General features: G+C 40.7%; 3 protein-coding genes across 3 annotated transcripts in view; 2 read left to right on the plus strand and 1 right to left on the minus strand.

Annotated features, from left to right (window-relative positions):
* The first annotated feature begins 5,696 nt into the window (after positions 1–5,696).
* LOC108679503 (dual specificity protein phosphatase CDC14C) lies at positions 5,697–48,287 on the plus strand. Its single transcript, XM_018168134.2, has 11 exons — positions 5,697–5,921; positions 6,313–6,485; positions 35,529–35,624; positions 37,116–37,328; positions 37,788–38,106; positions 38,385–38,523; positions 39,172–39,349; positions 39,867–40,016; positions 40,444–40,562; positions 40,974–41,318; positions 46,028–48,287. The coding sequence occupies exons 1-11, from the start codon at positions 5,849–5,851 to the stop codon at positions 46,167–46,169; spliced, it is 1,947 nt and encodes a 648-aa protein (XP_018023623.1). The 5' UTR covers positions 5,697–5,848; the 3' UTR covers positions 46,170–48,287.
* Positions 48,288–51,206: 2,919 nt separating this feature from the next.
* LOC108679449 (splicing factor 3B subunit 5) lies at positions 51,207–58,058 on the minus strand. Its single transcript, XM_018168070.2, has 2 exons — positions 57,857–58,058; positions 51,207–51,447 (listed from the first exon to the last, which is right to left on the minus strand). The coding sequence occupies exons 1-2, from the start codon at positions 57,918–57,920 to the stop codon at positions 51,254–51,256; spliced, it is 258 nt and encodes an 85-aa protein (XP_018023559.1). The 5' UTR covers positions 57,921–58,058; the 3' UTR covers positions 51,207–51,253.
* A 5,424-nt stretch (positions 58,059–63,482) lies between these two features.
* LOC108679363 overlaps positions 63,483–72,089 on the plus strand; it is a 9,868-nt gene continuing 1,261 nt past the window's right edge. Inside the window, exons 1-13 of the mRNA XM_018167977.2 lie at positions 63,483–63,738; positions 65,110–65,314; positions 65,525–65,606; positions 65,828–65,990; positions 66,736–66,832; positions 67,579–67,743; positions 68,110–68,200; positions 68,516–68,613; positions 69,884–70,061; positions 70,476–70,592; positions 70,907–71,010; positions 71,743–71,875; positions 72,085–72,089. The exon at positions 72,085–72,089 is cut by the window's right edge and continues 186 nt beyond it. Of these exons, the coding sequence (XP_018023466.1) occupies positions 63,671–63,738; positions 65,110–65,314; positions 65,525–65,606; positions 65,828–65,990; positions 66,736–66,832; positions 67,579–67,743; positions 68,110–68,200; positions 68,516–68,613; positions 69,884–70,061; positions 70,476–70,592; positions 70,907–71,010; positions 71,743–71,875; positions 72,085–72,089 (1,506 nt within the window). The 5' untranslated portion in view covers positions 63,483–63,670. The remainder of the gene's footprint in view (positions 63,739–65,109; positions 65,315–65,524; positions 65,607–65,827; positions 65,991–66,735; positions 66,833–67,578; positions 67,744–68,109; positions 68,201–68,515; positions 68,614–69,883; positions 70,062–70,475; positions 70,593–70,906; positions 71,011–71,742; positions 71,876–72,084) is intronic.

Raw genomic sequence — 72,089 nt, forward strand, 5'->3', positions numbered from 1 at the left:
TTAGTACCTAACGGTTATGTTTATCTCGAAACAAATTTTTTGATTTTGCCTTCATTTGCGAGTTATACGGATTTGCGGAGAAACGACCGGCATTTCTCAGGCCGATTTTCAAATTTGAATTGACCAAGAGCCGTATACGTATAGCCATATAATAACTCGCAAACGAAGGCAAAATTGAAATAATTGTCATCAGCTAAACATCATCGTAGGGAGGTTAGGTAATCATATCTTATACACAGTTTCATTCAAATCTGTTCAGTATCCTGTTCACTGCGAATTTCGGCATATAATGCATTCTCACGAATGTAGGCGAAATTCAAAATCTTTTCACAAGCTAAACATCACCGTTATGTGCTAATGAATACGTCAGAATATATGATGGTGATGGTCAGAGAGAATAACATAAATAAAAATGACATAAATAAAAATGTATAATTTCTAGTCGGTGAATACAGTACATATCTTTGGTTTCCTTATTGTTTATTTGTCCTCACTTTATAACTATCTTGATCAAAACAGAATTTACCATGTAATATTTTAGTTGTGTGCCTGATGTTCAGAGGTGGGCAGTAGCGCGCTACATGTAGCGGCCGCTACATTTTCAGTAGCGGTAGCGTCCGCTACATATTTAAATAGCGATACGATGTTTTGCCGCTACAGCGCTGCCGCTACATTTATAGATAAAGCCTTTAGATTTTACTTAATAGCATTAAATATTATTTAAAAACCAGCATGTTACATACATAATATAAATTACAGAATAAACCTGTACGAAAGATTTCGGTGTAATGCTGTCAACCTCATGCAGCCTGTTACTAGTGTCAACATGTTAGTTGTTACTTGTTAAGTTGTTACCAGTTACCACTTACAGGTATTTTTTCATGTTTCAGTTTGCTTACAGTTGTTTTTACAGTTATTTTTATGTTTCACCTTCCCTACATGGATGTCTACTTTAATCTACCAATCTCAAAAATAATCCACATATATATACAAATAAAAGACTGATTTTTCATATGTACATACATGTATATGTGGATAATTTTTGAGATTGGTATATTAAAGTAGACATCCATGTAGGGAAGGTAAAACATAATAATATACGTTTAAAAATTACTTTTTAAAGACAACACTTCCAAAGAATCCAGTGTCTCCAATCTTACAGATGTACAATGAATTTCTCATTTAATTTTCGAATATTATAAAAATTAATTTTTCAATTTTTTTAATATATAATTTTTTTTCAAAATTATTTTTTTATTAATTGATTCATGCATTGCCTCTGACTTCACACAAGTGTGCAAAATTTCAGATCAATTAGACAGGTAAAAGTGTGTCAAATATCAGTTATAAGATTTGTAGCGGACAAAATTATTTTTTCAATTTTTTTAATATTGAAAAAAAAAAATTTTAATTACTAAAATCATTTATTTTGACATTTGATTCATGCATTGTCTCCAACTTTACACAAGTGTGCAAAATTTCAGATCGATAAGATAAGTAGAAGTGTGTTAAATTTCGATTACAAGATTTGTAGCAGACAGACAGACAGACAGACAAACAGACAAACATGAAGTGAAATTAAAGAGAAGTGTTGTAATAATAATAATAATAATAATAATAATAATAATAATAATAATAATAACTAACTTTTATTTACTGTATCTAACCCGTACTAGTTCGGTTAGGTTAATTGCAATAAGGTTGCATTGATATGTTTTGTAAATGTTTATTGAGTAAATCCTAATAGCAGAACAATAAATATTTAGAGATTTCCAATAATTTTGGCCATTGCAGCGGCTAATGTAGCGGCGCTACATTTTACTGTAGCGGTAGCGGTAGCGCTTGCTACAATCTAGTGGGTGTAGCGGTAGCGGTAGCGCCCGCTACATTTAGAGCATGTAGCGGTAGCGGTAGCGCCGCTACATTTCAAAGTAGCGCTGCCCAGCTCTGCGGCAATGTCTGAGCGCTAATGTTCACTTTCAGGCTACTACGACATGAAAATGGTAGCAAACTCGAATAAATGTATAGATGCTGATAATGGAATTTTTTTGAAATATATCTGCTTTGGTTTTAGCATACACACGTAATGTTCTATTAAATTTAGATAATTCGTTACATGTTAATTCAATCATGAATTTCGTTTATCCTCTACGAATTCGTCGCTATGTCGGATGAGGTGTGTGAAGTTTTTACGGATTTTACATCAATCTTATTATGAAGCAGAAATATTACTTCTGATATGAATTATAATAAACATTCCGAAAGAATATTGTGTTGAGTTTACCATCGAATTGCGTATTTTCTATAATTTTTCATGAATGTACTTTAAAAAGCCGTTGTCTTGACCCATTCATTTGCATTATTGAAGCAAAAAATCTATTGAGTAGTTTTAACTTGAATACTTATGCTACTGAATTTACTATGCATATTTACGGAAATTGTGCACGATTTCTTAAACCTGATTGGCGGTCTCATTATTAATTACTGTCTAGCAGCACTATTTCGCAAATGGGATTGGCTGCGGAAATTTAAACGTATTGGAATTTGTAAGCGAGAAATAAACAAAGCTCAGTGTCACTCTAGATGACGAAGCGTGAGGTTACGAACGCAGGCTGCTGCTGTCCATTGAGATTTGTTGGCTCTATTTCGTATTATTCGAGCTATTAATTATTTTGTTTGAAAAGTTCTTATGTATTTAGTTGAATTATATTATGACAGAAAGCATTATAGGTTTTCCCTTCGTCGAATTTCGGTATAAATTGCATCGGTGAATCGTGAATGGTGATGCCGTGCCGACTGCCGAACTTGTGCAAATTGTAAACAAGTTGGGGTATTTGAGGCACCTAGGTATAATCTCATTCATTTAGGATTTACTGAAGTATTAAAATTGTTGCGCTGATATTTGGCCATAATCTGTGAATTACTGGTTCCTACTGTTGAATGTAAATGAGTAAAATAAGTGTTAATTGTATTGTGCTTAGAATTTTCTAAACAAGTGCAAAGGGTGAAACGGTGAATTATATCCAAGAAGCCAGAAGGCAAGAACTATTTTGAAAACAGCCTAACAAGTATTAAATTTTCCAAAATAAATCAAAGCCAGTTGATGAAAAGATTCAATCCTTTCAAATTACAGCAGTTACAGCACCATTGAAATCAATTGTTTTACAATCATGTAGGACTCAAATTTTCTGCGTTGTGCAATATCTATTCATTGCTCCTTGACTGAAGTCTGAAAACTTGATATCATTATCATCCATCAATCACATGTGGCTTATTCATTTGTAAAGCCCATTATAAACGTGTCACGTGTGTTTTGATAACACGAGTTTATATTCAATATTGGGCTATGAAAAAGTATTGCTTTCTCATGACTCATATCATATTACTTAGAAAGTTTCCAATCCAAATGAGTTGGAGTTTTATATGCTGTTTATAAGTAAGGCATGATAGATATTAGATAGGTAGTCCACACTCCATAGGTTTGCTATTTGTCACTGTTCAAATTGAGTTCCAAAAAATATGCACTGCTGTATGGATAATTGAATGTGTCACAGCTTATACCGGTATCATACCGGTATAATCATACGGTGCTCCATCTTCAGGCCAACTCTCTTATTAGCAAAAAACAACATGGATTTGTGGACGGGCGTTCCTGCACAACGCAGCTTCTTGACGTATTAGACAGGTGGACTAAAGTGCTTGACCTTGGTGGTTCAGTGGACGCAATTTACTTGGACTTCCAAAAGGCCTTTGACAGTGTGTCATATCAACGTCTGCTCAGTAAGGTAAAGGCCTATGGAATTGGTGGCAAGGTGCATGGGTGGATAAGCAATTTTTTGACAAATCGTACTCAGCGTGTGGTAGTGAACGGCTCACATTCAGACCAGGCATCTGTCATCAGTGGTATTCCTCAAGGATCGGTCTTAGGACCAGTGCTCTTCGTGTTGTACATTAACGATTTGCCTGGATGCATTCAGAGTGACATGCGTTTGTTCACGGACAATGCAAAAGTATTCACAAGAAGTGATAGTGAATCCGCCACGGTGGTGCTCCAAGAAGACATCAATAGACTGCTGATGTGGTCTGAGCGGTGGCTGCTACGTTTCCATCTGGAAAAGTGTAGTGTTTTGAAAGTTGGAACAAAGAAGAGTGAGGCATCCTATCGCATGAACAGCACTGTACTTGCAAACTCAGAGGTTGAACGTGATCTTGGAGTTCTAGTAGACAACAACCTGTGCTTCAGAAACCATGTTGCCCAAATGTCCGCCAAAGCCACCAGAGTTGTCGGTATCATCCGTCGTAGCTTTGACTGCCTCACAGAACCTGTGTTTGTTCAGTTATATAAGGCGCTTGTATGCCCACTGTTGGAATACGGTCACTCTGTGTGGCAGCCATACAACAAAACACTCTGTGCGGAGGTCGAGGATGTTCAAAGAAGGGCGACCAAGCTGCTGGCATCACTTAGCAACCTAGACTACCCGGCTCGGCTAGCCGCTCTGCACCTACCAAGTCTCGAACACAGAAGAAAAAGAGGCGATCTCATAGACTGTTACAAATACGTCCATGGAGTGTACAACACCGCATCACTCTTCAAGCTGTCCACCAGTGACAGAACCAGAGGCCATAGTTTGAAACTTGTTAAAGAGCAGTGCAGTCGCCAGGTATGCTTGAATTTCTTCTCCGTCAGAGTGGTGAACGTGTGAAATAGCCTTCCTGAGCTGGTAGTTAACGCCCCCAGTGTCAACTCATTCAAGTCTCGCCTGGACGCTCACTGGTCTAACCTAGCCACCAAGTACGACCCGGACTGCTATCACTAAACTCGTACTTGGAGCCCACCACGCATGTTGCTTAATACGACGTATCACCATGATTGGTGAACAGGCCTCTAATAAGGCCTTCAACACCTCAACCCGTCAAAGTCAAAGTCATGTGTCTTAGCAACTCTGCCTGCTGGCTCAGCCTGGCTGATGCCATATCTAGATTACTTCCTAAGTTCCTGAGTTGGATTAGATCTATGAATAAGTGCCAAATGTGTCATGGACCCCTTTAATGATAGATATATAAAAGACAAAATAAAGTTTTCCTTCTCATAGTAAGCATGGTTTAAAAATATAAAAAAATCATAATTAGGAATTTCAGCAGTTGAGATATTATGAAAAATTGACCTGAATAATTTTGTACTTAATTTGCCTATTTACAAGTTGAGTGATCATTTGATAAGAATATTACTTTTATTTTGATTGATTGTTAATGCAGTTGTTTCCCAAAATGTTGGGACCTCACATTTTTTACGGTGGACATTGTTGTATTAAAGTATTATGTATGTAATGTTAGAAATTCTAACTTAGAATTCCCATGTCTGGTCTTTCACTGACATTACAGAAATTGTAAAAATTTTAAAATGTGCTACTGCCACATGAGGTATCTGGTATTCAGCCAATGCACAGTCTGGAATGTTCTATATACATATATACGTATGCTAATTAATTGACAGAAAGCATGTGTGTGTAACTGGAGCTGCCAGTCATAAGGTGTTAAAATTTGTTTGTGCCTGACGCCGGCTCCGGTGCACTAGTGCCCAATTTGCTTCTACAAACTTCTAGTCATGATCTTAGTGTGGCACGGCTATGGAACCAATGTGTATAATTATTTAATTGGATAATTGATCTTAAATCATGATTACTATTCTATTTTCCACAGACTATTGTTTTATTCTCTGTATTTCCTGCAACCATGTGCAATATGATGGCCAGAAATGCAATTAGTTATGTCTGACCTTTGATGTTGTTTTGTTTTTGAAAATTATTGTGTTTTTATTTCATATTGTTTGAGAGGTAATAAGTTCAGCATGCCAAACAGTCATCGTTTCATCGAAGACCAGTATGGGGACATGCTCGTCTCTGTGTCTGAGTTTATTAATGGTAAGTTAAGTAAAGTTTAATAACCTTAACTTTCTTATTAAAAAGATAAATTAAGTTTTTCAATGGTAAATTGCAATACATAACATTGTTGCTCAGGAGCTGTTTTATTGTTGGTCCGTGCCTGAAATTTGAAAAAAAATTTAGGAGTCTCTTTGATATATCAATATATTAGTATATTTCTCCATATTTTATATTGAGGAGGAAAGAATTGAATACTAAATTTAAGTCTTGGTAGAGTCTTCACCTTCTCTGGCAAGATAACATCTTCATGATGAAAATTACTGTTTTTCTTATGAAAATGTTTTTAAGCCGGAAAACAAATATGTTTTGAATCCTCTTTTGTTTGTTGACTATCTGCGTCTCAACTAAATGATGATCTGTCCACCCCCAGATCGGTTCTACTTCGTAACTCTGCGGCATAACGTTAACCCGAAGAGCACAGCTAACACTCATTACTTTTGTACTGACTCTGAGCTCACTTATGACAACTTCTATGATGACTTCGGCCCACTCAACCTTGCCATGCTCTACAAGTACTGCATCAAAGTCAACAGGAAACTCAAAGTGAGTACATTCTAGACTAAACGATAATTTTATGAACGGCCGACCGTATTTCTTATCATTTATATTGCTGATCCATATTTTTCAGTATAATTGTCAATCTCACCATACTTACCCCTCTATTCTCAGTTTGTTTCGACAATGTCTGCAGTTGCAACAGCCTGTTAATATCGAGCCTTAATGGAGCTGTGTTGTGTAATTTAAAGCTCCTAGGCATATGTCAGACCCTGCTCCTCAAGCATTTTAATTGTATGTGAGCCTTCTTTGTCTCTTATGAATGAGGTTAATTAATTTGGCTTCTATGCGCTCCTCACGTCGAACAAAATAATGTAAAATGAATGAATAAAAGTAAATGTCGCTATTAAATTAAATACTTCAGTTCACGAAATGAAAGTGGCTGTGGTTAATGAAACTAATGTAAAGTTTTACGCTGAGTATCACAATTGCGACGTAGCTCCAACAATGAGCGATGCAATCATGCAGTCGGCGTGAGAAGTGCAGTGCGCGAGCAAAACATGGGGCGTGTCGTTGTTGCCTTAATAAGCTCAGCCCGTTCAATGCAGTGCACGATAAAAACATTATTACAGTCGACAAATGAGCTTATTACTGTGTTTTCCTGCGTAAGAACACTGTTGTGCTTTGTTATTTCTAAAACACTAGCCATTATATATGCTTGACGTTGCTCGGTGATGACATTTGTCCAAGATTTGACCGAATTTCGTCTGAGATTTTCCCAAAATTGATCAGATTTTCACGATATTTTATCTTAGATTTGTTTGAGATGTATTTAAACTACTTTACTCGAGATTAGTCTGAATTTGTCAGAGTTTTTTTTCCACCTCTGTCCGAGATTTGCCTGGAATTTGATCAAACTTATTCGAAGATTAGTTAGAATTTTGAACTTATTCCTAATTTCATTCCACGTGTCTTAACATTTTCCACGATTTGTACGTGGGAGACGACTCAGACGAGTCCGAACTTTATAATGGCGTTGTTCGAACTTTGGTCCAAAATATGCTTCAACTTGGTCCTAATCATTTCCGATATTAGTCCGAATTCTACCGTAACTTTGTCCGGGATTGAAGCCTGCGTGGTTGAGGCTTGAGTGCAGAACGAGTAAAGCAAAGGAAATCCTGAGTTCTATATAAAATTCGTCAATGAATGTAACCAAATGAGGCTTCAAACAAACCCATAAAAAAAAACAAAAAAAAAACGAGCGTTCTGAAACATGCAATATGTGCTTTCCATACTCTTTCGCTCGTTCCGCTGTTTCGCCATCAGTTCTTCGCATTATAGCAAAGCGGCCTACGAATCTCTCTGGCCGAGCGTAGAGTAGCACTCCAGGTGTGAAGGCGAGTAGCTTGCTTACAAACTTCCATGCCATTGTAGTGATTTTATTTCACTTCGAGCGAATCGGTTCCGTACTTGTACTTGTTTTCATTCGCAAATAGTTGCGATTATTCTAGTCATCTAGTGTAAGGTTTCTGAAAGGACTATATCTATTTGGGCCTAAACTTAGTGAAAATCCCGGCAAGAGTTTTTAATGTTAATTAAGAAAGTCGCCTGTTAGAATTCAAGCGAAAGATTTTTATTATTATTTGATATCAGTGCATGAATGCATCATTGCTCATGTTGATGGGATCAGCAATCATATTATTCGCAGTGAACTTCCGTTTGGTGTCGCAATGACGCAGCATTCTTCTGCTGTATGCGGCCGCTATTTTTTTTTATTCCAACGACCCATTGATTGGGTGGCACAGGACCGGCGCATTTCAACTAAAAGTTACGCCCGTCGTCCATCACCATTGTCGCGTGGGGGGGAAGCTTAGTGTTCAGTGGCGTTGGTTTGTTGCAGAACTCGCGTGTCGCGCGCCAGCTTTGCTTCTTCGCTCAATGCTCGGCTCCCGTCGCTCTCTTCTCAATTTATACGCAAGTTTATGCCTTTTTTTGTATGGCCTTTTAACTCCGCTGCTCTGAAGTGTCCTTAATATCCTTCTCTGATCAGGATTCTCCTCACTACAATGTTGTTTTAATACCTTATTGTCAACGGAGCCTATGTTTCTTCACATTGCACGCTCTGTTATATACGCATGCGCTAAAGTTGATGTTGCGACAAGCGTGTCGTGCTCTAGGATATTCTTATGCTGTTGTTTGATGAACCGTATTGTTGTACTGAACTTTGCTGCCTCGTTGGCTGTGCGTGCAGCCGTCCCGCGCCACGGACGACTTACGCCCCATAAGGCAAATGCTTCAGACTAAAAATCCTTGTTGCAATGCCGCCTTGCTGTTGTAGGCCTTCTATTGTGCGCTTTGATAAGTTTTGCTACATGTTCATCGAGTTTCGTTACCAGGCGAGCAGCATCTTGAAGAGTTGCCGTCTTGCCGTTCATATTCCAGCTATTTTATTATCTTATATTTGTCCTACTTTTTCGTTTTTGGTCGTTGAATGTGAATCTGCACCAGGAATTCTCTAAGCGTTCATTCTGCATAGTACTTATGTTGAATTTCCTTTCTTCTCTATTAAATACGATCGTAGAGGCAAACATCAACGAAAATATTTAGGCCTCAGTCATTTGCTCTGCACCCCTTTCCCCCTGGCCGCGGCTGGGAATATCGCTCAAGAGCTTAGCTAAATTTCGCAGCGATGCCGGTCATTTCTCGAGGGAGCTGCTGTGCCTCAGTGATACGTGCATGCTGCTCGCAATGATGGCTTACCGGCCGAGCCCTCAGCTGGTGTGGAGAGATTGTGCCATGCACTGCCTTGTATGCAGGCTAGCGCTTGTAGGCGTGTGTTGTGTAGGCGTCCTCAGCGCTGCACGCTGCCTTGCTTTAGCGCTCTGTTGTGAGCCTTGTGGTACACGAGTGTAGCGCTGTGTACGCGCGTGTGGCGCTGTGTTGTGCTGTGTTGTAGGCGCGTGTGGCGCTGTGTTGTGCTGTGTTGTAGGCGCGTGTGGCGCTGTGTTGTGCTGTGTTTTGCTGTGTTGTAGGCGTGTGTGGCGCTGTGTTGTGGTGTGTTGTAGGCGTGTGTGGCGCTGTGTTGTGCTGAGTTGTAGGCGTGTGTGGCGCTGTGTTGTGCTGTGCTGTACACCCGTGTGGCGCTGTGTTGTGCTGTGTTGTAGGCGCGTGTGGCGCTGTGTTGTGCTGAGTTGTAGGCGCGTGTGGCGCTGTGTTGTGCTGTGCTGTACACGCGTGTAGAGCTGTGTTGTGCGCGTTTGCCGAATTATTTTCAGCGTTGATTGCTCAGCGCGTGTGCGGGGTGCTGCTTCTAAGCGTCGTGTTCAGCAGCTTGTGTTGTAAGAGTGCTTGCGCTTGAGGTCGTTGAGCAACATTTAAAGCAAGCATTGTCTAATGTCTGCAGTCCCTGAGTCTCTATTGCAATTGCCGTCATTCGTTCTACTTGCATTGTCTGACTTCTTTGTTTCCGGACGCGTATTCAGTTGTAGGCACTTTTCATATCAAACAAGCTGATATATCTATTATAAAAGAATTGGTATTCAAAGTTGTAAGAGGCATTTCGAAACTATAGGAAAAGGGCTACATGATACTGAAGCCAGTACGTGTTTGTCAAATTTTATCACAATTGAACAGAAGTTATACATAGTTGGCTCAAGTTGCCCGTTAGTTGGGTTGCAATAGTTCCGTAAGATTATACTGGAGTGTGTGGTTTTACTTACTTCAACATGCGGAGTATCTCCTACATATGAAATGCTCGGCTTCGCCATCTCGTAATGTTGAAGCCTGGAAGAATTTTCTCCCAGTATCATGCATCAAATTTGAACCTTATTCCTCGTTATTTGAATAAGGGTCATCGCGCGAACTTGACCCGCACGTCTTTTGGGTGATCATCTGATGCCGCCACATGACCTTCATGACCAGTCGGTGTCGATTAGCTTCAGAACTTCTGAATAATCTTTTATATATATAATCTTTTAGTGAGGTTTCTATGCTGCCGTGCCAGTCATTCCTTATAACGGTTCTTGCGAAAAAATTTTCAAGTATCTTCGGAATGTATCGCTGAGAACATCAACACATATTTTTTCGTCGGTGGAATTTATCCCTAAGCTCTGAAGAACTCTAAGAAGAGACTTAGAAGCGACGAATCAGCTGGTTCGTCCGCTGGCATCTTGAGCGTCAACAAGTCATATGACAAGGAGACAAGTCGTCGTCAATCCCACGTTGCCGCGGTCCAGTTGTCCACAACTTTACAGTTGTACAGTAAAGTTGTAGCAGTTGCCGTGATGTTTACTCACAGTTATTCTGTTGCGTCATCTGTTGGGGCCGACCACAGCTGCCTCTGTCTTACGTGTGTGCATGTCTATTTTTTGCACTTGAATTATTCTTCAGTCATTCATGGTAATAAGTGAGCAAGGATTTGTGTATCAATTATTGCGTGTATTGAACAAACGACTTTTATTTCATTGATTCCACTATGATCCTATCTCTCCCTCTCTCCGCACTCGTTATACTGTATATATAGGCAGGGTTTTTCGGAGGCTCGGTGAATTAACCTTTAAGAGGAGACCTCTTTACTCCGAGACGATGATTGATCCGGTAACTTTCTTCAATCTTTGAACAACATGACTCAGCCCCGGCCTTTCGCTCGGCAAGACTTTAGAGTCGTGCAGTCTTCTCTTGTGTTATCGTAATGACGTTGCCACTGAAACATCACCTAACAAATATTAGGAAAATAAGCTATCAGTAAGTATTTGTTTCACCTCTGTACTATACCAATGGAAAAGTTCTTATGTTACTTACCATTAATAATCAAGTTCTTAAGTTCTCAGCGGAGGCAAGATTCGGTTTCTTGCGTCAAAGAAACTATAGAAGATCAGATGATCTTTACATGCTCTGATTTCTGCTTCTGCCTGTAGCTATTACAGACTTCCAATTAAACACGACATTCGATGTCTGCTTCTTAAATAAGGCTCGAATAATTTGTCTCGTCAAGCGACTTAACATATAGTGCATTTAGGGATCGAACACTCAACATTTCTTTTATAGAATCTTCTCTGTCTAGATAATTTCAACGTACGTACGCTTTACTATTCTTAATTTGTGCTTTAGGGAGCAAACACTTTTACTAGCATTTCTTTTATAGAATATTTTCTGTCTAGATAATTCCTACGTAGTACGTACGCTTTCCTTTTCTTAATTTGTGCTTGAAAAAAATGCTATATACTTGCAGCGTATGCAAATTTTTTTATTGCGATTAATTAGAGTACATTGTTTCATAAATCTGCACGGTAAATGTATTGAAGTTTGAGAATACTTGATTCCGGTATTCCTTCATCACCGACTCGCATGCTTCTAGAATTTTAGAAAACTTAGTAGGATGGTCAGAAATGAACGCCTTGCACGACCTCGACGGCTGAGGGACAAAATTTGCATTGCATCGACTAGAGTATGGCTGGTAATTGCATTATACAGAAGAGGAACTAGAGACGCACGAGCACGTTAATTAGGGAGGCTGCGTTAAAACTGGTGCAATCAACTAAATTCATCCCATATATTCTTCACTTATAATTACAGAATTTTCTTTCGCTGAATCACGGAGGCACATACCTAGCGATATCAAGCTGAACGCACGAATCTACTCGCTCTCACAAGTCTTCACGGCGTCTTGCGCAGATTGCTTCTGCCGCCGTTGCTGCTATTCCTGCTCGTCCTTTGAGTCGTGATGGATTGCTGGCCATTTCTGTGCTTCAGTGGATGCGCTTCCGTGGGGCTATTTCAGTAGCGTTGTTTTAGTCACACAATCGTAATGACGCGCGAGTGTGGATCGTGCTAGGTTTTAGCCTGTGCATAGCAGCCTTTTTCTTTGCTCTGCAACTTGGGTCGCGTTCGTCATTTAATGAGTCTGGGAGACGTTATGAGGTCCTTTCCGTAGTAACGAGGGAGAAGCAGCATTATTTGTTAGCTCGTTTTATGATAGGTTGGAGTCGTCATATCCAATCACAGTGTTAATGCCGCAGTGATTACTCTGGGTGCATGATGTAAGCGCTCACTATACATTTACTTCATGTTGTGGTACGTCCGCAATAACAACAACAAACTAATGGAATCCCTTTGATTTTAATTATCATGAAGGTTTAGGGCAGGTTCCTTTGAAAAGACTCTTCTCTTCTACCAGTTATACGTTTTCGTTCGCTAATTATGATTAACGAACTAAATTTTAAATAAAAGAAAAAGAGATACCTAATATTCTTCAAAAAGGAGTGCTTCATCCACGGAATATTCGCCCAACTTTCATAGATAAGGTGCTATCTTTTAAGAAAAGCATCCTCCTTTGAAAGACGTCGATGCTGCAATAAAAATGCCTTGTGCAATAAAAAATACCTTTATGGATACGGACGGCTGACATTGTATAGATACCACCAGAAGGCAGTAGTGTGGGCCATGGTGTCCGATAAGATACCCAGTTAATGGACTGTGTGCCTCCTATGGAGGACAGAGCAAACCTACGCACGAGAAATATCTATAGAACGTACACCTGTACGAGCCTGCACGACGAAAACATGCATGAGCCTGCAGACCGGGTGAGCCTATAACGGACCCTTGAGGTCTCTTGCCCGCTACACTCGTGCGCCTCTCATGGCAGCCGACCTTACGCAGTATCTCGAACGCCCTCCAGCGCGCACTATTGCGTCGTGCACGCAAGTCTACTGTATTGTTGTATTGTATTTTACAAGTCTTCTTGTATTGTACTGGTCTACTTGTATTGTACAAGTTTATTTGTGGTGTACAAGTCTTGTATTGTACAGGTCTACTGTATTGCACAAGTATATTTGTATTGCACCAGTATATTTGTATTTTACAAGTCCACTGTATTGTTCGTACATGTCCGACACTTCGCCATTTGAGAGCACTAATTGTAGAGTTATTGAGTTATAATTGTCTTTTAAATTAAAAAAACTCACTAATATAGTTTTATTCCATAAATTAGTCTACCGCAGCTTGCGTAATGGCAGGATTCCAGTGATCATTGTAGCCGAGCTGTTGGCATACAGCGCACGTACGTTGCAGCGTCGCTGCCATAATAAAAGAAACCAATGAGATTTTGTCTAAATAGCGATGCATTTATTTGCCCTTTATTTTTCGGGTAATTCTCGACCAGTTGGGCCAGGCCATAGCTGTCTTAGTTCTACGTCCGATCTCTGCTCTGAGAAAGTATGTAACTATTTGTACGTACACGATGTCCCATTTATTTTTCAGAGTGTTAACGTTGTATATGTCCGTCGCTCTGTCACCATTCAGACGAAAGTTCTCTGGGTGAACTCGATTGTGATGACCTTGCATGACCTCTAAAGCTGCTACTCCATTACTGACTTTTGGCCAACGACTGCTGCTTTCTAACTACATAGTAGTTCAGAATCACTTATTATGTCGAATTTGTTGAAACTTGGTCCATTCCTTTGCTATTTGGACGTTTTCAAGAATGCTTGTCATAATAGTTATCAGTAACAAGTTGCTGAGTTAATTGGGTCATAATTTACTGGTTCGCAGTATAGTTATCAGGTGCCGTATTTTCATAACTCGCTTGAGTACACGTAGCATCCAAAGTACACGTAGCATCCTCAGTACACGTAGCATCCTCAGTACACGTAGCATCCTCAGTACACGTAGCATCCTCAGTACACGTAGCATCCTCAGTACACGTAGCATCCAAAGTACACGTAGCAGCCTCAGTACACGTAGCATCCAAAGTACACGTAGCATCCTAAGTACACCTAACATCCTAAGTACACGTAGCGACCAATTTCACGTCTCTGATTATTGAGTTTAACTAGAAATGCCGTCTGTGATTGACTGACAGAGTTACGAACTCTTAAATATTTTTGATAGTACGGTCTCATGCTCGTAAGTTTGAGTTATCGGTTCCCACTTTCCAAGAATAGGTAGCGTTGTTGCACTGCCGGTGCTGCGTGTGCAGCAGCCGCTATACAGAAGAGTCTCTATTGCACAGACCTACACAGCTGTGCGTTCAGAGCCTTTCAGAATGTCTGCCTTATAAAGCTGTTCTTGCTCTGTGTGTTGTGTTGTAGTGCTTGCTCTGTGTCTTGTGTTGTAGTGCTTGCTCTGTGTGTTGTGTTGCAGTGTTTGCTCTGTGTGTTGTGTTGTAGTGCTTGCTCTGTGTGTTGTGTTGTAGTGCTTGCTCTGTGTGTTGTGTTGTAGTGCTTGCTCTGTGTGTTGTGTTGTAGTGCGGCTTCTAATTAAAAACGAATTTTCTCTTTACGATTATAGCGTTGAACTTCTATCGTTTTCTATGTTATATGCGTCCGTTCTTGTAATGATGTTTTACTATTACGCAAACAATAAAGCTTATTTATACCAAATGCGTGTGTGCATTTCTAGTGCCATTAACTTCCTCGAGCGAACGAATGTGTGGGATAATTTGTATGATTAATCTCTTTCTGGTCAGGTAATGACGCCTGGGCTAGGTTTTGTTACTGTTGCTGAATAGGTCAGTTTAGTTCCTGTTGCATCTAATGGACCTATTAACATTATAATTTATAGCCTTCTCATCTCTTTCATAATTGGATGAAAGTATGATAGCTTGGTGGCGAATTGCTGGGTTCACTGCAGCAATGCAGCTGGGGAACTTTCGACTCTCCATGCACCCGCTCTGGAGAAATAGTCAACGTCCTGATGAGCAAGGTAATCTCGGAAAAAATTAATTGGTAAAAAAGTTCAAATAGTGATGCATTTTCTTGTCCACAGCTCTATGGCGTCTTTTTTTACAGGTCATACTAGTTCAGGATGACCCACCCACTCGCAGAAAGTGCATCACGATTTGCACTAAGTCGCGCTCGTTCTTCTGAGTATATGTTTCGATGTCGTAGTTCGGAGCACTCCTCTTATCGCGAGACTCCAGGGATCAAATCCTGGAAGCCTGCCGCTCTTCAAATGCCGCCGCGCGTGATGATGGTATCCCAGATACCAATGGACACGTTGCGAGTGATCAGGCGGGAAGATCAGGCTTGTTAGCGCATTTTCTCAGTTATGGAAAAAATGCACTATTGTGCTCGCCATGTCCGTCCGTCCGTCTGTCCGTCCGTGACTTCACGTTTTCGTCGACGAGAAAAGGCGCTCTCTGTCACTCACTGCAGTGAGTACTGAGTTATATTTTGTGTGTTATTGCTAGTGCGTTGACGACGATAAGAAATAATTAGGACTTCATGAAAAACAGCGATGCCGGGTTAGCCTTTGTGTCATCCATACCCAGTTAGGTATTATTTGGCATCAATTACACAATACGAGCCATTTATCTTTCTGAGTGTGCTTTCTGAATGATAGAACTTTTTCTGAATGATAGAAAAAAGTTTCCTTTACATGAGCTGGCATGTTTATATGAAACACACTGCGGGTCATATTCATTGCAAATATTTCGTGATATTTAATCTACTTCAGATAAGTATTCATATGATATCTTACGTGAATCGAGCCAATCGTTGTTGTTGGCTTGCTGATCTAGCGTCATTCTCATGCCCTACATATTCCAGCCTTCCAAGTTAAGCGATATAAGAGAGCCATTGTACAGGATTTCACGAGAGGTCCAGGTTCTTTGCGAGGTGGGAGGGAGGCAGAATGAGGAGCCGCAAGTGGGGAAAGGGGAGATGTTTTTCCCCCTAAGACCGACCGCCCCCCGCGAAGCCGCTGCTCACGGCCAAGGTCACCTTTGTGCTCTTGTAACCGGACCGACTCTCTTCTTTTTCCCGATGTATCTGCTCGTCTGGCTGTTCCCTTCTCTTTGCTCTCTTTACTTACTTCTGTAAGTAAATTCACGCTGATATTTCTCCTCTTAATATAAGCTTTCTCGTACGCTGCTTGTATATACGCGTCCGGCTGCTGCAGTGCCGAACTGAGCCGACACTGAAGTCTTGGTTGCGCTGGTCAGGCTGGCTTGGCAACGCTCTTCCTCTGCGCGCTGCTTTGTTGTGTTGCACGCGGTGCTTTTGGTGGTGCTGTTGCAGTGCACGTGTACGCGGTGTGGTGCGTTCTGTGGTGCTGTTGCAGTGCACCTGTACGCGGTGTGGTGCGTTCTGTGGTGCTGTGTGATATGTGTGGTACAGTGTGATGTGTGATGTGAAGTGCCACACGTGCGGAGACCGCTGCCACTGTGCACTGTACTGCGACGCGCCATATCAAATACCGTCGTGTTCAGCAACATGTCGTATTAAATGCATCCGTGTACTACACAACGCCGTATCAAATGCCTCCGTGTGATACAACACGCCGTATCAAATGCCTGCAGTTGCACCCGAATGCCACCTCGGCGACCAGAGCCGCGGTGACTGCACTGTACGGAGGTGTGGGTCAAACCGGTCCGATGTGTACAGGTGTGTGCTATTGCTGGTGTGTCAAGTGTGTCGGTGCGTCTGGTGTGTGCGAGAGTGTGCGTGGCTGTGCCGGCGTTTTCGGCGCCTAAAACCTCTTCTAAGTCTCTCCTTTCATGGCGCTGCTGATGCATGACTCGACGCTTTCATATGCATGGTCTGACTTCTTTGGGTTCCGAGTTCGTCAGCTTTCACCTCAAGAGGTCTTTGAAACGCATCCATGAGATCCTAATTTATACACTTTTTCATTTCTCATCAGACCGAAAGTTTTTATTTTCAATAATCCACAGATGTCGGCGGATAGTTGCTTCTATTTCATCTGCTAGTCAATTCGGGTTTCGATTTTCTTCCTTTTTCTCACAATTGACCTTGTGAAGCCAGCCATTGCTAGGAACGGCAAAACTCAGAGGCAGTGAAAATGTTATCTATTTTTTTAATACTTCGGAAGGCCGTTAAAATCTATTTTGTACAAATTCACACATTTCTGCTGCTCGATAATGTGCCATTAGATGTTTACAGTAAATTCTTTTGCACGAGTGTTGATCTGTTTATCTTTTCTATGAATTGTGTCTTTCCTGTGTGGTCGTAGTGTGGTTGTTCTGCAATGACTGTATAGGGAACCTCATCGTGTTCCAAGGTAGCATCTTTCCTTTGTATTTAGGAGGCCTGTTAAGATTATCTTGTAATTGCCGCGATTGAGAGAAGACCTTCCACTGCATGCGTGACGGAGAAAGCGCGCGGCCCTGTCGATTTATAGGCACGACCTCAACTTCATTCCGTACACACTTGCCAATTAAATATCGTTTACATTCTTAACAAACATAACTAGTTTGAGAAACAACCCCGCCTACTTGCTTCAGAGTTTAATTATATTCTATTAAAGTCATTTGTTTTGTTGAAACTTTCCAGACGACTTGAGCAGGTTCCTCAGCTAGACACATCTCAGGTTCGCGTGTGCGTCTTAGTTATTACTCTGGTGTTTTTTTCGGTTAATGTACGCTCGGAGGGGCACGTTCTTTGACTATGCAGGCCGATGCTGGTTGTTGTATGGAATCGTCTATTTAAACTTATACTTGATTGAAATACAGGTTGCAAAAGCACAGTAAAAAATTATTCGTGATCGAAACTGGGCAGATTAAGTCTTGAAATACGAGCACGACTTACGGTGTCCATGCATGTATATGTATATACAAGCGCACACCGCTGCACCGACTGTATGTATATCTGAACAATTGTACACAAGTGTGGCCTCTGTGTACCTGAACGGTACACAGGTGTCATCTGCCCTGTTGAGTGGCACGTGTCATTCCTCTTTGTCTGGCACTTAGTGTTCGTGTTTTACGAAACAGACTTGTGCTGTTAGTCTCAATGCTATTCCTACCTGATAGGATGTTACAGTTGTAGCACTAAAGCCCCTTTCACACAGGGCAGTAGATACTGCGCGCGTCAAAAATGCCGCGGCAGTATTTACATCGCAATCTTTCACACGAGGCGCTTTTTACTGCTGGGATCTTATGGAAATACCTATATATTTTATGGAAAATATATCTTATATGAAATATATCTCTATCACTTCAAGGATATATATATTTATCAATGTATGTCTTTATGTTTATGTAACATTATTTATGTACCGATATTTATGTAATAATATTATGCTATAATCTATGTCATGCAGTGCTGTTTATTATGAACCTAAAATACGGCACCACTGTCTGCTAGGATGTGGCGTCAAAAACCACCCAGTGTGAAAGATTACATTGAATACCATTGCAAGCTAAACTGTCGCGGCAAATCTACTGCCGCTGTTTTAGCGCGACACACGCTGGCGTCAGGCGTCAAGTTCTACGCCGCAGTAAATGCAGTCGTGTGTGAACAGCAGTGCACATTTCGTATGTCCGCTAAGGTTCGGCAGTAAATACTGTCGGACGCTGGCAGTATTTACTGCCCTGTGTGAAAGGGGCCTAACTGGGCCGGGAAAGTTTGGTGTTGTACATGCGGGCGGCGCGTCACAACTATTCACCTGCTGCTCATATGCAGAGAAAGTTTCGGTGTAACATTGCTCGTTATGCGGCGCATGTATGCTCGCGTTTGTAGGGGGCGATCATTCCTGTTCAAATCTTGAATTTTGAAGATTGGGCAAATTTGTGTCTTGAAGAATGAGCATAACGTGTGAATTCACCCATTTGGCTCACTCTACTTTAAGTTAAAAGAGACATTAGTACACGTTTAAGAAGTTTTCGAAGGGTAATTGTTTTGAATTGCTTCTTACATCGAGTTGCAATGCGTGTGCACCGATGAAGGCTTGTAAATGGTTTTTAAAAATTTTTTTGACTTCTATTAAAGTCTTTCTTAATCGCTTTTTATATGTTTATTATTTATTCATTCATGTGCTCCAGCTATGATTTTCCAGTGCCTGTATAGTCTTTCTTGAATACGTGAATAAAGAGACATTAGTTAGAGGGGGAAACCTTAGCATAGCCTAGGTTATATTCGTATTCTACACAGTCAGTATGAGAATGAGAAAAAGCTTATCAAATATTTAATTATGGAAATTTCAGATGCAAATTCTTTGCTTGGCTACATGGACGGAATGAATCCAGTGATAAGGTTTTATTGAGTTAATGCAGCATTATTGCACCTTAAACTTGTGTTTGTGTTCATCTCTACTAATCATTATCATTACCATTGTTATGTACTGTTGGAAGTAAAACATCCATTGATGTTATATCGCTGATATTCACTTGAATGTCTCCAAAACAGCCATTGTGCCTGGATGAGGAAGGGGAGCAGGTGCGGCTGAAGAAACATTGAGGTAATCAATCATATCTTCAGCCCGGTTGTCTTGTGGGCGATCAAAACCAATTTAATTCGCATTCGGTTGTTATCTATATTCTGCAAGTTTTAAATGTTTGGTTAAGGAGAATGCTAAGAAGAAGAAGAAAGTCGGCTGAATTATTTCTCATTTCCCCTATAAGGCAGGCTAGAGGAATTGCAGAAATTGATCCCATAAAAGAAAGGGAGTTTATTTACTAGATGTCCTATACTTTTACTGCCTTTTCCAATACCTTTTGTTTGTTAGAATCAAGTTAGTGCTTGCAGATCGTTTTTTTGTGTTGATTATTTATGCCATGGATAAGCGAATCCATATGACTCAACAAGAATCTTAAATTTCAATGATGACACGCAGTGGCAATACTATATTTCTCTGCTGTTCTTCTCTGAGAGGCATTAATGTTTGATGTTTCTGAGGCATTATACTGACATTTTTATAACTTCTATAATTGTGCAATTGTGCAGCCGTGCTGACTACACTCAGCAGATAATTCTTGTTCGACGTCTGTGAAGATCGGAAGGAGGATATAGGCTCAGCTAGCCGCAATATGTGTGAATGTGATGACATTCTAGTTTCATTAGATCCAATTCTTTTTTTATATGTGTATGGCATCCAATTTTTTAAGCAGCCACTGTGGCAAAACTAGTCCGAAATATGTTCTTCTTCAAGGCAATTACAAAATTGATGATCAATTCTATTTAAATGTTGCTCCACGTACGTCCAATTCTGAAGTATGATAACTTCATTCAATTTGTTTGCGTGTTTTTTGATTCCCAGATTAAATTCGTTCACGTTGTTACGCTATTACGCCAAGATTGGCGCTATGATGATGTAGAAGATTAGTTGCATACTAAACATTTCTTTTTTAAAGTAAAGACCAACAAGAAAATAGAAGCCGTATTTTTGCAAAAAGCGTATTTTCTCATTTGAAAGCGCACGTTTTTTCTTTTAAGCTGCATCACCACCGATCGGAACGTATATCTTGAGTGGTCTTCCTACTACGAGTCATGGGTGACTGCTAAACTGCTAAACTTATGCAAACATTCAGTTACAGTCTATCGTACTCGTAGCTTTAGGCCATGCTGCCATGCACCAGTCACCGTTACAGCAGTTTTGCAGGTTATGCCGACACCCGCGTTACCGTTACAGTCGTGGCTGTAGGCTTTGCCGTCCAACGCGTCACCGTTACAGTCGTGGCTGTAGGCTTTGCCGTCCAACGCGTCACCGTTACAGTCGTGGCTGCAGGCTTTGCCGTCCAACGCGTCACCGTTACAGTCGTGGCTGCACGCTTTGCCGTCCAACGCGTCACCGTTACAGTCGTGGCTGTAGGCTTTGCCGTCCAACGCGTCACCGTTACAGTCGTGGCTGCAGGCTTTGCCGTCAAACGCGTCACCGTTACAGTCGTGGCTGCAGGCTTTGCCGTCAAACGCGTCACCGTTACAGTCGTGGCTGCAGGCTGTGCCGTCAAACGCGTCACCGTTACAGTCGTAATTGCAGGTTATGCTGCCGCCTGAATCGTCCCAGTAATTTATCCCATACACTAAGCACGAACGCTCTAGTATTCCAATGCTTGTGTCATGCATTGTGCAGCTGTTACGAGTGTGCTTTCGTTGCTTTTGAACACTCGTAGGTGAGTGAACACTTCTCGTTGCTTCGCGACGCTCTCTTAGACGAGACTCCCAAGATACTCAATTGTAAAATAATTATTATTTTCCAAATATGGGTTTGACATTTTTGCCTTTGAGGGATTAGTTTTTAACAAATTAAAACTGTATTGACTTGGACGTATTCCTAATAGCCCGAGAAGTATCTAGGAAGGCGCTGTTTTATCTCATTAAAATAAATGGTTCTCTTCACCGCCATGGCAACATTGTTGCGTGCCAGTATTGTCTTGCTACTCACAGATGATCAAAGCGCCGCAGCCTCACAACAGAAACACATTCTCCATTGAATATCTCGGCCAAAGTTTGAGCTCAGCGCTGCTGTAGAGGCCCACCGCCGTGCATATAATCATCGCGTGTCCCCGGTGAGAGGATCACCGCAATAAGGATCAGGGGATTTGCTTGGGAAATGAAGACGATACCAAATGCGCGAACTGCAGACCACGAGTGAGCATTTAGGATCACGAACGGTGGTGAGGTGCCGCCTCTTTTGCCTTGAGTGCTTTCGGAGAGCCAGTTTTCAGTTTGTTAATGGGCCAAGCTTTAAACTTTTTCGTGGGCGAGTTCCTGGGTCGTTGTTGGGCACGCCTCGAGTTCGTTTAATCGCGCAACGAGACCAATTGTTGTTGAGTTATATCTAAGCGTTTATTGGTGGGATTTGTGTAAATCTGTGTTGTCGGAACGTATGCGATGTTGTTCCACTGCAGCTGCGCTCATGAAATGAGCCGTGATAAAAGTAAAGCCCCTCCGATCGAGAAACAATGCAAAGAATTGGCCGATATATCGAGCTGAAAGCTTTTCCTTGGCGAATCTTTGGGAATTTCGATATTCCGATGCCTCAAAATTGCCCAAACCCGATGCCTTAAAGCTTGTGTGTCCTCGATACTTGCCAAGGCGGATGATTCTTCACGTCTCCATTGTTGTGCTGGTAGAAGGCTTATGCATCTTTCGCCAACCTACCACTGCTGTATTCCTTCGAAACGTAGGAAAAATGCTTCTCTGATAACTCGTAAGAATTTAACATCAAAGAAAATTTTTTCATTGGAGATATGGTGCATTTACTGGGTGTTTACTTGCTTTTAAAATTCTTGGTAAACTTAATTTAAGCAGACTGGTGATTTAAGTGCACTCATAACGCTCAATTGCACTGCTTTGATTCACGTTGAAAAAACAAGTAGCGTGCATTGTAGTGAATGGAAATGTGCGTCTTGAATTTACTAATGAGCTTGCAACTTCAATGTGAACGCTAAGGAGTTTGTGCTCAAGAAGTTTTTTGTCTGTGGATGAGAGGTCGTTTTTTTTTACGCCAGGCTTTGTGAGTTCAAATTACTTTCTCGTCGCCTCTTGGAATTCGATCAGCTGCAGGATGGCCAGAAGAATCGCACGTTGGATTGCGTTTATAAAAAATCCTGTGATTTTTTCCCTCGAGTTCTTCTTACGTATCAGGTACTGTAATTTATAATAGTTTCGGTAATTATTATTATTATTTTTTAATTTGGAGTGAATAGACGCACAGCAGAGTCATTATCGAGGCATCTATTTTCAAAAATATGTTATTATATATAACATATGTTATTAATAATAATATATATTATAATAATAACATATACAAATATATAATAACATGTATATGTTATATTATGTATAACATATATAAATATGTTATTTGTTTTTCATAATAGACTATATACCGTAGGCCTGCTGAAATTAAAAAATTTCTTGTCCTCCCAACACATTTCCTTGTGTTGGAAGGAATGTTAAAATGGAGTGCAATTTAAATTGATACGAAATACACACATAAAGCTCGATGCGCTTGCATACTGTTGTGAATGTGAAGCTCTAATATTATTTGGTGCGTGTAATTAGAAAACTAATAATGTTATCATCACTATAGCATCTTGTCACTTTGCAATGCCATTTATTCAAATGGAATATGAAGGGTGCAAGGGTGTCGATAAGGCTGAACGGCATCAATCGAATCGGTGAGTAATAATGAACGGTTTACACAGTAATTTTAATTACATGAAACGGACAGACAACAATGAATACTCGACTTAGAATAAAGCAAGGTCCTTTCAAGGCGTACAGACAGCCGATGGTAGTAGAACAGACGACTGACGGATGAAGCACAGACGACTGACGGATGAGGCACAGACGAGTGACGGATGAAGCACAGACGACTGACGGATGAAGCACAGATGACTGACGGATGAAGCACAGACGACTGACGGATGAAGCACATACGACTGACGGATGAAGCACATCAGACGACTGCGGATGAGGCACAGATGACTGACGGATGAAGCACAGACGACTGACGGATGATGCACAGACGACTGACGGATGAAGCACAGACGACTGACGGATGAGGCACAGACGAGTGACGGATGAAGCACAGACGACTGACGGATGAAGCACAGACGACTGACGGATGAAACACAGACGACTGACGGATGAAGCACAGACGACTGACGGATGAAGCACAGACGACTGACGGATGAAGCACAGACGACAGACAGTTTCATAGGCCTACTGATAACTCAGCTGTGGTAGTCTTGCCCTTAACTCGAGTGTACCAGATAGTCTCCCCAACCGGAACTGGAATAGACACAAGAGTGATCAGCGTGGCCCCTTAAATGTTTCAAATGTACAGAACATAATGATCACCGGTAAGACTAGAAGATTACCCATTAAGAGCACACATTAAGCTACTAACCTATGGCGCTGGCGACCAGGGGCCATACTTTCAAAACTGGCTAAGTGAACGTAAGTTCTTACGCTCTTTTTTCTTGTCTATGATTGGTGGATTTTGCTTGAAAGGCCGTCAATGATTGGCTGATGAACTTACGATCTCTTAACTTTTTTTGAAAGTATAGGCCCTGAGCAAGAGTGGCTGATGGCCGGCCAATGAACACAGATTGTGACGCCGAATGTAAATATTACCCTAGAGGGTTAACTAGAAATGGCTTGATCCTTACCATGGGAATCACAACGCGTTTAATTCAAGATTCATGAATTACTGAAATATGAATAATTCAAAAATAAAATCTTATATGTTACGTATATGCAACTGCGACTTAAAGTAATAAAACTCAATTTATTCTCACTTTTCTAACAAGTTTAAAATTGAATTTGGAGATTCTTATTGAAAGCAACAATTGTGCACTTTTTATTAAAGGAGTGATGCATCTTATGCATCTCTCCTCTCGATGCATATTAAAGGAGTAACGAATCTATAGAATGGCGCAAGTGAAGCAGCTGGTCGTAATTTGAGCAGCTCACGGCTATTATCTCGCTTTTATTCATGGCGCCGTTGTTCTCATGGACTTAAATTTTTACCCAGTGACCTCAAAGATCTATGGTGCTGTCGTACAATGAAATGCGAGGAGACCGTATTAATTGACTTTAATTACCTTATTCATTAATTAATTGTTGTAGAAATACAGGTATCTTTTAAACGCTCCGGCTAGTGAAGACCGGACAAAGATTTGTTGCGATGCGCTCTGACGGATGTGATGGCAGCACCATCGTCCTGTTTATGGTGACACCACCGCGTCGGAACACCACGAACAATCAGGTCAGAAAATGTATTTCTGAACACCTATTAAGCCAGCTGCAGTTAATAAAGCTAGCGAAGTCGTTTATTCAATTGTTTAAAGCAATTCGCGTACGTGGGTCGGTATATCGATGTTGTGGTGGTAGCTTAGTATCGGCAACACGGCTGAAGTTGGCCGCCATCAGCAGTGTGATGTGCCTCGGCGATGATAAAGCTGCCTCCAATAAATAAATATCGTAGTATAAAGTACGTAAAATAAAGCTACTTTCAATATTAGTAAAACAAACGTACACAAATTCGAGGAAGCGGACTCGGTTTGCACTATGCTGCGAGTCGAATGTTGCGTGGATATATTTTTTCTAGTTTTTTAAAAATAATGCAAAAATGGTTGTTGCTCATACGTGACCTCATAACTCCGACTGGCAGCTTTTGGAATATTGTGAAAATGTCAGAAAATTTAGCTGCAGAAATTTTTCGACTGTCGCGTAAATTTCCTTTGGCTCGACACTTCGCACGAGTGCAGGGACTCGTGATGACTTCCTTCAATAAATGCTCTAATGCTGAATTTTTTCCCGCAAGGAAAATTCGTGAGAACTGATTTACTCGCTTTTATGTGTAAATTGTCGCGCATGTGCTGAATGCTGCAATGGGAATGTGAATCTCGTTAAAATTTTCATCTAAAGTCGTTTACAATAAATTTTACGTAAAATTAATAAATGTGCTCTCATTCAGGTTTATATCACACCAATGCTTGACGGCTTAAAAAATCGTGCAATATAGTTCATTAATTTTTGCATAATATAGTATTGCTCTTCATGTTACAGTTATTTTCTAAGCTATACTGCTTTATATTGCGGCGCTCCGGTGAACAAAAACGTTGATTGCGTGCAACGCGAGTTACGCGAGCTATGTGTCATGCAATTCGTCTGTGCCATGTCATTGTTTTGCTCCAGCGAACCGCCCAAATTTCCTCTGTTTCTGGCTCATAATCGCCCCGGAATGCACATGCAAGATGATGAAGACGACACAACTGTATGATGCAAGTTATAAAACTATACCTTAACCTCTGGGGGCTCGGTGAACCGCTGCGTGACGAACGCCTGCTTATAACCCTTGACTCATTGCACCAGTCATGCGGCCCTTATGTGCACTCATGTGTGTGGGCTGTGTCCCATACTTCCTTTACTAGCTTATTTTCTTCTCACGTCCGCATGTCTGTTGTTTACTGGCTATACCCAAGCCTAATGCGAGTATGAGCGAATTTACTACGTTTTTGCTTCGTTAGTTTTTCTTAGCATTATTCCGGTGTCTCCATGTTCCGAAGATGTGTTGTAATGGATGTTATTTTGACAAGAAAATGTTCATATTCGTTTTTATTGTTTTGTAAAGTTCAAGTAAAGGACGACTCCAAGTAGATTCGACAATTAACCCTAAACTGCCACCGATCTTAACAAAGGAGAAATGAAAGCATACTAAACAAATATTTATTGAACAAAGCACGTAAATTGAACACTAATAAATGAAAGGTTGAAAGCATCCTAATAACTAACGCACAACAGTGATAGTACACGACAATGATAGTACATAGCAAAAATAGTTCACAGCAAAGGTAATGCACGACACAGGTAAGGCCGGCAAAGGTAATGCACCACTAAGGTAATGCTCAGCAAAGGTAATGCTCAGCAAAGGTAATGCTCAGCAAAGGTAATGCTCAGCAAAGGTTCACAGCAAAGGTGGTTCACAGCAAAGGTGGTTCACAGCAAAGGTGGTTCACAGCAAGGGTGGTTCACAGCAAAGGTGGTTCACTGCAAAGGTGGTTCACAGCAAAGGTTCACAGCAAAGGTGACTCACAGCAAAGGTGACTCACAGCAAAGGTGGTTCACAGCAATAGTCATACACAGCAAGGGCTAGTTAACTGGGTTGAGACTGGACGGGTGCAGGTACTGGAGTTGAGAAGTACGGTCGAGGTCGGCCTAACTAGGAGCCGCTTTGCTGGCCGGGCAAAGAGTCGGTCCTAATAGGGACGCTACAGGTGCACTCGAAAATAGTGACAGTAGGTACGCTTCGACCAAGTTACAGCAATCGAATGAGACGAACTAACCCGGGCTTCAGGCCGGTAACGCCACGTCATCAAATAGCATGGTTGCCAACCCTACGAGCAGCCGTTAAACTTACGACACAAAAATAAATTTAAGTAACCGAAATCATAACGGGTGAATTTCCCTTACATGTTTATAATTAGCTTCTTCCCTGCTGGCACTGCCGTGTGGTCTGCGCTGGACCATGACCACGAGCGACTGTTTGGTTTTGTTTGGTATATTTAGCACCATGTCAACTAGTGTCTGTACCTGCTCTAGTATAACGTGCCCCGCTCTGCAATGTGTGATGTCCAATCTCGCAAGGTATGATATGATGCATCCTTCAATACAGCACCATATACCTTCACTTTTCATATCATCCAACTTATAATATATTATGTTTTCCGGTAAAGAATGTATGAAATAATCTAACCTGCAATGTATGAAGTCTTTCGGTCCACATTGTATGATATCATCCAACTTGCCTGTATAGTGACGTGATCATGACGACGCGGTACCACTTCACGAGCGCACCTCTGTGTAGCTCTGAGGTGCCTGTCTTGCAGGGCTGGGCCTTTAATCACTTCACTGTCTCGATGATGGGTGCCACCGCAATGCGTATCCTGTATACGGCGTGTAGTGACACATTTGGTGGTCTGTATTATGTCTGCAATTGCATGCAATAATAATTAATTTTATTATACTCTCTAAAAAAATTTAGCTTGCCTAACCAATTTAGTATGGTTATTAGTTTATTATGCATGCGGCATATTATCGTGCTAGCGACCTGTAATGTATAGCATACAACTTGCACTTGTACTGTGTAGGGCTCGTATTATAGAGCGTATAGGACGTGTAATATGAAGCACTGGTGCATCGGTTGACCGTGTGTTGCTGAAGGCGTGAGTGAGAGCTGGGCCATCAAATGGTGCGCCTCCATGACACTGCCCAGTGCTCTGTGTGATATGTGTACTATTTGCGCCGCTCTGTGTGATATGTTTACTATTTGCGTCACTCTATCTGTATGATATGTGTACTATTTTGGGTCACATCTCTAGCCTCCCACACTTCCCTCATCTCTCTCGAGCCATGGCACGAGTGTCCTTACACAAGCGCTTGTTTTCCCGCTGAACCCGCCGCATTGTTTCGGTAAAGAATTGCCACTTAGAGGTTCATCCGAGATGATTGATGACGTTTGGCCTTCACCGCGCCCGTTGTGTTGCGAAGTTGTCTCTTGTTCTTATCTACCCTTGAATTTGGGTGTAGAATGAATTATGAATTAACGTTTTGCATGTAGACATGTTATTTTTTCATCCAAAAATTTCTCCCTAAGTCTTTTGAAAGACTATTCACAGATACGTATGGATTTTGAATTTCAGAGATGAGAAATTGAACTTCTTTTATAAAGTTTTGTTCGAGGTATTGCCACTCTCATGTTGCTCATGTATCTGTATTACATTATTATTCTGCCGCAGCCAAGCGAATAATGTTATCGTCGGGGATACTTGCGCGAGATGGAAGGGGTTGGTTGGCGGAGGCAGACTTGTATCCCGAGCTGCTGTGATGAGGATAACAGGGCCACGCCTTGTGTCTCTAGCGACGTGCATGTTGGTATCAGACGCGTAGGACAACATCTTACCGAATATCGTACATGAAGCCAATTGAATATTGCATGCTAATTCTAGCGCTCCTCCCGCATGGCTCTCCTCTGCCTAGATTAGCATAGAATTGATGGCCGTGCTTATCTCCTACGATTCTACGACCTGTTTTGGCATTTATCGGCTGCGTTACTTATTGATACGCACGCTTAAGATGTTTACTTTAGTTTCATACTTAATTAATGCGTTTACGATAGAAAAAACCTAATAAGCACGCGAAATTTTTCTTAGACTTCACTTGTGGAAGTCGCGCTGAAAAAGCGCCAACATCTGCGGTCGGTATTTCCTAGGTTCTATTTTGTCATATATTACCGTGCGCAGAACATAAGTAAGTTTTGCGGCTTGCGTGGTATGCTCACTGTGCGGCTCATCTCAGTAAAAGCTGCGCGACACTAGACCCTCTTATCTGGGGCCTCGCTTTGTCTCCTTAGTACATCGCGCTGGTTAGGAGACACAAGCTCGACCCTCCAGACTCTAGAGCTCTCACGTCTATTTTGTCGTCGTGCGTGTTGCGTTGCTCGTATTGGACATGAAAGCCGCGTTCTGAAACACGATGTCTCCTGAAATTTTCGTCTTTGTGAACCTGTTCTGGGAATTCTGGTAGTATAGCATGTTCTTGCCTCACTATGATTGGTAAGCATCTGTTTCAATTTGAGTATTATGAGTAAGGATACACAAAATATTAAGGGTTGTTACATTTGTAACTTGAAACATTTATGATCTTTTTTATAATTTTTTACTTTACTTTTTTCGGCTTTCTGTTAATTTATTTTACTGCATTTACAGCTGCGTGCTCGTTTTGATTGAAGTGCAACATGTTTGCCGGCCAGACGAGACTTGAGTGCAGGTGTCGAGACACGTGTACACTGTACAAGTGTGCTGTGTGATGAATCTATTCTGAGTGACGCTGTACAATGATACTCAGTTGAACTTTTCAATTCCATTTGAAATAGCCTCGCGTTTGGTGCTTTGAAATGAATTGTTCCATTCAAGATCATAGTTTGATTCATCAATGCAGATAGACAATGAATTCTTATCAATCAGGAACGCATCTGATGTCAGGTGTCATAGAATTCCTAGATCCGAGGGAATTACGAGCCATTTGTTTGTTAAGCGAACCTGATGCGTTGAGATGATGCTGTTACACTTGATTTTCTTTCCATAATTTCAAGTAACATGTGTTCGGCCGTATACTTATAAACATAGAAATATCTTTATGTGAATGTGATACTTTCATGAACTTCTGCTCCTCATACCATCTTAGAAAGCTGACGAATCTCATATGCCTTATAATGAATCGATACGTGTTTTTAAACATCGAGTGAAGTAAACTTTTAAATATTGTCATTGTCGACGTTCGAGTGGAGTCACGGAAATGGAGAGAGAGGCAGCAATTCATCTGATTCCGGGGTTCGCTGTACTAGACCAATACATCAAAACATGAATGAGATTGCTGTTAAATGATCAAACATGTATATGTCTTGCCAAATCGGCGAATTGCTGATTGTATGGAATCGGCAGCAATTTGCCAAATCTGTAGAATCAGCATTTCGTTGCTGATTCAGAAAATCAAACGTTACAGTGAGAGTTAGAACCTAAATCAACAGTTATAGTTAGAAAAGGTTAGTTCAACTTCGTTCAAGTTCCTTTATATTTTAATATTAAAAATATATTGACGGACTGACCTAACCTCAGATTCCTATAATATAGAAATGCTGATTCGACGATTCGGCAAACTGGTTGCCGATTCCATAATCGGCAATTTCGCGATTTCGGTACGACATATACATGTATATATATTAACTGGCGGGCACTGACTGTGTCATGATTGAAACGCTCGTCTGTTGACTTATGGTAACCGGTCACTTGAATTGGTTGCAGGATACCAACGTGTTGATTTTACGAGTCTCATAAGCTCGTGCTTCGTGGCCGCAGTCGATAAAGAGGCCGAAACTAGAAACTTGCTAATTCAGAGCAGGGGACTTGCTGAGGCTGATGCAGTGGGGTGGTACACTAGAGCTGGTGAGCAAGACAGAACAGCTGGTGCAGGAGGGTGGTGGTGTACTGGAGCAGATGGTGCAGCTGGTGCGAGAGGGCTATGGTGCATTGTAGTAGCTGGTGCAAGTAGGTGATGGTGCACTAGAGCACCTGGAGCAAGCGGGAGATAGTTCACATAGAGCAGTCGACAAGGCTGTTGCAGGCTGCGGGTGGTACACTAGAGCAGGCGACCGCCACCAGCTGGTGCAGGAGGGTGATGATGAACTGAAGCGGCTGGTGCAGGAGGGAGATAGTGCACTGAAGCAGCTGGTGCAGGAGGGAGATAGTGCACTGAAGCAGCTGGTGCAGGATGAAGATGGTGCCCTGGAGCAGCTGGTGCTATAGGACCTCAGGACTGTGTTGGTCTGTATGACCGGCGTCCCGTAGCCCCGCTGATCGATATAGTCGGCCTCGTAAGCTGCTCGGCTGTGCGGGGCAACGACCATGTATACTCTGCCGCCAATGCGCTGCCCTTTGTTGCTCTTCCCATGGAGTCAATTTTCACTGTGGTCAGAAGCCACGTGGTGACCTTACAATCTCGGATTGATTTACGTTCGGAGAGATAAGATTTACATTGAGAGGGTCAGGATTTTAATTGCCTGGTGTGGGGGCCGAGAGTTTATTCCAATTAAACGAATTTATGATTCTGGGGCTAATGCCGCAACATCTCACTGAACTAACCACCCATGCACTAAAACAAGCGTGACATTTGCCAGGTATTTTTTTATTATGAGATTACTAACTTGTGCTATAGGTTAGTAATCTCAAATTTCACACTTATATTGTGGGATTTGTTTAATTTCAGTGACGGACAGTAATCAGAACTCGAGTTGCACTGTGTATTATTATTTTGGGTAGTGATGCGGTTTATGAAATATCGGTGCGGTCTTGAATAACGGAGAAGTTTATTTTGAAAACAACATAGAAAAATCAGTTCTCGTTGTGTTCTGATTTTCACTTGAAAAATTAATTTTAAGAGTGTAAATCATCTTCATTCATTAAAATAGTATTATTCTCAGATTTGAATGTACACAACTACAATCTCTCAATTCATAATCATCATAAACTTGAATGTTAAGTTGCTTGGATACTTGGATTTATCATGGAATTAATTAAATTGGTATTCTTACTAATAAGGTACGAATTTAAAACATTTTGAAGATATTAATAAAGCAATAAGAGATTCATGAATTGGCTTCAACTAAAACTGGCGCTCTATTTACACATTATAAATTATTGAAGTGAAAAATCCTTTATTCAATAATAAAACAATGAAGATATTTTTATGAATAAAACGATCTATGAAAAACGTTGTTTGCATCACTAATCGTAGCAGGCCTCGTAGCGAGAGCTAACATTTAAGAGCCGAAAACAATGACCCGATACACTGTCAACCCGCGAGACTTCAGCGCATGATGGAGCCTCGGAAGAACCCTAATCTTTCATGACTGCTCTCACTCCCAACACATTATTATATGTCAAGGTTAACCATTTTAATGTTGTAAACTCTAAAGCTATACTTACACGCGATGCAGTCGTATATAGTACGCGAGTCTTCATCTGTCGGAATGAGACAAGTTCTAAATTTGCCTATAAATGCAGTGCGGCCATGCAGTGCGTGATGTGTTGCGTGATGACGGCCATGCAGTGCGTGATGCGTTGCGTGATGACGGCCATGCAGTGCGTGATGTGTTGCGTGATGACGGCCATGCAGTGCGTGATGCGTTGCGTGATGACGGCCATGCGTTGCGTGATGTGTTGCGTGATGACGGCCATGCAGTGCGTGATGACGGCCATGCGTTGCGTGATGCAGTGCGTGATGACGGCCATGCGTTGCGTGATGAATGCTCCGTGTGAACGAAGTTTCTCCATAAGCGGCGTGGCAGCGATAATAATCCGCACGGCCGCTGCTGTGAGGAGCAACGGCGATTAGTTAGCCGCGTTAACGCAGTTAACATTAATTATGCATGCAGCTCGTTTGTGGAATACTTGGTCTTCTAACTCGGGTATGAGGTTACACAGGAAGACCAAGAATTTCATTTAAATATAGGGAAGGTCGAGCAAGGTTTCTGTTTTTTAGCAATCATTTTTTTTGCTTTAATCACGGTTGTAGTTACTTATCTGTTGAATTCGGGCTGTATCACGAAAACAATTTCTTATCCATTAATAAATAATTTCTCATCAGGAAACCGCGAGTTTCACAAGTTGCTCATCATTTACCTTTCGAGAATGCTCTTATCGCGTAGTTGATAAGTCCAGTTACTATTAATGTCTCTTTTAACTACGAAGCTCTCTCCTCTTCGCGTAAAAACCTGGTCATCGGTAGGTTATAGACGAGCAAGAACGTGTTCCTTTGCCCCACTTTTGTGCTAATGCACGTTGTTCTTAGTGACGCATGCCAAGTTTAGTCCTCGCTTTAAACTATTGCTTATAAAAGCTTTAATGCGCTCGAGACAGTTACTTGACTGCGACGTGATCTCGTTTTTCTTATTGTTAAACGATAAGCGCAAACGTTATGGTCTGTCATCTGGGTGATGTTGGCATCAGGATCTGATTGCTTAACTAGGTGAGGTTGAGATGATGTGTCTGCTTAACTAGGTGACGTTGACACGACGTGTCTGCTTAACTAGGTGACGTTGACATGATGTGTCTGCTTAACTAGTAGACGTCGACATGATGTGTCTGCTTAACTAGGTGACGTCGACATGATGTGTCTGCTTAACTAGGTGACGTCGACATGATGTGTCTGCTTAACTAGGTGACGTCGACATGATGTGTCTGCTTAACTAGGTGACGTTGACATGATGTGTCTGCTTAACTAGGTGACGTCGACATGATGTGTCTGCTTAACTAGGTGACGTTGACATGATGACGTGATGGAGAGACACCGCAGCTCTATTGCGTCTTCATCTCATCATTTTCTAGTTCGTGCAACTTGCTTTTTCGTTGAAATGAAAGACAATCGCAAGTTCCTGCCACACGGTCTATTTCATGCGTGAAAATCATCACTGCAATGTTGCTGTGAGGCTTAATGACGTTTACCATTTATTGAAACTTTGGATTGAAAACATGCGAGATTTTTCTTATGATATTCAAACTCAACTTGTTGGAAATTCCTCTATATTTATATATATATTTTTTGTCATAAATATTTCTGCTTCTTCCTTGCCTTTAGACCTGCAATGCCTAGTCTTGGGGTGCGCACTGCGCATGGAACTTGCTTGTGCGCGCTATTTAATAAATAAATTCATGAAGCGTGGGCGCGTTCACGGCGCATTCATTTTAGGTGAGCTGAACCTTGAATAATGTGTGTCACACGTATGCATTCCATTGTACCGTTAGCAATGTTTATTTTGCAGACAATTTTAACGATTGGATTGCATTTATTTTCAAGTTTTGTTTCAGCGTTTGTTTCTTATTACTCTTTTGTGCCTATCTCGTATTTATATTTAGCCACGTATAAACCAAAGAGAATTTCCAGTCATCCAGTCGATTTTGGATTAATCTCTATAAACTAGAGGATCCATGGAATACATACCGATAAATTATTGCGCTATCATCCACGCAAACGTTGCGATGAAATCTTACGAATTAATTTCAAATTATAGTGTCTCCTTTTGTAAGCAGGAGTATATAAGAATATACGAACATTTTTTCGACTTTATTCGCTCAGTTATGAAGTGTCTTCATACGCATTCTCGTTCCGTCATTATAAAACCCAGCGCTTTTTTTTGCAACTCCGATGAGCATAATGCACATTAAGCCTCTGCGTGTCGAGGATGACAACTGAAACTCCGACGAACTTGACGTACAATAATCCTTTACGGTTTCAGTTTAAAAATAAATAATTGCGTTTGTGTAAGTAAACGTTTTAATGATTTCATATAGTTCATTAAAGTTAAGATCACGAGCCAGTCTTCTTAAATTAATAATATGAATATAAACTCGGCCATGTATAAACGGCGGGGATCGAACTGTAGAAGGTGGCTGGGCATAATTTTATAAGCTTGAACGACGTGAACACTTTTTCGCCGGAGTCGTCTTGCAGCTACAGGCTCTCGCCTGCCGAACCGTTATATCAACGTAGCCAATTTTACGCCTCGGTTCCTACATGGTGTCGTTCATTCCTTCAACGGCTGAGTGAAGGCCAGCAATATTTATGAGCGTAAACTAAACTTTGGAAGTAGCTTGCTTCGCGGGTGAATATCACCGAACTTTTCAGTGTCATAGATCATCAAGCATCTAATTTCACATCCTAGTCCAGTAATCTTCATCTTAAATGAAGAGAGGTCCGGTTAGAGAAAAAAAAACTTCCGACGAAAGGAGCGGATGATCCTTATTTTTACCTGTTGTGTGTGTTATATATTTAATTAAGATTGATTTCGAGTGCATACGGAACGGTTTTGCGGTTCGTTTCGTTCCGGTTCGCGGCCCTTGTATGCTAAGCCCTATATACCTTAGTCCTGTTCATTGAATACTTGTATCGACTACCCCCTAACACTTCTTATTGTTCTTGTTCGTGTGATCTGTTAGCTACGATCGAGATTAGTCACGAAGCCAACACTACAACTGTAAAATTTATATCGTCAAGACGAATGGTTCATTTGTGCGTTATTTACTGTAACATTGCTCATCGTTTAAGATTTTCATCAAGCACTCTTTAGCGCTACAAATCAGTCCTTTCTTCATGCCTATGTGTTTTTATTCAACCTGGCCAAATTAAGTTTATTCACATGCCGCTTTTAAGTTGATAATCGCTCTCTATGTATTATCTTATCTCGGGACCGTTACTTCAGCGTAAGTTTAATTTTTATCATACATTTATTATGTTGTAAATTCCTTCTTGTCTTTGTGAACCCTCGCTAAAAGTAATTTTTTTCGTTCAGGCTCAGCAGCTGCTGCGCAAGAAGCTCGTCCACTACACATCTCTCGCCGACTACAGGACGCGGACCAACGCTGCGTTCCTTGCTGCTTCTTATGCCGTGAGTCTCATGGAAAACTACCTCATATATATTGCTTGCTCCTCCTATTGATGCTCATTGTCAATGATATAATATATACAGGGTCATCAATATTTAGCGTTACATTTTTTTCAAAATCAATTGTTGATAATTGTCCTCGATATTTGTCATTTGTTTACACCTTCTCATTAATCTTTATCATTATTTATCATTTATCACCTTTATGGTGTCAAAAAACACCAACTGTCTGCTCAAGTTGTTGACAAACGCCTCCAAAGATCCAAGATTATTCTTTCCCGCATTCATGATGGGACGCTGCCAAACCTCGTTTTCAGTAATGAGAAGATATTCAATGTTGAACACCACTTCAACTCCCAAAATGATCGAATTTGGTCGAAGAATGGTACGAATGACCCCGTGTGGTGACTAGGAAGCAATGCCCGACCTAAGTAATGGTCTGGGCAGCCGTAACAGAGTCCTCAAGGAGTCCCCTCTTTTTTGTTGACAAAGGGGTGACATTGAATCAGAAGAACTATCGAGATGCCATCCTTGTTGGTGCATTGTTGCGCTGGGCACGAAAGCACTTCAAAAAACGCCCATGGTCGTTCCAGCAGGACTCTTCACCATCCCATGGGGCCAAATCGATTCAGGAGTGGCTGTCCGAGAATGTTCCCCACTTCATTACCAAAGATGAATGGCCCCCATCGTCACCGGATCTGAATCCTCTGGATTTTGGGATCTGTTCATATCTTGAGAGCAAGGTCTCGACCGTTTATCATAGCAGTTTGGACGCCCTAGAGGTCAAACTGCTGAAGGAGTGGGCCAAAAGCCTTACACGTGACTCGTGTAAGGCTTTCTATAAGCGTCTACAACTAGTTATTGATGCAGATGGTCGACATATTGAATGAAATTGTGGGAATTGTATCTTTGAACCTCTGCCTACATGAATACATTTTCAAACATTTACAATTGTGTTTCATTTCATAGTTCTACCCACTCAAAGTTGTAACGCTAAATATTGATGACTCTGTATTTGTAAATTCCTGAGGAAATATTTATCTCCCGGCATACATTTCATCTACTGTGTAGTAACAATTAGAAGATATAACTCACTCCGCAGCCTACTACGTTAATTTAATATTGACAAGAACTTAAGACATGTGTACCTGCAGTTGCTGTACCTGAAGATATAACTCACTCCGCAGCCTACTATGTTAATTTAATATTGACAAGAATTTAAGACATGTTTACTTGCAGGTGCTGTACCTGAAGATATAACTCACTCCGCAGCCTACTACGTTAATTTAATATTGACAACAATTTAAGACATGTGTACCTGCAGGTGCTGTACCTGAAGATATAACTCACTCCGCAGCCTACTACGTTAATTTAATATTGACAACAATTTAAGACATGTGTACCTGCAGGTGCTGTACCTGAAGATATAACTCACTCCGCAGCCTACTACGTTAATTTAATATTGACAACAATTTAAGACATGTGTACCTGCAGGTGCTGTACCTGAAGATGTCCCCGGACGACGCCCACAAGCTGCTGATGTCCAACAGGAACTGTCCAGCATTCGTGGCCTACAGGGACGCGTCGCTGGGCGTTCCCTTCCACAACCTGACGCTGCCCGTGTGCCTGCAAGCGCTGCAGAAGGCGCATCGACTCAACTTCTTTGATTTCGACGACTTTGATGTGCTCGAGTACGAGTATTATGAGGTAGGGTGGCGTCCGCTCGCTAAACTCTTGATACAATTGTTTTATTTAGAGCTTTATTCCTAACGGGCAGTACATATACTACGTTAGCTTTGACTATTTAGCTGTGAATACAAGTACCGTGAGAAGAGTTGCCAGGTAAACTGTGGTGCAGTCAACAAGTGTAACTTTCAGTGCTAACTATTGTTTTACTCTGTTTCAAAAGTTGATGGAATTCACTGCTTGAATTCATCAAAGCCTTGCTGTGGCAGAGTCTGATTAGCCTAGTGTGCAATTCTGTCGAATTACAATACAATCAAGCAGGAACATCTTAACAAGTTTAACATTTAATCGACAATTTGATATTAATTAATCTTTTTGTGTTATTTTAGGGAGATATTTGTTATTACTTTAGCGCCTGTCATCGCTATTTACCAAACTTATTCTCTTTCTAATTTCTTCCCTATTTCTATTGGATTGCAGAAAGTCCAGAACGGCGACTTCAACTGGATTATGCCGCAAAAGTTTCTAGCTTTTTGTGGGCCTCACAACGAGAGCAAGTCTAAGAACGGATACACGGTGCACGCTCCTGAGGCATATTTCGACTACTTCCGGTGCCACAACGTCACCGCCATCGTACGCCTCAACAAGAAGCTTTACGACGCGAACAAGTTCCGCGAGGCAGGCTTCGAGCACTACGACATGTACTTCATGGACGGCAGCTGCCCCAGCAACGAGATCATGCACGAGTTCGTGAGAGTGTCTGAGCAGACCCAGGGTGCGCTCGCCGTGCATTGCAAAGGTCTGTTTTTGAAAGCGTTTGCAACTTTGTCTTATGTATGAAGTTGACTTTAAAATTTCAACTGATTTTTTAAAGCGGGCGGTTGACATTTTGATTGATTTTCTGCGTATTTTGATTAGCGCCGTGCATTGCAAAAGTCTGTTTTTGAAGGCGTTTGCAACTTTGTCCTTATGAAGTTGACTATGAAGTTTCAACTAATTTTTTATGGCGGACGGTTGATATTTTGATTGATTATTGCGATAAGTTACTGTGCTAAAGTAGACGTTGTTACTCTGCAGCTGGCTTGGGGCGCACTGGCTCGCTCATCGGCTGCTACATCATGAAGCATTTCAGGTTCACGGCGGACGAGACGATCGCCTGGCTGCGCATCTGCAGGCCAGGCTCCATCATCGGCTCGCAGCAGACATGGCTGAACAGGTGCAAGTCTTCATCAGTCTGTGATCTTGTCTTGATCAGTCTGGGATCTTGTCTTGATCAGTCTGTGATCTTGTCTTGAGCAGTGTAGGATCTTGTCTTGATCAGTCTGGGATATTGTCTTGATCAGTCTGGGATCTTGTCTTGATCAGTCTGGGATCTCGTCTTGATCAGTCTGGGATCTTCTCTCGATCAGTCTGGGATCTTGTCTTGATCAGTCTGGGATCTTGTCTTGATCAGTCTGGGATCTTCTCTCGATCAGTCTGGGATCTTGTCTTTCTCAGTCTGGGATCTTGTCTTGATCAGTCTGGGATATTGTCTTGATCAGTCTGGGATATTGTCTTGATCAGTCTGGGATATTGTCTTGATCAGTCTGGGATCTTGTCTTGATCAGTCTGGGATATTGTCTTGATCAGTCTGGGATATTGTCTTGATCAGTCTGGGACCTTGTCTTGATCAGTCTGGGATATTGTCTTGATCAGTCTCTTGAATTTATTTTTAATGCAATTCCAAATTTGTGGTATTAATATAGTTCTCACATTCTCCTTCACATGAATTTTTCGGTTTTTACGTTAGCTCATTAAATAAGGATCTTAATTACATAGTACAAGTTAATATTATATGGAACTCGTATGTCTGTTGCCACTGCAGCAAGGAGCGCGGGCTGTGGCTGGAAGGCGACCTCTACCGCAGCCAGCACAAGAACTCGAACCTGAACGAGCGCTGCCCCTACGGCGTCTACAGCATAAAACTCACCGCCATACTCAAGGAGAAGTGCAAGGGCGCTGCCACGCTCCCCATAACTGACAATAGGAATAACAACAAAAAGGTTACATTTTACCTTATACTTACTCACTGTGGATTTTTAAATTAATCACCGTGCAAGTTCTTTCTGTCGCTAAATTTCAGTAACAATTATTTGAGATTCCTCTGGGATAACATTTGTCAAAACGTCTACGTTTTTCTTAGCTGACCTTGCAGTGTTGCCAAGGAGCACCACATAAACTTTACATGTTTCATATAGATACCGTTGGAGTCTAAAAGACGGGGATCACGCAATATTTATATTTGTTTTGGTTGGATACATTTAACCATCGAATACTATTCTCGTTTGTTCGGGAACGGGAATTCGTGTATTTCTTTAGTGGATATTTATATTACGGAGATATCAAAGTGCACAAATCGGGAACAAAATTCGCCTTCAAAATTTTAGCTCTCTGAAACTCGTGTCAAGCACGTTTCCTTTAATTCTCTTATATGAAGTAGGTAATATAAAAGTATTTCAAGTAATAATTTCTCTTCAATAAACCAGAGCTGCGCATAGTCTTACCACGTCGTCTTGGCAGGTGGATGGGCGCGCGGTGTCCAGCGATGAAGACGACGAAGACGGCGACGAAGAAGACGAAGACCAGGGCGCTGTGAGGGACAGGAAGGCGGGTAGCGCCGTGCAGGCTGTCTTATCCAGGGTGGATACGCTGCAGCTGGATGACAACAAGGTGCGTCTTATCCAGGGTGGATATGCTGCAGCTGGATGACAACAAGGTGCGTCTTATCCAGGGTGGATACGCTGCAGCTGGACGACAACAGGTTGCGTCTTATCCAGGATCATAACACACCTGGGGCGTTTTTGCTAACGTTAAATGATCGCGTTGCAGGTGTTGTAGCTGTAGCTGCTTTTTTCCCTAGTTTCACTGTAGGTGCAGACCTTTTTTTTTTCAATAAGACTCTTGGACGAACAGTTGAGCACCGAAACGAATTCGGTTTTTGCGCGCATTAGGTATTGTGTGTTACATTGTGAGAAAAAATTGTCGATGAAGCTTTAAAGATGTGATTTTTGTTATTCGGGATATGTTCCTCCCAATGCTTGGGTAACACTTCACACGGTAGCAGAAGTAAGATAATGATGGAGCTTTTATCTCTCAGACGGGTAGCGGTAGTAGCAGTGAGACGTCACTTATCAACGGCATGAGCCAGGGCGACCGCCTCAACAGACTGAAGGCTATCAGAGCCCATATCCGCTCTGCCACCACCGGACGGATCAAGTCAGTATATAACCATTCTCCTTTTTCAAACGATAATTCATCGTCTCTATCGAAAAAAACTGAAGTTGAATGCCTGGTCACGTTGCAACAGATTACGGTTCACGGTCTACTCTTGCCTCTTGGCATTTTTGACTGCAATAATTCAATCTCAATAATATTTCTTATTGGAAGGTGCTTTACCATGATCTTCATACTTCATTCATTCATGCTTCATTTATTCAGATCACAGTTTCTTGAGAGACTATGCCTTGAAGAATGTTTGCATTATATTTTAACCATATACATGTGAAACGCAGCTCCTTCCTCAACGTTCTACCTGAGAGTATGCAACAACTCCATCCTGGTTTATAGCGGTGAAATTTAACCCAAAATTCCCTTTGCTATTTATTGATATCAAATCATTGTTGGCAGCAATGACGAGAAGTCGCACAATCGCACCAAGTCGACGCCACTGCGGAGTTCATCCTCGTCCCCGCACGGCGCCCTGGGGTCTGATGAGGGACGCTTCATGAGCACCATGAACAACAACAACGCGCCGTCCCACATCAGCCTCGCTAACATGAAGTCCCCTCTCAAGTCGGCCCGTGGCGTGTCTACACAACAAAGCGGTGTCGCTAAAGCCACGACTAGCGGCATTAAGGCCACCATAGGAGGCTTCAAGCTGGCCATGAGCAGCGGTGCGCACACCTCGCCTGCCAGCTCGCGAGAGGCGGCGAGACGCGCCATGCGATCCTCTAACGCCACGGCAGTGAAGAGGTGACATTTTCTTCTAGGCAGATACTCACTAAAAACAAATGAGTTTGTGCTGTATAATGACAAATTTGTTCCATATTATGATTGTCTCAGAAATGCATTAACCCGCAAGCTAAACTGTACTTGATTCGTTTCAAATATTAATTGCCATTTGCCGGTCAATAAGATTAACTCCGTATGATGAATTTTTGTGTGTATTGTTGCGCACCGAAGGCTGTTTTGCGAGCGCTATCATTACTATTTTACCGATATATGAGCTCAAATGACTTTTTTCCATCTGGACTTGTTTTGACGGATACCGGAAATTTGGTTTTTGTAATATTTGTGTTCAGTCAATGTCATTATAAGATATCCCAAGTTTTTTCAAAGTCACGCTACCCAAATTTGTAGACTATACGTAATTGTTTGATGCACACTCACCATCACCGCAGCATTTAGGTGGAGTGGTTCATTGTACCGATGTGTTATGTGCACAGGCACCGTATTGCGTGTGGAGCTAACACTTCTCTCTGTATTTCCAACACTTGCTGCTCTCTGGATACTTGCTTCACATGTGACGAGGTTCTGGTAATGCCTCTGTCATATTACCTCGATTTTATTCTTCTTTTTTGCATGATTATATTTCCAACAACCTAATACACATTTTACGATGTTTTCGATAATTTGAGTAAATCGTTTTCATGATTGAACTTTGGAGAACGATCACATTCTGATATTTTACTTATTTATAACTCACTTTTATTGCATCTACCGCTTGGTGTCCTAATTAATAATTATCGTATGGGCTTGTTATGCATTCTCTGTGATTCGGCGTTTAATACCGTTCAACCTTTTTTAATACTGCTTAAGATATTTCCTCGATTTCGTTTTACCCACACATTTGTATGCATGTTTAACCTTTCCTATCTTTTTTTTTTGCATGTACGTTTACGTGTGTCCTTATCGCCCGTTCTACTTTGAAATGAACAATCAAACATTCTTCCTGTATGAAACAAATCACTGCATCATCCTGCTCACTCAAAATAAATGAGTTAGTTATACTGGCCACGACTTTTACGTTGGTTCGCACCATAGACACGCGTGGTTACTGGGCGGGCCGCACCGCCTCACGTCTCACCACCACCACCACCAGTTGCTCATGAGACGACTGCATGGCAGTTGTGTTGGTGGTGGCAAGGGTGTTGGTGGTAGAGGCAATGCAACACCCCGAGGTATGGTCGGGGCCGCGAAATGTGAAAGAATTGTTGGCGTAAGTAGATTCGACGGCGATGATACCAGCGGTGACGCTAACGAAGTTTCGAAAGACAGCGCTGATGACGGCATGTCGGCTTCTGAAGAGACCAGCGCCTTCGACGGAGAAGTCTTGAGCAGCAGACGTGGCCACGTTCCTACTCTACGTAGCAAGGCTAACGAGGCTCATGAATCCGTTGAAAAATCTGATTTAGAAAAACGCGGATCTCAGGATCCCGGAGTGCGAATGTCTAACGATTCTGTTGAACTATTTTCCAAGAGGAATATTTCTGATTTCCAGGATACGGACGAAGCAAAATGTGACTGTTCAGACATGGAAGTCACTGAAATGGAAGTGTGTGATGATGCTGAAAAAACGTCTTCTGTCGTTACCAGACCTGCTACTAAATATCCCGAGAGTACGGAGAATGAGCCTTCAAAATCTACGAATTCAACTGTTCAAAACTTCCCAAGTGAGTCAGTTGAACGGTCGTCCACTGATGCCAAGACTGAAACTCTCAACAAAATTGATCAGGCTTGTCAGACGTCCTTACCTCGAGCTGATGGAAGCAAGAACATATCTTACTACAAAAGCCGATTTGCTGCAAGCCTCCCTCCAGTACCGTGTTCTGGAAGTCTTCCCGTCACTTGCCCTGCTTCGTCCTCTATCACTTCGCCAACTTTGGTCTCTAGCAAAGCTGCGTGTCCATCTTCATCGTCGTTGAACGCACCTCGGTGTCGCGCTCGCTTCATGCGCTCTAAGCTGCGCTCACTCTCCTCTTACGCTGGGGTGCTGGGGGGCTGCAGCTACCTATACTCCTCGGGCAGTAACAACGCGAACACTCCTTCTGGCTCTACAGGACCGAGTGCTTGGAAGTTTTCGAAAGACAATCCTAAAATTTCGACAAAAACTAATAGCACGAGTCGAGGTGTTGATTCTTTCAGTGCTCCCAAAGCGGTGTGTATCTGTGCTGCTCTCAAAGACAGGGCGACAGCTTCCTTTGCACCTCGTAACGTTGCAGCCAAGTCGTCAAAGAAGACTATTTCTTCTGGGAGTAAAGCAAGTAGCGTGAGAGGGGAAGGCACCGAGAGTGCCTTAGAAAACGATAGCAAGATGTGCCTGCCTTCAGTTACGCGATCAGGCGCTGCCCAGTCGGCGAACTTCCGGCCTATGATGAACTTGTCGTTAAATGCGCGATTAGTTGCCACCCAATCGTCCGGCAATCGGAGTACCCCTGCAGCAGCACCTTCAACCGCTGCAGCTGGAACTCAGCTAAACAACGCGAAGCCTGCAACGTCTCGTGCCGCTGCCAGTAACTCAGAGAGAGCGAACAGCGCCGACCGAGATCTGATTGCTCCTCAGAATACTTCTAGTGTCACGCCAAACCGACGTAACAGTGCTATTCCTACCTACCGGAGCTGCGGGGCTAGCAAGAGTAGAGCTAGCAGCGTTAGTCCGAGCTCGCAATGCCGGGTAATGAAGAGCGGGGATATAAGGAGCACAGACAGAAAGACTTTCTGTGATAAACGTAATAAAAATATTCAAAATACTGCCTTCATGTACCAGCAAGAGCGGGACTCTAATGCTATGTGCAAGGATGGAGATAAGAACGGTAATGATTACTTCTCCGAAGCTCACTCTTGCAACGACCCGCCCAACGAACTGACTAACGATAAGGAAACCGCTGGTGTCAACGAAGTCAGTAATAAGAGCCTCTCGAACTCGAGTCACCGCAACAATCTCGCGGCAATGATCAATGCTGCAACGCTTTTCAAAGACAACGACCACGATATGGGCACGTCAGAAGGCGCCAGCAGCAGCACGCGGTCGTGCGACGCTGTCACTCAGCGCTGCTCCAGCGAACGCTCTTCGTCGGACACGAGCGCTGCATTGCACGACGGTCGTGCTCAGCTGACCTCATGCCGTGCCAAGTCCGCGGCCCCTCCTCTCAATAGTAATGCATCCTTTACCCTCAAGTGTTTGCCTACGGTGTAAGTTAGGTTAGAATAGTACATTTTTACCTAAGGCACTAGCGCTTAATTCTTTTCTCAGTCATTTATGCCGTTGAGATATAATTTAATTCAACTGTACTCCTCGGTTTTTCATTATTTATCAACTGTTCTCGTGTGGCCTACCTCTCATCCACTTCAGGACTTTCTGCGTATGTTTTGCGTTTCCCAAGTTTCATATCAAAATCTGTCTATTTTACGTTTCAAGTCTGAATATGACCGCAGAGTGCGGTATGTTATAATAATGTCCGAGTTGTTGATAGTTGTGCATGTATAGCTTGCAAAATTCGCTAACTTACACGTTACTTGCATGAACCATCGTCATTATTTAATATTATGGCTGAATCTTCTTTGCACTTCAGCGAAATGAATCAATTAACACACTTGGCATGATCAAAATGGCGTTCAACCGTCGACGAAGGAACTTTCTGTTGACCGCCGATCTAACCGTATTTAAGATTAGGTAGCGTGATAGGTGCTTGCAATTTGAGCTGAACTTCTGGCGTCAAATGGGTTTAACAATTTCCCATTTGTTTTGATACTCCATTTTTCATACTCCGAAAGTTAAACAGTTTTTTTATCAGAATAGTTATGACATTTTTCGATCGCGTTTGTTTTTCCAACGATTTGCTCATGATGTTATGTTGTTCAGATTTTCATTGAACTTTACAATGCTGCAATCCTGGTGATTTTTTTACTTCATCCTCTGTATCCACCTCTTTCCGCATCTAGCATTTATTTTTGAAAATCTGTTAGTATTCCTGGAACTGATTTTCGTTATTTTGTTAATCAAGGAGTGAATTGGAGGAAGAGTTTTTGTTAAATTAGATTCTGAACGATTTTTTTAAACATTACTGAAGTTGATGAATTACTATTTACAAGTAGGATATGTGATTTAATACAGAGCTTCTCCAACTACAAAGATTATCTAACCTCATCAAGTAGGTATTGCTTTTCTGCCTCACCTTTTAGCGTTGTCTTCACTTCGTGTGATGGTTGTTAGGTCGCCCTGACGAGAATCTTAGTTCCTTATTTCAACTCATATCATGAGCTTCCCCGAATATTATACTTGAAAAAGTGTGCTTAATTTCTTTCAGACAAAATTAAGACAAAAGTAATGGCTTTTATTTCTGGATACACGGTAGATTGGGTCGAATGTATTAGCGGACGCGGATGAGACAGTGTGACGCGACGTGCGCGTGTTGTGTGGTGCCTATTATCCCAGCGATGGTACATCTCTTCTATTCTAACTATGTTTTTTTCATGTGATTTGTTTATTACATGTTGCGCGTGCGACTCTTTACCAACCATTTTCTAAGTTTATAGGCCACTTATTCTTTCTGGATACATTGTTCATTTGTTGTTATTACTTCATTGAGTAGAGTGATTTATGGATATACGTTACTCACAATTTCGACTGAATTATTTCTATGTGATCTTTAATAGAACTTTTGTTTCATTTTTTTTCTCAGTCGCGGAAACAGTCACGGCAGCGGTGGGACAAGGCTTCTCACTTACAGCAACAAAAACAAGATCAACAACAACAGCAGCGGCAGCAGCAGCAGCAATGATAACAGCATCAGGACGTCGAAAACAACTATTGTCAGCAGATGACTACCGCTGCTGTCATCCAGTGTGCCTAGCCAAACCACGAACATCAGCAACGTCAGCTGCGGCAGTAGCAGCAGCAGCAGCTGCGGCCGCTCACCCGACTTCACGACTTCTGCACAAACAAATGACGAAATTTTTACCGCGTCAGATGCCGAGAATTATTCCTCGGAGTCTCTTTCCTCGGTTGTGGCTAACGAACAGGGAAACGGTCAAAAAGAAGCACTTGATCAAACGTTTGGCTCAGAACTCGGCGCTCGGGAGCCACTACGACTCGATGGCAAGCCTCCCTACGGCTCCCCAACCTCAGGTTTGTCTGACTCCTTGTGCCGCCGATCGCCCCAGGGCAGTGATGCTCAGTCAGCGACACAAGCCAACTTTATCGACGGCGGCAAGAAAAGAAGGAAGAAAAGAATCAGTAGCGTGCGGAAACCATGCTCATGTGACTCCACCTCAGCATGCGAGTTCTGCGACTGTACCTATAAACGACAGTCTGTGTCTGAGCCGAGTAAACCCGTTAATGGCACAACACAGCACGCTGAAACCATCCGCAAGAAAATTGAATCCTTCCGAAGACGATCTCTCTTCTCTGTCAAATCCATGTCGCGACACAGCAAGGAAGAAAGTGACTTTGAAACCATCGGCAGAAAACCAAAGGCTCAAAGATTCCAAGATCTTGTTCTTACCGAAAGACATACCTCCTCCCCCTCCTCCTCCACCGCCTCCACCTCCTACTCAGAGGAGAAAGGCACTCACCAAGATGGACGTAGACCCCACGAGAGTTCCTCCCCCTCTACCCCCCGCCTGTCGAAACGTACGTCTACCTCCGCAACGAAGCACAACCTTGCGAATCAAACCTCCGGCAACGAAGCGCATAAAATCCTGTCCGACTCTGCCTTTACAAAAATTCAATCAGTTCGATCTGTCAAGTCAGGCTTTACTAGAGTTTCATCTACAACAGCAACATCCAGGTCAACTGACAGCGACTTCTCAGAGATCGAAATCTGTGCCAAAACTGCCGAAACCAATTCAAAAACAGACATCGCGACACCCGGCGGCTCAACAACGCAGTTTGACCCCAGACCCAAAGCTAAATTACGTGGTACGGAAGCCTTTGAAAGAAGCTTACGGAGCCCCCAAGCAAAACTCGCTCCTCAAGAGTCTAGTCAGCGCTGGAAGTTCTTTGGCAGGTTCTCGCAAACCAAACAAGCAACAGTGACTGCAGACAAGAGTATTTCTTATGACGAGCCTTCTGACATGAATCTTCTTTGTGACGAACGTGACTTGCCGTTTGATGAAACCGTCACTGAAACTGTGCCGGATGATATGTTTGCTTTATCATTCGACAAGTCAGAAGATTGGAGCACCAACACTGAACAAACGAAAGACCTTGGTTCGTCACGCATCCAGTACCGGTCAGAGAAGTCGTCAACGGTGCCATTTCCCACAGGAACAATCAATAAGGCTTCTTCGAAAAGACATGGAGATGCGAGTTTCCAGCGTCCGGTCAAAGTAAGTGACCGTAAACGCAATTCAAATCCCTTGAATAGTAGTATAAGAGGGAAAGCATCTCGCGCCTCAACAATAACGCCGAAACACACAGGAACTAACCGGCTGAGGACCTCTACCCGTTCGTCGCCACGAACTGAACGCAAATTCAAGTCAACTAATACGAATAAAAGCAGGTATCATCATGTGCCTGTGCCGCTTGAAGTCGCAGCCGCATTGAGGAAAAAGAAAAAGAAGAAGAAACCTAACATTCCCATAGTGAAGACTACTGATCAGTATGTTATCCATAAAGAAAAGGGAACTTACAAAGTTACTCGCAATATCCCAGACGATTGAGTAATATACTAAACAGATATTGCAGTAGGGATGTCTGAATTTTTTTTAGAGTTAAGAGAGTACATGATTTTGCCGAAGCTTTTGGCTGCTGGCTAACTCGTATCTATACGAGTGTCTAACGACGGTGATTTTCGCGTAATCGGAAAAATAACACGATGATTTTCTTTGGGATGGCATCTGAAGATATTGAGGCACACGGAACTTCATCTTAACGTTATCTCCTTACGAGATGCATACACGATTTTAATAAGAAAACTGTTAAGACTCTACAAAAATTTAGCTATATTTAAAGAAACAAACGCGCGCGTTTTTTAAACTGGAATGCATCTTCATGACATCATTGATGGTATCTTATTTTCTATTACTGTTTTTACTGAAATTGTGAATGTGGAGTTGAAATGTCATGTGTGAATTCTTCGCAAGGAAAAACGTGAATCTCTTTCGAATAGAGCCTTGCTTTAAACTAAGATATCTTTTACTACCAAAGGAACTCGTTTTTATGTTAATATTTGTCGCTTGTTATTCACACTGTGTATGAGGCTTCAGAACGTCAAGTTTAACGATTATTATAGTATGTGGTATGCAATATTTACTTAAGGCTTCGATTGAAATTTCAGCTGTTAACCCAACATGGACTAGTTCGTCATTCCGCTTACTAATTGTATGTACTAAGAGATTGGTACGTGACGCCAGCAATTATTCGGGAAGTTACTTGAATTCGTTTAAGGGGAGCGTCTGCCCCAAAAATTATCTCGGCTATTTACAGACGGATCACTTTGAAACTTGGTACACATATGTAAAATCAAAAAATAGACAGCTTTTATTCGTGTCAATTTTTCGAAAAAATTTGGATAGGGCAGAATGTCAGCTTTAAAATTAGTATAAAAACCGAAAAAGTAAAAATTTTCAATTTTAGGGTAGACGCTCCCCTTAATGGTAGTCAATGAATTTTAGTGCTAGCGGGCACTGTTATGATGGTTTTATCATGTGATTGAGCCACCTGTACAGTTTTTTATCGGTAGTGCTTTTCTCTATTACACTAGCATTAACCTGGTCAGAAGTGTCGTTTTCTATCTCAGAGAGACAAGTTAAGAATGTTACCAGCATCAGCGACACTCCTAACTTGGTCTATTCTTCAACGCTTACACTACTACAATAAATTCGTTTTCAATGTGCTGGGAGCAAATTAATGCTCGTTAATATGGTAGGACGCTTTACATCTACATCGCGCCATGACTAAACGCGTGCAGATGCTCAGTAACATGCGAAAAACGTCTGACTTGAGAGCTGCCTCCCACTGAAATTTATTGACCGTCACTTCTCGACGTGAACAAACTTTGTACGATTAAATCATGATATTTATAAGACATAATTGACTAACATATTTTTATTTAAATTAGTGTTTACATTCTACGAGCTAATCTTTAGCCAAAATTCTAGGTATTTTTCCTGGAATTATCCAACAAAAATAAAAAATCTGTACCGTAGGTCCCTTTCCACGTATCACGACTTGGCCATGAAATAATTCAATACTAAAAACTAACATAAAAATCAAATGGGGGCTCGCGAGTCAGATAGATTTGCTTGAGTAAGTGCGTAAACTATTGTTACTGTGATGCAATAGGAAGGTGATACGTGGCTTTTAACGACTAATTGTTTTGTAATCAAATACCTTTTAGTGCGTGTTGTACTGTATAGTAATAGTTGTTAATGTTAAAGAAAATGTTTAATATCACTAAGTACATCTCTACACAGTATGAATATTTTGGTAAGGTTTAATGTTTCTCGTTGAGGAGAGACATGCTGGTGTCGATTCATTCTTTGGTAGGCGCAAGTAGTCAACTCGTCGCTTCTATGCTCGTTTCAAAGCTTGTTCTGTTAAAAGCCCTTTGGTCTGGATTCAAACTCGTGGGTTTGTCTTGCAATCGCAGCTCCACGCAAGCAGCATAGTGGCGAAGGCAAATTTTGTACGGTACGATTGACTGCATTACATCGATTCATTCATCACAAGCTCTAAGGCAAGGGAAAAATTCGGTTTTTATGCTTGAAGGTAGGTGGATAATATTTTGTTCTATGGAAAAGATAGGGATATCCAAGGTGGATAATGCTTTGTTCTACAAAAGAGAAGTAAATTCTGGAAATTCATCTTCGTAGTTGAACTGATCCTTGTTTTGGCCGTTCCTCATTCTACTTTCTTCCACTCTTACATTTCCATGGTGAGGCGGCTTGAATTCTGTTCATTAGGATATGTATACATTTATATAATTTTATGTTTATGCTCTCTGAAATCCTTAATTTCGTGCTGTGTCATTAGGTTAGTAATTTTAACTCGCATTACTAGCTGTAGAACGACTTGCTTACCTCCCAGTGTAGCATATCTAACAAATAAATCAAACAATCTTTAATGCTCACGAATTTCGTAAACAAAACATCTGATCCTAACAACTTCTCTACATTTGTTACAAACCTTATTGGACACCCGTGTTGGCAAATTTTTGTACAAAAATGTATTTTTCTAACGATCACTTAATACAGAAGATCATAGACCGATTGTTTGGTATAGATATACCTAGATAGTGAGGCATATTGTAAAGTTCTGAACGTGAAAGCATCTAGATGGAGTTTTTGAAATGAGATGGTTTCCTCCTTTCTCCGATCCAGATTTGGGACTTGTATACCATCTTCATGCCCACTCCTAGGGCCAACATCCTGATGTAATGTACAGTAGTTCAATTACTGATTCCTGCCCACATTAACTGTGATACAATTCCATACTCTGTGAGTACCAGTAATCCATTTATAGATCAATTATTAGAAAAAAACATAGTTCATTAAATGAAATGATTTTTTGGTTAAGATTTTCATAAAGAAAGAGAAGTTGAGAGATACATCGAGTGTTGTCAATAATATTATCAGTAGGCCTGCTTTACTCCAATGCTGTAGAATATAGAGAAATAAATGAGTATGACTTTCCAACTGCAATTTTATTTGTCCTTGAGATAAAATTCAACTCATTTATAATGATTTTTAGGTTCACTATTATGTGGTTTTATTAGCCCTTATGTGCAGTACAACTAAATTTGTTTCTCACCATCTTCCCAGTTAAGATTTAGATGCTTTCTTCAACACATGAATTCTATCTTTGGTCACATGTGGGTTGATTTCATATGATTCAAGGCAAAAAATCTGAAATGGTTCAAGATAAAAACTTTATTCATGAAAATACTTTGATATTTATCACTGCCTTAGTCTTCAGGTCTCTCAGGAGGAGGTCCGCATGGCTGGACCATTTTTTCCATCATTGAGAACTTGATTCTTCCCTTTGTTTCATTCTCACAGATGGCCACATAATTCAGCATGTCAAAATGACCCATGAAGGAAGCATATGTGTCTCGCTGTTGATTCACACACCATTCAAATTGCGAGGTGTCAGCATGCCCTGCAGAAGAAAATCAATTCCGTAGTTAGCAGCCACTTACAGTACTTCATAGTTCTCATGAAGAATCAATGGAATAATGCTAGTTGTTCATCAATACCTGACCAGCATTTTGAATTTTCACAAAATTAATAAAATCTGATGTCTGATTCATAACATTGGCAAAAACTTAGATTGTTGCTTAACTCTATAATGAAATTTTCATGTTGAATGACATTTTTATGGCATAAAAGATAATGAATGTCCAATTTTATTTATTCTGAATGTTGTCCTATGACTAAACCAATCATTGAACGTAAATGTATAAAGAGACAAAATCAATCAAAATATGGTGCCAGCAATATATATTATATGGAATTACAGCAATGTTTCAAAATTTTCATCACCAAATTAAAAAAACTAAAACTATGAGCTCTGGCTACAAATCAAAGCTCAAGTTGGAATTATTCTCAATCATTATTATTATTCTAAGTCTGAATTACTATCATTTGGTAAAATGTTTACATTTAACCTATCTACAATGTTCCATTACCGTCTTGGTAACTAGATTGCATTTTTAATATATATAATATATCAATATTCATTGACTATAATAACATTAAAACATAATATTTATTAGTATTGTTAATATAAATTTTTCAAACTCAAGATGATATGTGTGATGTACAGTGCCAAAACACAGATTTTTTAGGTTCAGTTCTTTTTTAATTTCCTCTTCTACTCAAAATTTAAGCCAATGTTTAATGTATGTTAATGCTGATATAAATTATAAATGATACTTTACTGGTCTACTCATAGGACTCAAAAACAAACTTGGGGATGAGTCTAAAAAAAGTCTCTGCTATGACACCATGGGTCCTGATTGAGTTGAAAATAGTGAATACCATAGAGGATTGTGGATACCAGCATTCACATTACTGTCCAATAGAATGAAAAATGAAATGAATGTCAAAAGGTGTTTGTTATCAGCAGTCATAATTTACCACAACTGCACTTTAGCATCTTTCAGGCCATGAATTACTGTGTTAATTATTATGCTGTACCATATCAGCTATATTTTATAGGCTGGGGCAGTCACCAGTCAGGTTTGCACAGCAGGAAATGGAGAAGGGAATCACAGCAAATGAAAAATTGTAACATAACACAGCTGTGAGGATTGTAATTTTTCTACTTCTGATTAAAAATTTCATGGCTCCAAAGTGATAATTTTTTTATACATCCAGAATCTAGCAGCTTGATTGTGCACTCTTTGCAACAATTAGATGGGAGGTAATTCATGAGACAGGAATCTGGCAGCTCTGAAATGGCAGGAAAGCTCTATTCAAGGCTTGAATGATAGATATATTGCACGTCTGGCTGTGAGTAGATCCAATTTGATATAAAGCTTCAATTAATTTATTAAAGCAGACTTGGATTCTACTTTCCAACAACAGATTTTCATAAACAAGTTAACATGAATGGCCATGGTGTCAATGCAGACTTTTTTAGACTCATCCTAAAATTAATTTTTGAGTCATGTAAGTAGACCAGTTTACAGTAAAGTATTATGGATACACTTACAAGCATTATCATACATAAGAAATAGGTTAAAATCTTAGGTATGTGAGGAAATTAACAATGAACTAGTTCTAAAAAATTGGTGGTTTGTCACCACTATGCAGAGGGTGGATGCAGCATCGCCAATATATGGATTTTTAAGCCCAAAGCATCGCCGGCCATTTTAAAGATGCGTCGCCGGGTAATTTTTAATGAAAAGCCATTTATGCTGAATAATGACAAACTATTTACAAGCCACGAACTTAAATACAAGGTTGCATGCACGTGTTACCCCAAATAACTAATTTTACCCTAAAAACAGTCCGATTGTACAGCAAGTGTCAACTGAACATGTAATAAAGCAGTCTGACCGCTCTAATGTGACCGAAACTACGCAATCGAAAAAACGTTGTTTACATTTTTTGCGGGAACTCATCGCAACTGATTTCCGGACAAGCTTCGCTGCATCGTAATCCATCCAACGTACCGGAAACCTTACTTTTTTTCTAAATAGTTGGCCAAAGACTGAGAAATATATTAAATGCAAGAATTTCAATCTAAATGTGTCGGCAAGATCTTCTGAAGGCGAAAATTTGGCTACTGAAGCGTCGCCAAAGATCTTGCAATATTCATCCACTCTCTGCACAGTGGGAACTTTGTCACCATGAATGAGTCACCTGTGTCATCATTTAATAATTTAGTGTTAACTGCCATAATAGCTGGTAAAAACTTCATAAATGACTTTTTGTTCAAAGCAGACAAACTGTCAAATAGAAAACTTTACCACAAACTAGTAGTGCCTCATGTAGCCATGGAAACTGGAAAGTACATAGGCTTATGATCCTATCTACTTTCCAAGCTATAACTGGACCAGCCAGATTTCTTTTATAAGAATTATCTTTGATCTTAAAGTTAATGCTAACAAAATTATATACCAATTTCGTCACTAGGTTCAAGAGTTATATAAAAATGTCACTTTGAAACACTAAAACTTAAGCAATCTGCAAGCTAAAATCTGAAATATCAAGCAAAATCTTCTGATGATTATTGGTAATAAAAATGCATTAGGATTGAATTTTAAAATTTTCAGGCCATAAAGGACTTAAAGCTAAAGGGTACCTAATTTTTCCTAATTTTAACTAAAGAAATTAGTTAAGCAACTTAAGCTCAAGGGCCATTGCAATGAGAAGATATAACGTATGAGAACGTATAACATAAGCATAGTCTTATTTGTCTCACTCACTGGTAAATGCGGGTGCCTAAGTGGTAACTTGTTCCCAAATTTTCAGTTTGAGTGAATTTGGCTCATCGCTCATGCCTTGCTCTTGTACCCCAGACAGGAATAATGGGCAGATTTTTTAGAATACCGCGGGTGAAAAGAGGCTCTTCAAGGGTGAAGTTGGAACATCACGGGTGCAATTTTCGTCCTCCCGGGTGCTTCTCGAAAATTGCAGGTGAGAATTTACTGTTCTCGGGCAATTTTACGAAATAGCGTGTGAACAGCTGCGACCTACCGTCTCTCAACTTCTCGCGCCGAGCCGCCGAACGAGAGGTGACGCGCCATAGACCAGCAAATTACCTCAAATCAGCCCTGGAGCCAACATCAACCTTCTAAATGCTATTGATATAGTCATCCTGGCAGTGGCACCTAAGCAGCTGTACTCAATTGACCCATCGTACCTCATGAACTTTAAACCAACAATGCTTCAGCTCACAAGCTGCTATTCCACATAGTTAACGGTTGAAACGTCGTTCTCCAATAACTTTCAACCGACACCATCACCTCGAAGGATTGGATCGTCGGCAAGCATATGTATATGATACTCGTATGTCGGATGGTTCTACAGGCAATTAAGTTGAGAACACTGGTTGTCGAGTCATTACTATGGAGTTCTTAAGAAATTAATGCAGTAGTAAAATAGATAATAAATACGATACAAAAGTCACTTGTTTTAATCGTATAACATAAATAATCTTCAGAATACTTCAAGCCAGGTGGCCCTGCAGTTGTTAAAGCTCAAAGTACCAAAATTGGAGCAAACATGCGCGTGTTCGATACAGCTCTGCATGTGCGCCAGGGGAGCACAGCCATGCACCACCAATTTTGTGCACCAATAAGCCCTGAATCGAACGCCTTGGATCTCTCCGGACATCCACCAATCAGCCGTGAACCACTCGGCTTTGTCTTCCTCCGGCCACGCATAGAACCTGCCGTGCACCACCAGGCCGCAGATCGAATCTGACTTCAGGGCATCGTTAAATTACATAATTTTACGTTCACCGCATCTGAGGTTAGGTTTCAGATAGTATAGTTCTGTTCCAAAATTTATCGTCCTTCGACAAGTGTCCGTTCGACTGAGGGCTGGTTCGACTCACGGCCTAGAGACTGACGGCTTGAATTGTTGAAGGCTACGTTCCGGAAGGCAGGAATCATGATGGTCCATTACATTCAGGGAAGTGGTGGTCTTTGGCAGGCGACCCGTGCGCCAGTTTCTGGTCAGAATCGACGAGGAGCAGTCAAGCAAAACTTGGAGCAGTGAGTTTCGCGTTCGAGACCGCAACAAGCTGTGAATGTTCTGCGTTGTTAAGAATAGGCGGCAGGCATATGGCCTCATAAATGCTGAAACTGTTATATTTATTATTATCGTATTTATTTTGTTTATTGTTAACATCTGAGCATACCGCCTTCAATTTGCTGGGCCGTATGTATCCAACTTGGTCAAATGGCTGCGTATTCTTAAACATGTCCACGTATTCTTATTATCGTGTTCTAATAATATAAGTGTTCTGAAGGTATTCCTGATATTTTTAATAATATAAGTGTACACGTATTCCATATATTGTATTCTTAATATTCTTAATAATATGAGTGTCCCCACATTCTTATTATCGTATTACTAATATTCTTAATAATACAAGTGTCTATGTACGGTATTAAAGTATCGTATTCCTTATAATATAAGTGTCCACTTATTCTAATTACCGTATTCCTAATGTTCTTAACCCTTTATGCCCTGGCGTGACAAATTCGTCACACAGAAAAAAAACTCGGTTTTCCAACAATTTCACGTTTTCTGTCATTTTTTCGAAAAATTCACAGGAATAAAAAAAGTCTTAGATTTATTTTTTACATATGTGTACCAAGTTTCAAAGTTATCTGTCGGTAAGTAACCGAAATAAAATTTCCAATTTCCAATGGCAATGTCCAATTTCTTATGGAAATTCTATTTCAGTTAATTACTGACAGATAACTTTGAAACTTGGTACACATATGTAAAAGATAAATCTATTATTTTTTTGTTCGTGGGAATTTTTCCAAAAAAGTGAAAGAAAACGTGAAATTCTTAGAAAACTGACAAAAAGGGGGTACTGTAGAAATCTATCACCTCCTATGATTTTTGAGCTACAACATCGAGACGCATATCATTCGATGCGTAAGGACCAGTATTTTTCAGTATTCTGCGCCGCAGAATACTGAAAAACTAAGAAATTCATACTGAAGAAGATGGATTAGTCCTTGGTTTTTTTTAAGCAACGTTCGAAAATTTAAATAAACTTTGGAAGACACTGAGACTGACAGCCGACACGTGTCACGGTGTCAGCGCAGTAATGAGCAATATTCTATGTCTGACTTGAGTTGAGAGCCTCACCAAAGTTCCCGCTCGTATTTACTATAGAAAAATACATTATATCAAACATACATTATTTAGTTGCAAAGGAATGAAAACCAGTTCAACTCATCATTGGTTACGGCATAGTGACAAAGCAGAGAATTTTTTAGACTCTCCCTCATGTTCATTTTTGAGTCCTATAAGTAGACCAGTAAAGTATCATGGATACCAGCATTATCATTCTTAAGAAATTGGTTTAAATCTTGAGTTTTTAAGGAAATTAAAAATGAACTGATTCCAAAAAAGCTCTGGTTTGCCACTATGGGTTACGGTGCTCGAGCAATTCAAAGATGTGTTATATCATGAAGGCAACCCCACAACAGTAATACCTAGAGTACACTGCACACCCTCACATTAGCAAATCAGGATGTCAACTGCAACTTCTGCAAGGTTGCTGACTTGCTTAGTTGTCTCATTACTCTCGTAGGTACTTGGTGTTTGGTGAGCCGAAAGGCGGTATTCATAAATCGCGTTCACGTCATATTTGCTTCTCGAGCAATACAACGGTCAAGTGGTTCGACGAACTTGAACGTTGCTCCTGGTCCAGTAGCTTCTGTTCAATTGCGCGTCTGGCTTCCGTATTTTCTGGCTTCAAACTTCATGCGGATTTCACTTTTCTGATTGCGCTGCGGAATTCGACTTGCATTCATTATCAATTTTGTGCATCCTGCAGAATTAGTGCCATTTTTTCGCAGCCTAAGCCCCCTGCGGAATTCATTAACAGGTGGACTAATCCCTCTGATGTCGCGTTTTTTCCACTTAGGAAACTGTGTAAATGTGGTAAAAACTGTGTAAATGGGGTATGCTGTGTAAAACAGCATACCCTTACGCATAGTGGCAAACCAGAGATTTTTTAGAATCAATTCATTTTTAATTCCTCATTTACCTAAGATTTAAACAAATTTCTTATGTATGATAAGGCTGGTATCCAGGATACTTTACTGGTATACTTATGGGACTCAAAAATGAACTTGAGGGAGAGTCTAAAAAACTCTCTGCTTTGCCACTATGCCCTTACGGGCCTTACCTATGCTATAACTTCTTAAGGCCACTTTTGAAATAATTTCCCTCATATGCAAATTTTCGAAAAAGCTGCCAGTGACAGATGTTAGAGCAAAGTGAAAGTCTAAAGGTCAAAAAATAGTTTTCACCAGCAATTTCTTTCTAATCCTAAGCTCCTATTATATCCATATTGATATGCTCACCTGTTCCAATGTACTTTGACTGCAGATGTTCCAATTGTGAATGAATATTATAACGATCGCCCATGATGATTTGTCTTTATAATAAGTAAACACGTTCAAACTGGGTACCTAATCAACACCTACTAATCTGCTTCGAGTTTGAGAGTTACTTGGTTAAGATACGGCGCAGCACCGACGAAGGTATTAGCGCCCCTGAGACTGAGTTTGAGAGAGAAATGAGTAACAACAATTGAGACCGTAATGCTACCGGTTCCGCAAGCGGAAAACATTCAGACAGAAAATATTTGTGTTCAAAAGGATCCGACTGTATAATAACTTAGAGCCAATTTTTGTTTGGTACTTTCTCGCTTAAGATAATTGAAATTTAATATCGGTTACTATTGTTTTAATGATGAATGTTCTGGGTCCAAAAAGACAATTCTTCCGGCAGTTTTCCGAATACAGTCACAATAAAATATTCCTCAAACATTAGAACAAACCAGAACAAATCGCTGAAATTTTGTACACGCTTTCTTCAATCAAAACCGTCAGCTAATGTTTTGCCTGCCTGAAATTTTTTTTAAATTCAGTCGTATATGCCTTACTGCCAAGTGAGCAGTTCATTGACAAGGGATTTTTAGAAAAAAAACCAATGACCTTATTAAATTAAAATTTGACTATATTAAGCATATTTATAGGCCCCTATAACCTGCGAATGAAGTCAAATCTATCAGTACTAGTACGACTACGGCATATTGCAATATACGACATGGGCAATAGGACGACAGGCCGTGGAAATTACCTATGATTCGGTGCTTGGAAATTGTGCTGCATGATCGATGTAAAATATTCGTCACAAAATGTAGTAAATTTGCTATTTGCGGTGCATAGCGCTGCCTACTTGTGCATGTTGGGAGTCGTTTTGTGGTAATTGTTTAGCGTTTTTCGATTGAAGAAAGATTGAAGATTATGAAGCTTCCAAGCCTCAGTTATCGACGTCTGCGTGGGGACCTCATTGAAGTATACAAGTATACTCATGGTCTTAGTCATGAAAAGATCCGGTCAAATGACACGAGTTTAGATCTATGAACAAGGCACGAAAAGGAAAAGAATCGGCGACAGGCCACATCAGGCCAACATTTCAGCGCCGACATCATTATGTTATGTTATGTAATGTTATAACATAAGGACATGGCAGGGTGGCCCAGTGCATGGTTGAACTATATCTATATATACTAGTTCAACCATTGCCCACTGGTTACAGTTCATAGAGGACCATGATTGGCGCAGAGAGGCGCGGGTTCGGTCCCAGGCCCCAGCTCTGTGCGACAGTTTCTGGTCAGAATCGGCGAGGAGGCCGGGCGGACACAACAGAATAAGTAAAAAAAACTAATAATAGAAGAATGCTTACCACAAAAACATAAGCGAGAGTTTGAGCCGGTGACGAGGACTTGATTCCGTACAGTGTTTTCGTTTATTTCGTCTTTATTGTCCGTCTTTATTTAATGTTTAGTCATAGATATACAAATGAACTGCGTCAATTATTATTATTATTATTATTATTATTCCACGAAGAGATTGTCGTGGCGTCTCGTTCGGATCGAACTTCGAGGGCACGTTACAAGTGGCTAAAAAAGACACGAGAGGATAAAAACAGATGACGTCTATGCTAAAACAAAGGACATATGCCAAGACTGACGACGTCTATGCTAGAACAAACAACACCTATGCTAAACCAGTAATATACATGATAGATTAGATGACGGCTAGGTCTAAGATCTGTCTCTTATACACATCTAGATGTGTATAAGAGACAGGTTGGACGCCGCTTCAGCCGCAGCAGCAGGATCATTACGTCTGCTCGCGCGATGGACAGCCCGCTGGAGCAGCCGAACACCACGCTTCGAGGCGCGACATTCGTCGTCAAACCACGGGTCGGAGGCTCGCTGGGGGACACGAACAGTTCGTGCAGGAATGAGGTCGTCGAGTAAAGATGTCAGTTCGATATCGTAATGAATCTATTAAGTCTAATAAATGTTTGCAGAATTGTAGCAGTGAGTTGCAAGTACGAGACCGGAAAATGCTGTGTCTGCGATGCTAAGAATCAGCGAAAGGCCTACGGCCTACTAAACGCTGAAACAGCTATTATTATTATTCATCTGAGCGCGTCTTGGAGTCAACTGTTGCAAACGCAGTGGCTCACGCAAATCGTTTCATTCCGATTGATTGTCACGTCAGATTCCAGTTAATATACGCTGTTTTGCAATTCCACATACATTATTTAATTAAATTGTGTTCAGAAATTAGAAAAAAAACTGCCTAGGCACTGCGGCAATTGGGTCGTCAGGCGTTATACAGTGAGAGATGAGACGAAAAAGAAATAATCGCAAGAATTATAACACAAGCCAAGGACGAGCGAAATTTTTTCCAAATTCATCAGGAAGAATAATTCAAATGTGTTCAGTTAGTTTGTGATATATTCTCTGTTCACTTTACATACTGTACAATGAGCTAGCGGTAGCTCTAAACAATTCTAACAACCAATCTAAAAATATTTTATGTTACCGCTATTCTCCTAAGAATTCTTGTTTGGTTTACTTCACTTTGGCTTTTTGCAAGGAAACTTTGTGTTGCTTGATGAGTCTGAATGTATTTGAATCGAGCTAGAAAATAGCTAAATTTGTATTTTCTTTATTATTGTCGTTGCTAGACGAACGAGAAACGAGAACATGAACAGATAAAATTTAACTGCGACGCGCTAGAGTTAATCTGATTATTCAGAAAAAGCCAACACATCCTATTAATTAGCACAGTTTAATTCAAATTTCATATCCAATATGCGGGAAAATCAAGCTCTGCCCAGGAAAGATAAGCTCACGAACTTGATAGTTCCTTCATCAAATTGGGGGTGCAGTTGCTGGGTGCCAATTTGAATTTTATTAGCACTCAGCCTCAGGATGCATTTGGAGAATGAATATCTACACCCAGCCTCAGAGCTAAGAACGACAAGCTAGCTGCGCTGGAACACCGTAAGGTGCTTGTACACGGGGATAGTGCAGACGGCTAGTAAATCTGGCAAGTGTCGGTCGCTTGGTGACTATCCGGCTAGTAAGCCTGTACACGAGGAGAGTATAAGGTGCCGCTATCTTCTCGCTCGCGCCCGCCAGTGCGTCGTTAGCAGCCGTCGAGTGAGGTCTGTGAAGATGGATCGAGGGAACACCTTCAACAACTCGAGTCTGTACGTCGTTTTTATACTCTTTAATATAGCCCTTAAAAATGCAACGTCGGGAAGAACTAAACCCTGACTAATAATGGCTTCTTTCACTTTTTAAAATACTCGTTTCTCTCTTCATTTTTTTGGAGTAAACAGCATGGCGAACATTCCACATTAATTCATATTTTTAGAATATCCCAAAGAACAATTGAATATCGTTTGGACTCCACTTAGTTGGGTTCTTCTTTGAACTATTACCGTTCAAACAAGCCATGATTCACTTGACCCATGATACTTCACAAGAGCGGCACAGATGCTCTCACAATGGCTGCATCAGCGCTTCTAGCCACTTCTCCAATCTCCAGCGCAGAAACCAACACATCGTTGTCTCACTCGGCCGCGTCTCGGGCACTTGCCGGCGCGGCGGCGCATGCCTCTGAAGCGGCTGAACCCCTATACACGAGGCTAGTAGCGTGGATAGTTCAAGCGGCGGATGAACTAACGGCTAGTACTATCCCTGTGTACAGGCACCTTAATTAGGAACCGTTGGAACACTCGACTATTGTTAGTGAGGGACGCACTGCTTGAAGCCAAAGCAGCCGTAAATCCACTATTTGCATTAATATATGCATCGCCTGTACAGTATACATTCTTGCCCGTTTGCCTCGCCTCATCAACTTCTCACGGCTCATGAGGTTAGGTTCGCTGAGGTTTGCTGTGGAAGAGTCGAAGCGTGAAGCAACGTTGGCAGGTTACGCCAGAGTAGATTAGGTAATTAGATACGGCTATGGCCTTGTTTAACCTGAACACTTAGATACGGCTATGGCCTTGTTTAACCTGAACACTCATGAGCGATGGCTGTGAACATACGGGTTCGTGAATTTAAGCCCTGAACTTCAGAGGAGGCCCTCTCTAATTTACTTCAATAAAGAATTTGTACTAGAGTGTGCACTTTGAAGGCATTTGCCTCTAGTTTGCATCCCAGAACACGATGCGCATTTTATTGGACCCGAATAACACGGGATTAACACCTACATATTTCCAGGAGTTCGACAGGTGAGGTCCGATTGGGTTTCTGTAGAACAGAAAAGGCGCAAAATGGTGTCGTTTTTAATTCAATGAAGTGAAACTAGCTCATAAGTCATACCTCATAAAGAAGAAAGCAGCTGATGTTGCTAACATGGAATGCACTTTAAAACTTTTCAAGCACATCGGCGATTAGAGAAGAATGGAGTGCTGACTTGCAGTTTGAAGCCCGAATCTGTTGGTCATTTGGAAGACCGTTCGCGGTAATTTCCGATTTGTGATAGCCATACGGCACGAGGGAGCGCAGCCGTGGGTAACAAAATTGACTCGTAAACAGGCCCTGGGCCCAACGCCAACCATCAGCATGCAATATCTACACATAGCCTCAGATCAATGAGCTGTGGGTAACTCCGGCTAACAGTAAATCCGCTTTGCACAACACAGCCACTGCTCCACAACGCCGGAGCACAACTGGCCGGAGCGCAACAGGCCCTACCGCAACAGGCGGCGCAGGTTAGGTTACGTTAGGAGTAGCTGTTGCGGTAGGGCCTGTTGCGCTCCGGCCAGTTGTGCTCCGGCCTGTATGCGCTCCGGCCTGTGACTGAACGGCGCTGTTGTGGTGGGCGCTTTGTGTCAAAAGCCGTGAAGATGCCCGGCTGCGTTACGCTCGGGAAGGTATATGAATCGCACTGTGGACTCGGGCTATGCTGACCTCTAGCTATCCACCCCTGCACGATTGGAGCCACACTTGCTTGTTCGAGATCAAGCTACGGTAGCTGTTAAAATTTTGCGAATACTAATCTTCAACGAAACCGCTATATTACATGTCTGAGTCTGACTCGCCATCATGTTGCTCATATTGTTTAAAACTATTTTTAAACTTTTGCTTGCACTTGCTTAATACTTAAGTATGACCTATAGCCCAATCAGTCAGTTGCCTGCCTAAACTAACTCTTAGGTGCGTAATCAGGCGCATAAAAAAAATATGTGGGGTGCGCAGCCGTAGAGCACAGCAAATTAACTCGCAAATAAGCCCTTTAGCCAACATCAACCATCCAAATGCCATAGATATTGTCATCCCGCACCTAAGCAGCTGTAGTCAATTGTTCCATCTCACCACACGAACTTTTAAACCAACACGCATCGTTGAAGCTCCGAGTATGAACATCTTCAAAACAGACTAGACGAAGCTATGCAGGAGCGTATGTTCAGTCTTAAAATGCCTAGCAAATTACGGATCAGGCAATAAGTCTAGCAGCTATCTCAATCAATCGTCAGCTATAGAAAGATCGGGTTCCAAAGGCCGGATCCCTTGTGAATCAAGTCACGAAAAGTTCAAGAATCGGCAACAGGCCATGGGCCTATTTCTTCAACGCCGACACTTCTATTCTATTCTATTCTAACACTGCTTCAGCTCACAAACTGCTACTGTGCCCCATAATCATCATTAATCACTATCCACTTTTTCAACCAGATAATCATAATTTCACGCAGGATATCCCGTTCGTTCGGAAAGGACATGAATCCTGTTTAAAAAGTTGCGGGAAGTACGTTAAAATAGTGTGGCAGCCTGCAAGACTCCAAAATTCTTAACAATGCCGGGACTTGGCGTCAACGAAGATTTGGGCGATGAAATCAAATTTTTGTCAGCCCAATTATTATTGTGAGTTTAAAATAACTTAGAAGTTTGATTAGGATCTGCTTGAACGATCATTTGAAATTGAGCTGAAGTCAATGCCACATTCCCACTCTGCACTCGAGTGACGAGTCTCGACTATATATGTTATAATGTTAAGTTGCTGGTCTGCCTGAGTGCCTGGTAGGCTGGTCACAATTATTATATATCAACAATATATTTTAGTGTTTATCTTATCTAATATGTAGAATCTATTCTTTTTATGTACATATTGATAGCGTAGAAATTTCTATGTGGTTACTGCCTGGTTAGTAACATAGTAAATGTACAAAATTCATTTTTTACTTCTGTTTCAAATATTGTGATTGGGTTATACCTACATACTGTTTTTACTTAGATCTTAAGAATGCTTAAAGACTTAGACTAGAGTAGCAGCAAGTTGAATACAGTTTCTGGAGTCAGGAATTTCTACATTCTTCATGCAGCCAGAGCCAAGTGCCAAAGTGGAAAATGGCACAGAACGCAGAAGGCAGAACTGCACGGTCTGCACCCACAGCCACAGACCACAGTCTCATAGTCTCATAGAAGCCTTTAGCCTTCCAGGCTTCCACAATTGAGACAAATTACAAAAATGCCCACTCAACACTTGTGAGACATTCTGCAAAAAAAAAAAAAAGCATTTGCCCTTCCTAGGTATTTGGAAATTGGAATATTGGATAGGTATAATATTCCACAAAATTGTACATCAAAATTAATGTTTTATAATTAATTTTTGAAGATCACAGGTAAAATTCTACCTACATTTTTTCTCATTGTTTTTAAAAAATTATTTAAGTGCATAAAGATAGGTAAAATTAACTATAATTATGGACATTTTTATCTCAATCTGACCAATTTATATATTTTTGCCTCTATATTTTTTATATTATGTCAATACTAATGTGAAATTGTGAATGTAATCAATTCTCCAACTTGCTCCAGGTGGGATTTTCAATTATTCTCTTTTTGTATTTCTGTTTGTCCATGCCTGCTGTTGTGAAATATATCTACTTTTTGAGGCTTTGAGCCATGACCAGAGCTTTTCTGCCATTTTCAGAGCTGACAGAGTCTTATGACTGAAATTATGAGATCAATAGCCTTCTATCTAATTGGTAACTAAAGTGCACAATCAGGCTGTGAGATTCCAAATGTGTAAAAAATTTGTCACTTTGGAGCATTAAATTGCAGTGATAAGTAGAAAATTTTCAATCCTTTATGTCTGCTTTGCACCACTTAATTAGTCATTATTGTAATCAATATTCAATCATATTGTCTACAAATTTTAAGTTTAAGATTTTATAATTTACCAGTTACATTCTGTTAAGGATTTAACTGAATTTTTTTATTTCTATAATGCAGATTAACAACTTCCTCTGGAATTACTGAATGCAGCTCCAGTCAGTCCAGTGGCACTTTGCGAGGACACAATCTGCTGTTGACTGTCCAGCCATGCCCTTCATTTTTAAGTCTTCATGATGGTGTTGCTTGTCAATTCAATCCCACTGCTAGTAATTTCTTGAACAGTTCACCAGATTCCATGATCCTGGTCCAACCTTATCATCATGTAAGTGACTATGTGTTGAATTATAAAATTAATTTTTTTATCAAAGTCGTGTGAATCTCTTGTCAAGTCATGCCATTTACTAGTATACTTGCAGTTAATTTATAAATTATTCACTTACACTGCCATAAAATGAATAGGATAGGAAAGCTAGTTTATGAATGATTAATTGAATGATCCCTCATTTTTCTTGAAACCAGTTCTTGCTTACAGATCAAGGAATATCAAGTTTCACCCTTGGACTTGGAACAAAATTATGCTCAGGCTCCAAAAAAGTCTCAAAACTCTCCCACAGGTGTGTAGCATGTACCATGTATGACTTATCTGTAATTAGTCCAATTCTATACCTGAATTATACAAGATATTGTTACTTTAGGAATTTTCATAACATTTCAAGTTTTTATCTTTTATATCTCTGTAAGATGATCTGGCTTTTGCATGTTTAACTTCATTTTAATTATTCACAACACTAATTGTATCTTGGTTAAAATTACAATTACTTATTCAATCTCCCAGATCTAAATGTGACGGGATCTCCACTTAAGGATCATTTTACTGATAGACTGAACTCTGAGCCTCTACCATCACCATTCTTAATTCAGGCCCCTGAGAAGCAGCCTGGCCATAGTTTTAAAGTCACCACTTTCAAAGGCCCTGCTTTTAATGCCAGCACTGCACAGTGAGTTTCCTACTGCTTCTAGCTCCACCAAGTTAATCATATTTGAGAAATTATTTAGCCTAGTCATAGTCATTAAATTATCTAGGTACTTCCTTGGCTGGTTGCTCATGTCTATTTCAGTCAGTATAGTTAGTATAGGATGGAGGATTAGCCTTATAAGTAGTGATGAAAGCATTATTGTACAAAGCAAATGTGCCTTCCTTCATTTTTTGAGATGCAGTGATGCTGTTGCTGCACTGAAATGTGTTAATTCATGGGCACCAAATATAAGCTAAATAATATTCATGTGATGGCTAGCTGTTGTCATTGCTTACATTGAATAACTTGTTTATAAAATTATTAATAAATAACAAGTGGAATTATGGAAAATAAGTGCAGAAAAATGTAGGTAGTGTCAGGGCAGCTGTCTTAGACAATGAAGAGCATTAGCTTGCCATAGCATTATATCTTGCCTGTTGACGAATCATTTAAAGGAACAATATTCATCCTAGATTATTCATGATTGACTGTAATGCATAATGATTTCTATCTTGTATTAAATTCATGGCTTAGTTCATGAGATTGTATTTAGCTCATTCCCTGTTGAACCAAATATATATGTTTTTTTACATAGAAATGCATTCAATGGTTTTGATGAGCTTTTTCTAGGATGTGTGATCTTTCATTTAACATTTATGTTCATAATGGTATATGTTTATTTACTTAGGGTTTTTGCATCTTCTTCTAATGCACACATTCTTTTCAGCTCATTGTGGTGTGACTTGAACCCATTGGTAAGGAAGTTAGCTGCAACTCAACCACTACTGCCTGTGTTTATTCTTGCTTCTGCTGAAGAGTCTCAGGTTAGTACAATACATGGTGTGTGAAATTCTGTGAATTGTTGTACATGCATAAAATATCGTTCTGCTTGGGGCAATAACAAAATCCAAAAATATTAAATGTTCATAATGGGAAGACAGTTTTCAGTCATCTATTCCAATATAAAATGTGAACAGCTCACATGATAATCTTTTCCGCTTCCACTTTGAATACAAGTAATTGTTAAGAAAATACATGCATGTTCAATTATTCTTATTATTTAAATTGTTCATGAAAAAGTTTATTGAGTGTTGAAAATTTTTCATATTTCTAATTCCTTTCTACCACAATTTAGTTTAGTGGCTGAATTGTTTTGATGCCAAAATTCCATCAAATTGAATTGATGGAGCAACCAACCACTTTCAATTTATTCAATTGGTAATCTATTACCATTTTTAGCACATTTTCTCATGTATGGAAAAAATTCCCTATTGTGCTCATCATGTCCATCTGTCTGTCCATCCGTCCGTCCGTCTGTCCATGACTTCATGTTTTTGTCAACGAGAAAATGCGCTCTCTGTCACTCACTGCAGTGAGTACTGAGTTATAATATATAAATATTTTTTCCTAAGCTTCGCTGCTCTCCTTTCCAAATCTATAATTATGGAGATGTGAAGAGTTACATATTATGTCTAGAAATTGCCTCTTTTTTTTTGCAATTTGTTTCTAAGCGGCATCTCTATTGGGCCACTTATGTTGGAACTATTTTTATTTCTAATTGATGTTTCAGGCTGAGCAAACACGGGCTTTATTGTACGGCTGCGGGCCATTCTTCAATGAGGGTCGAGATGAGTGGCTCACGACCATCAAAACTAAAAGGCCTGTGTTGGCCAATCGCCTCCCGCAGTTGGACGCTTTACAGCAGCAATGCTGTGGTCCTCTCTTCAATGCCTATGTTGGTTCTGGTAGTATTATAATGCATGCGTTTTGTTTTGGGCTATGAATATTATTGTAGAACTGATGTTTCTGCTCAGTGGCATGATCTTAGTATTGTTTTTCTTACATTTGGTGATTTCGTCATGAATAATTAGTTAAGAGGGTCAATTATTCCTGTGAATCTAATTTATTAGCGCTATAGTAATATGTTTATTTCTGTATATCTTTGTATTATCTAATGTTTAACTCGTGCCGTCTTATGCTACATGGTTGATAAACTTACTGGTAGGGTTGATTCTGTCAAAATTCTGTCATTCCATGTATTCAATTGTCACTGTTACAAGTTTTAATAATTATCATTATTTTGAAGCATGATTTATTTCAGGTTGACAGCTATGCAACTGCATTCTACGAAATTGTGGTGGACAATCAAACAAACATTGCTGGCAACTGCGAGAAAGACCAGTCAAAAAAATGTACAAAGAACGTTCTGGCCATAAAACAGTTATTTAATGATAAAAATTTGTGTGCACTTAGTTTTTCTCCCAATTTGGCGTACAACTTTTTCATGCTAGAAAATTGTGTGATAATAATTGAAACATTTTTGGAATCAATTTATATTCTTGACATTTTCACTTCCCTGAACCTGTGTTTTTTTCAAAATTACCCATTTCATATTTAAATAAATTAATAATTTATTTACTAATTTCTCAAACTTTTCGATTCTCTAATATCAAACTTTTAATATCACTGAATAAGTTATAGAATACTCATTCTTGCACTGATTGTAGCGAGTGATGGTGGCTGTACGGTGCTGACGGTTGAGTGCAACTGGCCGCGCCCCACGGCTGTGATGAGCCAGCCGCCTTCAGACGCACGAGCTTCTGTCGTGAGACGAGATACTTTTAGCTCTTTGCCTACTAATTCTTTGATGGCTGATCAGTTTAGAGCTTGATGTGCAAAAATTATTCATTGTAGAAAAGTATTATAAAAACTATTTTCAGAAGTGAAATAATCCTTTTCTCTTTTAAGAAAACCTCGTGTCAAGTTTATCAGAACAGGTGTTTAGCTAATAATCTTGCCACTCATTAGTCCGGCATTGCATTGGATGATATGAGCGTTCAAGCAATATTATCGCAAATTGATGAACCACCGAGATACGTTTTTTCATTTATAGTTATTGTTTCTAGTACCGAACCATTCTGATGTGGCATGTTGTTTTAGCGCTGGAGCACTTCTGCTCATATATTGTGCATAGGAGATTTGGTCACCTTACCACGCGATAACCAAAACAATGGTGACTGAAGTACAATTAATGAACGGTTTCATTTTATGTTGATTATGCTCAAGAATATAAACAAATTAAATTGAAGTATTGAAGCTGTACTTTCAAAGTAGAAACATATCCGTGTGTGCTGTGTCATTACCAATCAATATTTGTAATGATCACCCTCACAGGAAACATCTTAGTCAAACTCTGAACCGGCTAAATAATTAAAGAAAAGGTCGCGCTTAAAAATGACAGGAATTTGAATACAGTAATAGCCAACAAAGCTTCGTAATAAATTGAGCAGGAAAATTGATTTATACAGTTGGAATGGCAATTCGTGGATCCATACTACCGCAGCCTCGTGCCACAAGGAATAACATGCATGTCGGAAAACGCGAGATTTTGTTGAATGAATGTAAACGAAATGAAGCGAATCCGAGAAGTATAATTTAAGTAATGAAAAAATGAACGAGATTTCTTTGTGAAAAGAATAAAATTGGTTCGATTCTTCTCGAAAGTTACCAGTGTAATAATATAGGCTACGATGAGCTCAATGAGCATAAATGCAAGGGTTAGGAAGTAGATGGACAACTTTAACAATTTATTGAAAAGTTGTTCGAAACAGGTCCGGTCTTCCACTGCTTTTGATGGATTTATGTGACCAATTGTTCTAATATATTTGGTATTGATAACCACACCCGAACAACATTGATAAAGCAGGTCCAATATGCTCTCGAGATTATTGGTTACTGAATTAACGCAATCATTAATTACTCAATCCTACAAGGTAGTGGAGTAAGTAGTACATGGGAACTACAATTATCTATTACATATTATATCACCACTTACGTTTTGTCAGTAAAATAATGAAGAACCCGGAATTTCTCAGACCGTGCACGTTGAGAAGATGAGCAGCTGTGGGGGCCCCGCGTGCAGGGATCTGCGTCTTCTGAGCGCCGCGGTCTCGGGGCTGAGCTCGCGTCAGGTGCCGTGGTTCGTGAGGTCTGCTGACCAGCCCAGCACAATGGAGAAGCTAAATGAGCTATTCCTGCAGTACACCACTTCAGGTACTTTATTGCGTCATCATTTCGTTCTTAACTTGATCAGATTTGTGCAAGAGCTCAATGAGCTATTCCTGCAGTACACCACTTTAGGTGCTTTATTGCGTCATCATCTAGTACTTAGCTTGGCCAGATTCCTGCTATTGTTGCAGTACACCACTTTAGGTACTTCATTGCGTCATCATTCAGTTCTTAGCTTGGCCTGATTCTTGCAAGAGCTCAATGGGCTATTCCTGCAGTACACCACTTTATCTACTTTTTTACGTCATTATTTAGTTGCTTGCCGTACATTTTGTTCAACAGAACTCATCCATTGATTTTGATATTTAGCTGTGCACTAATTTATATGAAGCATCGAATGCATTTGTTTGCAAAAGTCAGTTCACACGAGTGTAAGTGTTAAAAATTTGCGATCCTAAGGTCCCGATGCCAAAAAAGCTGACAGCGGTGCTGCTCTGGGCTTTGATGACGTCATTGCCGGGAAGCTGAGCAGCCTTCACTGCAGTTTCTTGGATGCACTCTGGGTCGTCCTGTGCGGTGAGATCTCATATTCTATGCACAAATTTCACGATTTATTTGCTTGATTTGTTTTGAAGTTCAGTTCTCCGTTTGCTATTGTTTGTTCTTGCTTTCAAGCTAATTCAGCAATGAATTCCTATAAGATTTACGACATACAAGTTTGAGAAACAGCGAATCAGTTGACATACTGTCTTAACAATTGATGTTTTAGAGCTGCAGGAGGTTGATAGTGGTCAAGGGCTAGAAAGAAGAAAGGAATTTTGTGAATGAGTCCGGTGATTAGGTTGAAGGAGGGAGGTTTAAAACATGTAACCGTTATTCTGTGGTGGCAGAGAGCGAGTCGCTGCGTGACCTGAGGGCGGGACTGCAGCAAGTCTTCAGCGCTGTTGCTACGAACCACATTCGTCCGCAGATCCATGTCCGCAATAACACTAAAGTAAGAGAGATAATTTATTGATAAATAAATGCACCATCTGCCACCGCCGTACTGGTGTCAGTAGTATGTGGTTGCAGGTTGGAATTCTTGAGGGTAAATAAATTAATCAGTACACAGCATATTATACACAATCCAATCACAGTCTGGAGAATATGACATCACAACCCCACAACCAATCACAGTCTGGAGAATATGACATCACAACCCCACAACCAATCACAGTCTGGAGTGGATGACGTAACAACCAATCACAGTCTGTAGATGAACACGCATGTGCCCTAAAAAGACAGAAGCTTTAAGCACTACCGTATTCTTTGTTTGACTTAGCTTTAAGCACTACACTAGTCAAAATCTCCTATCTTCATTGCTGTTTAACTAAATAGACGCAGCTCTTCGTATATCAACAGTACTTAAAATTGAGATTTTATTTGGCTGTTTTTTTATTTATATAATTTTTTGAAAATGTCTCATATAGTCCTGTGCAATTTATATTCCAGTTTTTATTGTATTTTTATTAGTACATCATTTGAGGTAATATAGCTCTCAGTTTTCTTCATCGCATTCTTTTATTATTTTGTTCATTTTGTCAGTCACAAAAAAAAATATTCCTGCTTATCTTGTGTTGATATTCAAGACATTTGTAATTGAGGTAATTAAACATTGTTCTTTACTTGAATGAAAGTATCGATACTCGTACGCCTTTCGGTAATGAGCGTTTGTTGACGTGTGAAGGTTGGCGTGATCTGCCGTGGACTTATGCGTGGGCAGCTCACCGAGCCAGAGTTGAATGGCTTGGAACCTTTGGAGATGCTTGTTCAGCTTGGAATTGGCAAAATAAAAACTCAACTCTCAGCAATACTGCAAGGTGAGTCTTGGGCGTGTCAATACTTGAATCCTATCCTTGGATTTGATGCTCTTCCAGGCTTCATCTGTATTGCATTTGCAATCATCTTAGAGAAAATTCCCGCTGTGTAATGTTATTATCTGTGAAGGAATAAAATATCATTCTGGGACAGGAATAAGCTTGTGATTTGTAATATTTGTGGTTGGCTTCAAAGATTGGTTATCACACAGCTAGT

Source organism: Hyalella azteca, unplaced genomic scaffold (assembly GCF_000764305.2).
Source record: "Hyalella azteca isolate HAZT.00-mixed unplaced genomic scaffold, Hazt_2.0.2 contig6661, whole genome shotgun sequence".
NCBI lineage: Eukaryota > Metazoa > Arthropoda > Malacostraca > Amphipoda > Hyalellidae > Hyalella > Hyalella azteca.

Bases quoted from the DNA above. Each gene is read 5' to 3' on its own strand.
- LOC108679503 (XM_018168134.2), top strand. From the start codon at position 5,849: ATGCCAAACAGTCATCGTTTCATCGAAGACCAGTATGGGGACATGCTC. The intron at 38,524-39,171 runs GTGCAAGTCTTC...TTGCCACTGCAG, and splicing joins CAGCAGACATGGCTGAACAG to CAAGGAGCGCGGGCTGTGGC. The intron at 40,563-40,973 runs GTCAGTATATAA...CATTGTTGGCAG, and splicing joins GCCACCACCGGACGGATCAA to CAATGACGAGAAGTCGCACA.
- LOC108679449 (XM_018168070.2), bottom strand. From the start codon at position 57,920: ATGGGCGATCGTTATAATATTCATTCACAATTGGAACATCTGCAGTCA. The intron at 51,448-57,856 runs GTGAGCATATCA...TTTCTTCTGCAG, and splicing joins GTCAAAGTACATTGGAACAG to GGCATGCTGACACCTCGCAA.